General features: G+C 52.4%; 4 protein-coding genes across 4 annotated transcripts in view; 3 read left to right on the forward strand and 1 right to left on the reverse strand.

Annotated features, from left to right (window-relative positions):
• The first annotated feature begins 11,056 nt into the window (after positions 1–11,056).
• On the forward strand, positions 11,057–25,909 carry mdu (mitotic spindle positioning protein meduse). Its single transcript, XM_018640919.1, has 10 exons — positions 11,057–11,162; positions 18,867–19,045; positions 21,591–21,689; positions 21,864–22,071; positions 23,193–23,359; positions 23,585–23,767; positions 23,964–24,246; positions 24,345–25,086; positions 25,239–25,431; positions 25,574–25,909. Exons 1-10 carry the CDS (start codon positions 11,057–11,059, stop codon positions 25,664–25,666), a joined length of 2,253 nt encoding a protein of 750 aa, XP_018496435.1. The 3' UTR covers positions 25,667–25,909.
• Positions 25,910–30,079: 4,170 nt separating this feature from the next.
• Positions 30,080–41,608, forward strand: LOC100908528 (papilin). The gene is made up of 27 exons (XM_029112531.1): positions 30,080–30,502; positions 31,106–31,397; positions 31,592–31,722; positions 31,855–32,059; positions 32,150–32,322; positions 32,421–32,897; positions 33,009–33,255; positions 33,394–33,692; positions 33,845–34,170; positions 34,248–34,500; positions 34,576–34,738; positions 34,819–34,970; positions 35,086–35,385; positions 35,879–36,092; positions 36,231–37,065; positions 37,166–37,454; positions 37,584–37,815; positions 37,942–38,333; positions 38,502–38,706; positions 38,841–39,023; positions 39,128–39,187; positions 39,295–39,446; positions 39,551–39,748; positions 39,892–40,107; positions 40,190–40,460; positions 40,560–40,885; positions 40,993–41,608. Exons 1-27 carry the CDS (start codon positions 30,080–30,082, stop codon positions 41,017–41,019), a joined length of 7,041 nt encoding a protein of 2,346 aa, XP_028968364.1. The 3' UTR covers positions 41,020–41,608.
• Positions 41,609–50,594: 8,986 nt separating this feature from the next.
• LOC108864736 (uncharacterized) lies at positions 50,595–53,155 on the forward strand. The gene is made up of 5 exons (XM_029112518.1): positions 50,595–50,706; positions 50,773–50,817; positions 50,964–51,117; positions 51,249–51,482; positions 52,954–53,155. Exons 1-5 carry the CDS (start codon positions 50,595–50,597, stop codon positions 53,153–53,155), a joined length of 747 nt encoding a protein of 248 aa, XP_028968351.1.
• A 2,087-nt stretch (positions 53,156–55,242) lies between these two features.
• bt (projectin protein bent) overlaps positions 55,243–69,187 on the reverse strand; it is a 40,710-nt gene continuing 26,765 nt past the window's right edge. The window contains exons 27-43 of the mRNA XM_029112514.1: positions 68,694–69,187; positions 68,288–68,587; positions 67,942–68,162; positions 67,469–67,820; positions 67,066–67,365; positions 66,645–66,920; positions 65,924–66,526; positions 65,428–65,812; positions 63,930–65,338; positions 62,453–63,765; positions 61,928–62,310; positions 57,242–61,761; positions 56,718–56,934; positions 56,448–56,596; positions 56,064–56,357; positions 55,576–55,985; positions 55,243–55,464 (exon numbers count right to left, since the gene is read on the reverse strand). The exon at positions 68,694–69,187 is cut by the window's right edge and continues 94 nt beyond it. Coding sequence (XP_028968347.1) covers positions 55,243–55,464; positions 55,576–55,985; positions 56,064–56,357; positions 56,448–56,596; positions 56,718–56,934; positions 57,242–61,761; positions 61,928–62,310; positions 62,453–63,765; positions 63,930–65,338; positions 65,428–65,812; positions 65,924–66,526; positions 66,645–66,920; positions 67,066–67,365; positions 67,469–67,820; positions 67,942–68,162; positions 68,288–68,587; positions 68,694–69,187 — 11,848 coding nt within the window. The remainder of the gene's footprint in view (positions 55,465–55,575; positions 55,986–56,063; positions 56,358–56,447; positions 56,597–56,717; positions 56,935–57,241; positions 61,762–61,927; positions 62,311–62,452; positions 63,766–63,929; positions 65,339–65,427; positions 65,813–65,923; positions 66,527–66,644; positions 66,921–67,065; positions 67,366–67,468; positions 67,821–67,941; positions 68,163–68,287; positions 68,588–68,693) is intronic.

The raw sequence follows: 69,187 nt of genomic DNA on the forward strand, positions 1-69,187 counted from the left end.
GAGGGAGAAAGGGCTACGGGAATCGAATTCGATCCGAAGCAAACAGCATCCCATCGTTCGTTAAGTAACAAACTTCTGTGTTTCTCGCTCTGCCCGGCGGTTCGTGTGTGTTTTAGTGACCCAGTCGGCCAATGACCTGAAGCATGGCTAAGTCGCGTAGTTGCAGATATGGTTACCGATGGATGGCCGCTCGGCCAACGCTGCGAGGGAGGGAGGAACTACGACAGAATTTCAATGAGTTGAGAGAAACGAATTCAACGTACGACTTGAACGAACAGCCACCGGTGCTGTAGTCACCGCAAGACAAGGGACACACGGCGAATCTGAAACTCTCCTCAAGCTCATTTGATGTTTATCTTCGGCAGTATTCTAATCAGCTGCTGGATTCCAGCCTTGTGACGATTGAAGTTTGAGGCGTGATTCAATGGGAGCGAGCCTCGCGATCGTTGCCGTCGTGAGTCGTGATGAACGAATCCGACGCAGAGACTTGAGTCTTCTTAGAAAAGGACGCTCGCGCGGAAGGGAGAAATCTGAGAGGAAGCAAGTCGGAAGAAGAGAGACTAATGATGTCGGGTTTGACAATTGTGTCGCGGTTTCGGAACTTCTGACGGCTTCTTCTCCTTTTTTTCTGATAGTTCAATCTTCTCGTCGACGAAAATCGGTCGCCGCTCTTTCTGGACTCTGCATCCCTGTTCTTCGCTGGAGAAGAAGAGCCAACTCGTATTTTTCCCCTTCGCATCCCGCGCTCTTTATCCCACCTCGGAACCGAGAATACTCTTTCGAAGTGTAGAACTTCTCTCTTCCACTCATAGAAACAAGCGAGATACGCTCACAACTCACAATGCTCTTTCATTTTCCAGGTAAGCGAAGACATTCTTCTATGACGAAGCTAATCCGTCGATGCCGAAAACGACGACTCTTCTTGTCGTCAACTCCCTCTGCAGCGCGTGCCGAGAACGAGGATTGTTTTTTTTCTGACAAACCCAGCTCGGTAGACGACGAAAATCCGAGGCTATGCCCAACAGCTGACGATTGATCTTCTATCTCAAAACAAAAGCGGGCTTCGGAACACTGTGTGTCGATTTCGATGCCCGTCGCGTTGGCTCCCTGACATCAGTGTGCGAAAAGTGTCTTTTCTTCCTCTTCGGAAAATCCAGATCTAAAGGTGGGTATCAACGAACCGGAAGGCATTTTGTATCTCCGGAATGATCTCGCCCAACAATAGCGATAATCAGTTCACGTCAGATCCACAATGGGTTCAAAGGCTGTCGCTTCGACATCGCCAGCGAAACTGTAGGCGGGCGGGCAGACGAAGCAGCGGACGGGCGGGCGGGCAAGCAGACGGGCGACCCGTAAACTTAGTCGCGTTGGGTGTTTAGTTTCGAAGACGATATAATAATTGTAACAAAAGCATCGGGGCCATATCGCACATTTCGGTACGCCTACTTTGCGAATTCCCGACTCTCGAGGAATGCCGTTTTCGTTGACTTCCTTGTGGGGTGAAATTTGCATTTCCTGCATGAGGACCACCACGTAGTCGTCGACGACGACACCAACGACGACGGCGTCTGCAACTCCCGCCATCGATGGGAACCGCGACGACGGGGTCAGGGAGTCGTTGAGTGTGGAAACGCCGCCGACGGCCATACCATGAGAAACCCCTCCCTGCGGAGCAGCTGCTCATAGATGAGAGCCTGGGATGAGATTCCAACCGAATCAGAAGAAGTGCTGCGGGATGCCCGCGAATAACGCTCATTCACGCTACCGTAACGAGCAATGCCCTCTTCTCGACTTACTCTCCCCCATCACGTGGTCGAGCGTGGTCGATTCCTGCTTTGCGGTCAGCTCTTCGAACTAGCACAGAATGGAGCCACGGGTTGTCCAGAGGTCAGAGGACAGTCTCACGGTCCGAGAGTCGGAGAGGTATCGACAACGATTCGGGCGGGAAAGGCTCTAAATCGAAATCGAATCGAAGTCCCCGCCCTCGTTCGAGCTGTTTCCCACATGAGCTCGGGCAGGAATAAATCGGGAATTCAACAGAATCGATCATGAATATTCATTGAGTTCGTGAATATTCCGAGAATCGTGCGGACGAATTATAAAAACCAACCGGCGCTCAAAGAATCCGAATAGAGCGAGAGCGGATTAAATGCCGTGCAAACACTTGTTTCCCGCCGTGACTGCGTGTTCTGATTGTTGAATACCGCCGACTCTGCGGCCAGATGCCGCTGTTGTTTTCAGCAGCCTTCAGAAACAAGATTGAAACAAAGACCGGCGTCCTTGATTTAGACTTATTATTAAGCCTCCGTCGGAGTGAGTCTCTCCTATTGATTCTTCAAGCGCCTTTCACGACCGGCTCTGAGTCGTTCGCTTCGACGAGCTGCGCGCCTCCTCAAACAGCGCGACCTGGTCTGGAATTTCGGAATTTTTTAAACTCGCTCGCTCCGGGAATAGTGCATCCCTGACTTTAATTGCCTCAACTAGCTCGACAAGTTGAACCTTTCCCGTCAATGGACTCTCATGCTCCCGATACCCACTTCTTTTCAAAAATGTCGAACGCGCAAAATTATCAGGGGACTTTTTAAAAACTTCGGGGTCTCACTTGAGCAGGGACAGCGCGCCGAGAAGACAGACCCGGTTTCTCTCATTCCCATGCTTCGCGGGGGAGGTCACACTCTTCTCGCTGGAGACGGCGACGAAAGCGACTAGTTCTCTATAGTTTTCCGAGATGAACTTGCTTTCGGCCAGCGGCTAAATCACTTAGTGGTAGGTCGACCGAAACCAAACATTGTGAGACTTTTTAGTCCGCGCTTTTGGAGCATAAAGATCCTACTCGGCTGGCTCGCTAGATCGGAAAGAAAGACTCGGTCGGCGAGCCGGCCGCAGTCCACGCGGCAGGAGCAGCAGCGAAATAGCTGCGCGAAAACGGAATTGCGCTACATGGCACCCTGGATCGTCGGCTTGACAACGACTGGTCATTCCAAGTGATCAGAACACTCGTGCGACGAATACAGAACAGCAATCTTCGCTCCGGTAGGTGGTGACGGCGCCGCTGAATCGAGCTCTTTCCTTTCGTTCGGATACGATAGCTCTAATAATCGTACGATTGAGACTTCTTATCCCCGCCGTCGGGGGCCGTCCAGCACTATATCATCGGTACGCGAAAGTGAAATTACGCAAGTTCAATCCCAAATCAGGCACGATCGTCCTTCGGATCTTTAGATAATGGATCCCAAGGAGACCTATCGGTATCTAACTCGAGGCTCAAATTTCTCCGCCTGCCGTTTCCTTCCTCGGGGAATCTTGCTCGGGACCGGATCCCCCGTCCTCTCCGGCTCTTCGGCAAAAAACCAAGAGCTGCCGATCGGGTCTCGCGCAAGAAAATATTCGCGGAACGAGAGCTGGGCGTATCATGCTTGTGAGAATCATCGCCGTGTTTCAAATGTGATGGAAGCGCTGACCGTCCATTTGATTCAGCCCTGTTTCGCCGGGGAAGAGCGCCACGAAGAGAATGGAAAATATAAAATGGTTTCCGGCTAATTGTGGAAGCCTCGCCTGAAAGCCGGCAGAGGGCGGCTCGGGAAAACACCTCGGCTTTGGAATTTATGGCGGACAGGACGCCCCGTTCGACTATGACGTCATCGGAGCCTCGCGGAGCAGATGACGAGAACGGAATGGCACTCCGTTACACTTTCATCAGCGCAATAGGCGAGAGAATCATCTGGACACCCCTCCGCTCACCAAGGGTCTTAGCTCCAGTTAGGATCATCGAATTCTCCGACATATACGAGTGCGTAATTACGTCTCTGAAGTCATAGCCAGAGATCAGGGAGAACTAACTTGAGACTGTCGTGCGATACTCCAAGCATAATCGAGGAAGTTACAATTTGCGGCAATCGGAGAAAACAGCGGTTTTGCGCGCGTGACACTGTTGGAGAGGTTCTCGGAATAGCTGTTGTTTGTGGCGTGCTAACAAAGATTACGCTGCCGCGAAGCCGCAGCGTAATCTTTCGATGCAACACTTAAATAAATCATAACAGACGATCCGCTCTATGGATTCGACCGAAAGATTGTGGAAAGGGAATTTCCTCTCTACAGCTGACTGTAGCTTGTCTCATCGGTGTACCCAGGCTCTGCATCACGAATCGGGTCTCGGAGCACGTGAGCTCCTTCGAGAGTATCATGAGCTGTGTTTCGCGGTTCCAGAGCTTGGACGCCACCGGATACGCAACAGAAATATTGAAATTTATTTTCAAAAGACATCGACCGAGCGCTTTCTCTACGGAGCATCAATTGTCAAATATAGATTTCACACAAGCTGAACCGCCAGCGGCATGGAACACTTCATTGTGGAGTGGATCGTTGAGCAGACAGCGAGGAATTCGCTTTTTGATTTCCGTTCCCACCAAATCGCCGAAATTTCGCAATGCGACTGCTTTGGTCACGGTCGTCCACTTTCGAACTCGAGAGCTCTGGTTCGGACTTAGGAGCGCCAGAGAAAACATGTCTGCTATCGGTGGAGCTTCCGCTTCCGAGTCATGGAAGGGGTCCACAGACTCGGAGGAATGAGCGATAAGTGGTTGCGGAGTTTCGTGCGATGCTGAAATTGACGTTGAGCGCGAAGCGGAATCAATTTCCTCGAGCTCGACTTCTCGCATGATTGAGGGCTATCGTTTCATGCTTATGACGACCCTATTGTGAATATTTCGGCGAGTCATTCGGATCGTGACGGCTTGTGATAGCTCCACGGCACTTCGGTTCCGATAGCTCTGCATAACGTCTCATGCATGACGTCCTGAACGGCAGGACCTGTTCTATGCGTCTTCGCCACACTTTTTTCCTCTAGCGACCACGTGAGCTGAGGAAGCGATTGACACTGCCCCCTTGAGAATCGGGACCTCTCGATTGATGGAATTCCGTGAGCGGCGACCGATGGCTTCTGAGCGAGCGTCGATCATATCTTTCAGCGAACAAAATTCATAAATCGAGGAAACGATGACATTTGTGAATGAATACCTCTCGATACCCATGAGTGGTGGTCGTCACCGTCGTCGTCGAAGTTGACTCGTCCGACTGATCGTCCTTACCTTCTCCATTCGGATCTCAACAGTAGCACTCTTCCGCCGCTCGAAGTCGACGGCGTCGACTGAAGTTGTCCAATATTTGATTCCACTTCTCTCATGCCCTTTGACGCAATGACGGTGCTCCTGCGGAAGTTTTTCAAGGAAGCTCTCCCCACCATCAGCGTTGTCGTTGGCGTGCGCAGCTGTTTTCCCCTCGTCTGTGATTTTCGTCCTTCCGTCCGCTAAGCGAATGATGCGCTCGTATTGAAGTCATGCGAGAGGAGCTCCAGTTTCAGACAGATCGGGCAAATGTCAGAGTGACTTTCGTTTTCGTTCCGCTCCTAAACCAGTCCGGTCCGAACGCCCCATTCCGATTACTATCAATGAAACAACTTTTCCGAGGAGCGGTGCTTCTGAAAGACTCCGCGAGAAACGCGACGTCGTGTGCGACACGGAGTTTCGAATGTGCGGTCGACGACCATGACGATTTATTAATAACCTTTGCGATGATCACATGATCATCCGACATCGGGGAATTCTCTCGGTCAGTGTCGTCCGCGCGACCCGAATTCGGGAATTTTCCACCCGTCTCGAGCGGAAAGCGTCAGCAGTCCCGAACCCACTCCCGACGAGGAACTTCGAATCACGTTTTTTTAAGTTACGGTTGAAATCCAGACGAGTTTCTGGCTGCCTGGATGGCATGATTTCGAATGTGCTGTCGCTGCTTCTGCTGCTGGCGCTGTTGTTGCCATCGTTGTCCGGACAAGCAAGCCAAGCGTGGCAATGTCGTCCGTTCCGTAGTCTCCGCTGCTGGTCACAATGGGACGGGGGCCCTATAGTCGTCTTCGACGGCTGTGTAGCTGGCGCGCCGCATCCACTCGTGAAAACGACGCTCGAGGGGCAAAACTACAATATAAACTCACACAAGAACGGCATTTGGGATACACAGATGATGCAGAGATTCCAGAGCAGGCACGAATTGTTAATCGAGTCCACGGTCCGAGTGGAGAGGGGAGATCTTGATAGACAGGCCATAAAATGGGTACTTTCTTGATCGTCCTCATTAAGCATTCGCTTCGACGAATTGACACCGCTCCGCCGCCGCCGCCGGTGAACAAGCGAACGAGCTAGCGAGCAAGCGGAAAACCATCAAGTCCCGTTCACAATGTGATCTTCTGTGGAACTGCATCGGATAGGCTCCCGCCGAAACGTCCGGAATGCCTTCGACCGGCTTCTCAGCGATCGGGCAGAAGACGGTCGACAAGTAAAAGTTATGGATCGATGAATAGATGGATGTTAGAATGAATGCCCGAACGTCTCGCAATTATTTGATCGTCCGAACAATACTCCGGCGGGAGTCCGTCCGCTCACGACTTGAACCTTCCTGCATTCGATGTCCAATGGAAATCGAGTGGCCCGAATGTCCGCGCTCCGATCTTCGATGCACCGAAATTAGTTGCGATCTATCAAGCAACACGATATTAGTGATAATGATAATGTCGATCCGAGATTGCCGGTCTATCGATGGCGACTCCCGCGGACAATGGTTGGTCTGGGATTTTTTTCGATCATGTTTGTCATTTGGCAATCTGCTACGGATTCGCTTGTCCCGTCGCTTGCTCAAAACCACTAATCCGAACGACGAGTGCAGAGATCCGCCCCTGTCGGACTCGCTCGTTTCCAGCGACCGAGTGACCGACCAGACTGATCATGCTCCCCTAATCGCTTCCAGAAGCCGTGCAGTATTCACATATAATGGAATCCAGATCGTTCATCAAGCTGGAAGTATGTTCTCGTCGGCTCTATGAGCCAATTCATCGGTATTCTTAGGTATTCGATCAAGCCCGGAGCCTCCCGGCGCATCCCGCTCAGGAGTAAATCTTGCCGGGACGGCCGTTCGAAAACGCGGCCGCTGACATAGAAACTCTGAGAGTCACATGAGACATCTGGCTGCCGCAGGTCATTCCAGACAGCTCGAAATCGTCAAATTCGACGTGAGAAGGTGCGGATCTGTCGACTTAGTCTCGAATTTTCGCCCGCGGTTTCGAGGGAAAGGCAGCTGGAAAGCTTCGTTTTGCCAGTCTCTTTCCAAAACGATGCTCGCCGCACCGCGCTCCAGCCAACTTTACCGGCGGGAGCTGAGGGACACAAAAGGGTATTGAATTTTTTCCTGATGACTGAGTGAGAGTAAAATCGGGCTCGGTCCTTCGTGAGCGCAAACGCCAGGGGGTAGAACAACCGAAGTCTATACAGGTGTGTCGCAGACCCTCGGGGCTAAGTCCGACTATTAGGAGGCAATAAATCGGCGCGAGGAACAAAAGAAAATTGTGGACTTCCAAATGGTCCGGGGCAGAATACTCGGCTTTCAGAAATATCCGACGGCTTCCCACTCGGCGAGACGGAGCTGCTCGCTTCTGCGATGGTCTTTCCCGAACGCCATCTCTGCCCATGCTCACCTCTGGTCGTTTCCGCACTCCGCCGTCTGGTGTTGTCTCTTTTGTTTTTGAGCACCGTGACTGCAAACCGAACTGAGGGGACTGATTACGGAATCATCAGCAGCGGTAGATTGACTATTCATCTCAAGCCCGATGAGATTTTGGGCTGTACGGAGATACCGGCCGGCATTTACGGCTGAGGGCAAGCTCTTAATCAACGATGAGATGTTTGTCTTGCGTCACGGGCGTTCAGTTTTGTTTTAGGAGCCAGCGTAATTATTGAATGAGTGGATCGACCAAAAGACGGAACCGCGCCGTGGACTGATGATAGACAAGCCCGGGATAGGATGAATGAAGAAAAGAAGGAAGGAACGCGTTGCAGCCGCCACTTGTAGCTCCTCAGGTTAACGTTTTCGAACAAACTCGAGCTGTAGTGTTTGCACTTTAGCAAACATCGCCAAAGCATGCGCGATAGTATGACGTGGCAACAACGGCCGTTCTTGTACCGTTCGACGGATCGCCAAAGCGACCGGTAGCTGCAACGGGTTCAACGTGTCCGTTGTTCCGTCGATCACCCTGCCGACCGGGCGGCTGGCCAGCCTGCCCGCCTGCCTGCCGGACTCGCCGTCACAGACGTCGTTCTCGTCGTCATCATCGACAACAACATTGATGTTTACGTCGTTTCCGATGGGTAAGCGTCTATCTCTGGGTTTATTTGGCTTTCATCGATGCTACAAGCGTCCTGCACCGGTTCGAAGCGTCGATCGGAAGAGCGATCCTCAGTGCTTCCACTGTGTAAGCGACGAGCGTTGGATGGACAGGCTAGCAGGCAGGCGTCCGTTCGTCTCTTCAGCGACGTTCGATGGATTTTTTCTTTCGTCCAGCCGCCCGTCGTTCGGGAAACGAGAACACTTTCTCTTCTGGTCATCATATGAAGAATTACTTTTGCACCACCGCACAGCGGCAGCTCTAGCCGTCAGCTGACCGGCCGACCAGTTCGCCATTCATCAATTTACCAACCGATAGATGGAGGGATGAATAGATGGTTGGACAGAAGCACGAACGGACGAAAGGGTTAAGGCTTGATGGAACGGACCGTCGACAAATGAACGGATCACCATAGGCGGCAGGTGGTCGTTCAGAATGTCCAGGAAGGTGTGTACAGAAAGGCCCGGTGTATTCGGCGTCGAGCCTCCAGATCGCCCTATTCTGCGATGTATCCGCTCCCCAGCCATACTCGGACTGTATAATATTACTGGTCGTGGATTCCGATTGGGGTGTCGTTGGACAATATCGCTCACGACTCGAGAACATCAAATCGGTAGCGTCGCTTTGGGAATCTGCTGCCGGAGAACAGGGCGTTCCGACGAACGTCCAGCCGGCCCGAGGCGTGGAAACACTGTTAAATATATTCTAGCTCCGTTCACACGTTGCGATGATGTTCGAATTGTTCCAGAATACGGAAGAAGATGAGTGAACATCTTGGAAGGCGGTCGAGCGACTCTATGCGTTGCATGTCAAATGAGCATGAGCTGGAGAAAGTTGAACGGGGACGGGATAACTGGGAGCGTGTCTCGTCAAATGCCCGATCGTGATTTCGGAGAAGTTCCTGGTTTGGAAGTGACTTTCAGCGTTCTCTCTCACTCGTGGCAGAAAACTCCAACTTGATCTCTCTCTCTTCATTGGAAGAAGGACGACGGCAATTGGGCTTCCTGCGCCGGTTTTGGCGCAGGCCTCATATTCTAGAAAGAAATCAAAGCTTCATAGGAAACGATTTTTCGCTCAAAGATGACCAGCATAATCATCAAACGGGAAGGAACACGAGACAACGGAGTTTATCAGTTGCTTATTGGGCTGTTAGCCACAAACAAACTTTATTCAGATCAGGAGTTAGAGATAAGCTATTTATGATTGATGGTGATGCGGTGGTGGAAGTCCAACCCGAATTACTGCCTGATATTCTAGTTCATTCTCAACCATCTACATTTATCTCACTGGCTCGCCAATTCACAAGATAGAGGGGAGGAACGCGCAAGAGTTTCACTCCTTTCTCGTGCATGTGTTTATTCATCGCATTGGTCTTCTATTTTGATCGAAGCGATCAAGTTCAAAGGATGCGTGTTCCGAGAATGGCCAGAAATGACTTCGGAAGTCCGATTCCGGTCTGAAGACATGAATGGAGAACCCCGCGATCATGAGGAAGCGGACAGAATTCCGCATTTTGCAAGCGTCCCATCGGGTATTAGTATAACAAAGATAATATGATTCTCGCACTCCTCTTGCATCCCCCATGAACGCCTATAGATCGTTTCCATTTCCGAATGACGACTCCTTGTTCGTCGATGGACCAATAAAACGAGCGTTGGGTAACAATGATAAGTACGTTCACTGATACACTTATGTCCACTTACGTCAGAACAATGAGACGATCCCCGAGACTTCGCAATCGTCGACCAGCCCATCCCAAAAGAGCGATCAAAAATAATTGAAGTAGTATTCATTTTTACTCGCAGCTCCGACTCAAAAGCCTGAGTCCGGCCTTCTAACGCCTGATGAGGAACGAGTAGCACTGACAAGGGGACGTACTGCCCGTTCTTGATTAGAATCGTGTGAAGCATCGCTTCTAATCGAAATTTCGATTGACTCGATCAAAAAATAGCCGTCCTGATAACGATTGTTTCAATCCGAATAACAAGATCGCCCTCATTCAACGTTCCACCGATCTTGAATCGGAAGTTCACCGACTTGGCGCGCGTTTGGGATTCATGTATGAAGTTATTTTTGCGTTGTGAGGAATGTTTTGTCTTATCTCCGACTCCGGTCCCGAACGTCCACCTGATGATTTTAACCAGAGCTGGCCTCTTCTGATGCTAATTAGCGGTGGAAAAAACGCAATAATTATGAGCACTATAAAAATCTTCAACGTCAGCGTCCCTTCCTCGACCGTCCGACCGGCAGGCAGGCAGAGTGAACGGTTGCAAGTACCGCTGAGTCGCCGGACGCACGGTTGCTTGGTCGGCTAGCCGTTGGCGGAGTGGACACCGACGCACGGATAGGAACAGAGCCGGGGCTTGATGGGGAAGCCCCCTCTCTAGTTGGCGCGCGCGAGGAGGTTCAATACCTCCACAAGAATAGCGAGAAGGAAGAAGCCGATAGACGCTACACCTGAAGATGGTAAAACGCTAAGAAAAAAAACAACCGAATCAAAGCCGTTCGTCTTCAGTTTACTCCCGCAATAGTTCGCTCCTGTGGCCCAGGCGCTGTGCTATGGTCGTCCGGCCGATGTTAGCCACTCAGAACAAGTTCCCCAACTGGAGATCGGTGTCTTCAATATCTCCGATGTAGTGTTGTTACTTGCGACGTGTTCTCGGAGATCTGGAGCGCCTCGAGGTGAAGAAAGTGTTTTCCCTTCGCGGCTCGGGTGGAGTGACTGGCAGATCCAGTTGACCGTGGATAGGTTCCTGGACTCGGAGCCGTGGAAGTTTTAACCGTGATACTTCGTTCGATAGAGCGACCAGCTCGTTCCCCGACGTATAGTCGCATGGAATGGGACGCATAATGGAGACCGCAGTACAAGGGATCTACCAGCAGATCATCTCGATTTTCCATCCTTCACAAACGGTTTCCTCAATCACGCCACAATCGAGCAGGATCACGAAACATGGTATGCTAATCTACAGGATCTGCGATCACTGTATCCCCTGGTGTAGAGTTCCGATCGGTGTGAAGAATCCGAGTTTCCAATGGACGACCTGAGACTCTTCCGGGACTGTGAGCGTTCGAGCATCCGAATTTCGCCGGGGGGACACGGATAGGCACTCCCCTTGAGCTAAGTCGGTGGACCGAATGTGATCGTGTCGATGGTCCATGAATCACGAGGCAAAAACGAGACAGAAGAAGAGGTTTCGGCCACGGCTGTCATGGCAGCAAGTGAGAGCGATTCATGCGTGAACCTTCCACCAGGTCGAGCTTTTACAATCGTTACCTACATGGCTGGCGTTTCCTGTTCTAATGAGAGAAGATGTGAATAGCTGTCCCGAACGTAGCTCAACGATCTATGCAGGCAGCGATCTATGCAGACGAGTATCTAGGCGGCCACCACTTGACTGACTAGTGGATGTGAATAGCGCTGATCGACGGTCCGTGACGACCCAGGGCTAGTTGTAGTGGTGGTAGTTGTGCTGGCGGAGGGGCCCCGGGTGTTCGACGCCGGCCGTTCCAGCCAAACTCCACTCTGCAAGGCTGAAGGAAAACATGGAAACATCACAAATCAATAGACCAGGCCAAAGCGGACTAGATGACGTCCCACTTCCCGAAAGAATGTACTCGAATGCTTACTCACCGCAGGAATGCGGCTCGCTACGCGCTGCAATTCCCACCGAAGATGCTGCCCCTCAAGGCTGATGACGAGGGGAGCCGAACAGCAAATGATTACGAACACGGATGCAGGCCGTCCGTGTCTGATAATCTCTGAGACTGTCACGAGAACGATTCATGGCAAACACTTGTCAATGTCGTCGCCGCAGCGCTTGCCGAGTTCGTGATTGTTTTTTTATTCTTGTTTCGCTGCCGCAATGTCCCATTTCGCTGTCCGTTAATCCTGGACGCGTGGTCAAACCAGCACGGCGACCCGCTAACTAGCTGGTTTCGACGTCGCTTAACTGAAGACCCCGCACGCATAATTCTGGAAGTCCAAAAAATTCACGGAATCGGTCCTAGGTCCGATGCGCCACTGGAATCTCCCGTATGGGTCTTATTCGATTCGTCTGGCCCATTCATGCCCAGCTCGGCAGAGACTTGTGGGGGACAATCGGCCGCTGAATTTCGATACGGGAGGCAGATAGGATGAGACACTCTGTTTGCGGACCCCGAAGCTCCACTTTTCCGATTCGGTACCATGCGTTCTTTACGCGGAGACTCGCTCGGAGAACAAGGGGGCTCGAGTTCTGGGACATCGCCGATGCGCCGTCGTATCTACAGGGAGTCTAGATTTCAAACAAGAGAACCAGGTTCCAGCTCGCATTCCAGCGAGTCATCTGACGGCGGAAGTCGCCACTCCACCAGCTTCAGTCAGCTTCTCCACCTCGCACGCTGGTCACCGATCCCCCGTTCCGCACGTCAGTATCTCGAGCGCTCTTCGTGCTCATATAAGCTACGACGCGACGGCAAGATTCGCGGACAACGAACTTGGAAACGGAATGGAAGGATGGAGGAAGTTCGCAGCGAGCAGCGAAGTTCCTCGGGCTTCGGCTCGCTGCGGCTCCGAAGCGCTTGCCGCTGACTGAGTGGGTATCGCGTTTTCTCGGACAAGTTGACTCAACTTTTCTCTCCGAAAAAGGAACCGCCCATAGTCTATGGATTCCGCTGATGGTTGCCGTTCCTCCACCCTTCCATTTTCCGAGACCTGATTCGGATCATTTTCGTAATAAGAAGTCAAGGTTCGGATAGATTCTCCGCGCAGCTCGATCGGATGACCGAATGCTCCGACTCTTCGATTGGTCGAGAGCCACACGAGTTGAGGCCGTCGAGGGCTTCGGTCTCGAGGCAAACCACGTGTACGGACGCAAATCACGTCTCCGAGCTGTCTCGCCGTCGATCGCGAGGATAGGCTCGGCCATGCATTGTCAACTTCGCCTTCCCCCGAAACTATTAGCCTCGCTTATCTTGACGGATTAGTCGCGGATTACGATCCGTGGCCACGCACCCGCAGACCGCGCGGCCTAAAGCTCTTCGAAGAGCTGAAATGCACTTTCACCACGGACAGAGCATGTCGGGTCGTGTGAATTTGCCATTTATTCCCCTTTGTATGAGAAGCGGGGACGAGTTTGGCGACCTGATTCAATCACGAGGCGTGAGAGATTCTCTGACTAAGTCTGGCACTCGAACTTGGTATTCAGTTCTGTACTGTCGAAAACTTCCGAATGTGAGCTGGCGTTCGACGGCTCAGCGGGCCACTTGTCGAACACGCGAGTTTGTCGGTGTAAGTTTGCCGGACGCAAAAACTTTTCCACCGGTAGCTCTCACAAGTCTTTGAGATTCTCTTCCGACACTTGCTGGTGCCACGGATAGTGGCCGTTGGCTAAAATTCGACTGGATCTTCTGCTCAGCCGTGTGAATTTACTTCCACAATGAAATCCTATTTTTATGCCTCGACGCACGAACATCGACATTTTGATTGGAAGCATCAAGACAGTGAACGGAAAGTTTAGCCACCGACCGAAGATGACGGATGAGAACGTCTCGGAGAAGTTTTCTCGAATTCCTGAATATTTGATCACCGCTCATCAACGGTTCCCGGCTTCCATTAGTTCCTCAAGCTTATCCTACCCTGAGAAAAATATTTTACCCCAGCGAAAGAGCTGATGCGAAGGCTGATGAAATTACTTAGATTTCCGAGTCGCCGCCGAGAACGGCACTTACGCAAAGGCCACAGATTTCCTCCTACATTATCCGAGTATGCATGATGCCCATCGTTGCTCTACCGAGCGGAATTATTCTACGCCGATGGCGAAACATTCAAACCCAAACTATTCAAGTTCAAGCATATTTTGATGGAGACGCTGGAAAACCATGGAAACCCAGTGGTGTGGGCGTTGATTGGAGACAACGCCAACTCCGAAGTCCCTCAGTCACCACTTCACGGGCATTGTTAGATAACTAGATGTGATGGCAGTTGTGAATTGCCTCCAGCTGTATGAGGCTTTCGAATAATAGACATCATGCAAAACCGAAATAATCTCCGTCAGAAGATAAGCGCACCTCATAATGTGATCTTTGTCGTCCTACGATGCTGAAGCACCCCTCCGTCCGTTGATACGAACAGGAAAACAACAGAAGAAATCAGTGGCTTGGCAGTTTTCGACCCGCTATTGTCGCGAGGATTCGCTCTCTCGGCTTCTCAATCACAAGCCGGCAAGAGTACGAATGTTCAAATCACTGGCGATTGGACTTTGCGGGGTTCAGCGGAAGCCTCAGATTGAGATTATTGGAGAAGGTGGGTTCGCACGATTGGTGCTTCAAAAATAAGCCGGAACAAGATAGTGAGAGTTTGGCGCCAAGGCGTCAAATCGAGCCGCCGACAAAGCGCCATAGAAGGATGAGCCGCCATTCATTCTGCAGTTGGTAAAACTACTGACTGGGACCTAGACTTTCCGAACGACCTTGTCGGAGGGGAACCACAGTTTCTTGGGGCTCACGAGCTGCAGAATGGGAAGCCGCGATGCTTCTTCGTGGTTCCCGGAAATGTTTTTTCGCTGCAATTTCCTTCTTGAATTCAATCCATAGTCAGTTTACGGTTTTCTAACGCGTCCCACGAGTGACCGCCGAACACGACAGAATCTTCGCGTGAATCCAAACACTGTCGGAATACTATGAAGCGACCAGCGATGACGACCAGAAAGTCACGATGCCCGAACTTGACGTTTTTATTTCCCTCAATCCGAACTGCCGCCTTTGCTCATGCCCACAAAAAACTGACACGATAGTCAGGATGAATCAGCAATCGAGAGAAGGGGAACTCGTTCTCAGGACGTATAGGAGATAATGGAAGAAGAGGCTTGCGGCAGAAAGAATTCGATGACATCTACATCGAACGCTTCGATTGTTGCGGGTTCAATCAAAACTTCTCCCTGCTATGAGCCCAGTCCGTTACTTTCCGTGGGCTCGCTGCCGGACCTCTTCATCATCCATTCTTCGTTGGGTTCTCGAGAAAAGGAAATCGTGCTTTGCAAATCTTCAATTTGGGATTCAATCTGGAAAAGGAGGGGGCAAAGCGGTGACGTGCGTCGCCGGCCTGGTTCCGTCATTTTCAATATCGCCCATTCTTATCACTTTCGAGAGCCTGTCCCGCTGTCCACATTGACGACGAAAGTCGGCGCTCCGTGCCTCGGTTTCGCATTGTTTCGCGGTCGGGCGCCTGCTGCTGCTGCAACGTGTTGACCGGAGCTCTTTCCTCCGGCAGCTCCCCACATGGCTCACTGACTTTTATATATGTGGATGTTATATGGATCTCGCTAACAATCGTCTCCTCCGTGATGATTTATTGTCACCGAGCCTAGTATTTTCGACCTGAATTACGAGAAGAATTCGACAGATGAATAAGGGCCGTCTGGAAGCAAGCGGACTATTTGATCTGAGAACTCAATCGGAGCGGCTTTCTCTTCGGGGTCGAAGAAAATATATGGGTCTCGAATCAGTACCCGGGGTGAGAGAAACGAGTCGAGAAATGGTACCCGGAGTCGACAGACTCGATCGGATTCGAGTAATCCGGATCATGGATCACCCATCCGTCGATCGATCAAATTCTGCAAAGCAAATAATTCATGGAACGGAGAAGATCCAGTCAGGAACGAGATCGGGATAAGGTCCAAGCTTGCCGCACCACCATCAAGCATACATTCATTGTCCCGGCTTTGAAAACTTCCAGAAGAGCTCTAATCAGAGGCCTACTCTTTGTCGTTCGCCGGAGAGGACCAGAATTAAGGGCGTGTTTCAAAGTTTTGCTTCAAAGTGTCAAATGTTCAGCGCGACGTCCTTCCAACACGTTACCTTGCCGTGGCTCGGCAGCCTTTAGTTGAAGAACTTCATTCATTCACCCGCTCAGTGCCAGTCCAGCCGGTTTGCTCGTTCCCTCCTTCACTCGCTCGTTCCCTCCCTCACTCTTCGACTGATTCATTCATTCACCCGAGCATCTGAGTGAAGCCTCTCATTCCTAACACAAAGGGAACCTTATCTGACAGAACTTCCGGAACATCATCATTTCACTCGGCTGTTGGAAACAGAGTTGAACCCTTGTCCGTTTAGCCAAAGTGTGGTGGATGCCGCGGCGACTTGCTCGCGGACTTCTCCGCAGCCTCTGCCTGAAGTTCGTAATCGGCGATTGTCACCGATGAAGGAAGCTCTCAAAGTCCGGCCCGCTTCTTTGCCCACAAGCAACGCGAACTGCTCCGACAAGTACCATGCTCTGTGCTGGACCTGTTTTCTAGAGCAACGCGTGAAGAAGTCAGCCAGCTGGCGTCCTTCGGAATGCTAGATTTGCTTGGGATCTGGCTTTCATGTTCGATGACGACGAACGAAGTGACGACTACCAGGGTGACGTCGCGTCGTCGTCGGCGGAGGCGGCGGCGTCGAACACGACAGCGAGTCCCGCGATAATTGTTTTTATTTTCGCCAAATTGACGTTCGAACCTTTTGACATTCCGTTCGAAAGATTTCCTCCTCACCTCCAGGCAGTCAGTCTTTCATCTCCTGCCACTGAGCGCCAAATGATCCTCTTCGTCGTCGTCGCTGACGAAGGAATCTGCTCGATCGCTTGATCCTTTTGAAAGGTGACGAAAACTTGTGCGGGCAAATCGGACCGCTTTGCTCCTCACTCGGAGCGTCGTGTCATGCCGCTCGATCATTTGTTGACCCAGTCGCGAGCGATCCAGCCAGATACCCTTGACCACTCCGGCTGGCTGGCCGGCCGACTGACTGACTGACTGAGCCTCTAGCACCGAACAACCGGGTACTGTCGATGGCACCCAAGAGGCTCTCCTGTCAGACATCTGGTCGCTGCCAGACCCCGGTGTAGATTCTGATGCTTCATAACGTAACCAAATAGCTCCGGTTATCTTCGGATAGGCGCAGTTGTCATAAATAAACTGTCATCGACGGGAGCGACTGACTCCAAAAAAATCGGAAGGGACATTTCTTTGTCGACGGACAGGTTCTGTCAGCTGTGCGCTGCCATCGTTGACGCGGCTCATCACAGTTTGACTGAGTTTTCCGTCGACTGGGCTTCCCTCTCGGCCTCTGCCATTTGATATGGATGAATGGATGGATTTCAGAGGAAAATCGGAGAAATCGAGACGCGAAAATTCTGGGTTTTAGAGAATCCAACATCAGGTATGTTTGCGTGATTTGTCGCTCTGTTGACTGAGAGACTCGCCGACGGGTTTAATCCGGCGCACGTCCAAAGTCATCCAGATATTCGCATCACTCCGTCACGCAGTGCCGGAGCCTCGCCCCTGTGGCGATTCGAATTGTGTTTCAGTTCATGAAGTTCACCTACATTCCAACTGCCGGGCGTCTGCCGTCTGATTCACTGATCGATTGCTTGTTGGATCGAACGATCCGTCGATCGATCGATTCGAAGATCGGGCTCAGGATCCTGCGTGATCTTCTCGGCACGCTGTCTTTGGCCACTCACGCGTCACTGGCAGCGGAGCGGGCTATCGGCAACCTATTTTTTTCTCGTGTAGAACAAGAGGGAAAAACGTGGAGACAGTCCGCAGCTCCTCTTTGTAGTATGTGGTCTAATCCATTGTTTCACACCAAGCTCCATACTGTGACAAAGAGTAGAAGATGAGGGTACGGCAACTGTGATACCGGGGTCGGAACGTTTTTGCAGATTGTGGGCGATGCTGTCGTTAACCGAAGAATCGCTGACAAAATATTCTGGTCACTGAGAACCATAACCAATGGGAGAGAATGCCCGCTCGTTCGCTTCAGACCATTGCGATGACGGCACAGTTTTTTTGTTTTCAACCCCCTGTTCAAAGGTGTTGCTCAAGGAAGAATTTCACCACGTCTTCCACTGTAGACCTCAAGAGGCGAGGAGATAGAGAAATCTTCGGCTGAGGTTTTCAACTCATTTGGAACAATACGTTGCTTTTGCGGCAGCCGCTCTCTGGACGCGGTTTCATTTTCGCCTTGGAATTGACAATAGGTCTGTGTTCTGTTTCGAAGCTCACTCACTCGCTCATTCATTCAGCGGTCTGTCTGTTTAGCTACTGCTTGTCCAAGACTCGGAGTGCTACCGAAGAGCGATCAGGCCATTTGTCCGTCCGCTGATGATCTCGGGGCATTGCTACAGTTTGCATCAGCTGCTCCAGACTCGCGTGGGGACAGACTGCCTCAAAGGTCCCCGCCGCCGCGAAGGGGGAAAAGGGAGTCTTCGCTGAATCGGAAGGGTGATGAATGAAGCGAGTCATCGACGTAAATGGCGGATGGAACTGTAATTGGTGGGTCAGTCACAGCTATTTCGGGTGCGGCGTTCACACAGAACTGCGTGATTGATGAACAGCATTCGACAAAAATACGACACATGGCATAGGGGATTCCGATTACCGTCGAGATATAATCTGGACTACGACGCTGGGTTGCATGGAATTCGCATCCCGGTTCCTTGATGTATTTATCTGCGAATGCCGGCAGAAGTCTTGGAACACTAAATGGGTTTCGATCTTCATCGTTCAATTGATTGCGCGTATACAGAGGGCGGCAAGCATCCATCTAGTCAGATGGTCGATCTATAGGGAACTTCTGGAAAATATCGACTCGGAGAAACGGAAGAAATATGAATTAATGTGTACCTCCTTTATTTCAGAGCCTCAGGCATCGGACCTGGTGGACTCGAACGGAGAAAAAATCGAAATGGAAACCCTCCACGGAGAAGCCGGCGAAGAATTGAATCACAGCGTGAAAATCACGAATTCGACGGCCAACATTTCTCGCCAGATCAACATCAGCAAAGTCAACGCTGTCAACGCTGGCATCGGGGTCCAGGTAAGCGTTTTCTCCGCCCTTCGCCAAAGGCATTCCGCGAGCATCCTCGGACGACCTGCCGATTCCTGCGCGTTTCCCAATTCTCGGAGAAAATCTCCGGGCAGTCCGAGTCTCTGCTTTCACATAAAATTACTTATGCATCTTGTGCCGAAGCCGGGTGCAGGCAAACAGCATGGCATACACACGGTCGGAACGAACCGAAAAGAGCTGTCTGATTACGAAAGTCGGACTCCCTGATTACAAAAGCGTCGGCCACCGTCTCTATCGGACCTGAATGGGAATTTGAACTCTGCGCCGATAAGATTGCGACGATTTCACGGTCGCCTGACGAATCTTCTCCGTCGTCGGCTCGTCAGTCCTCATGATTTTATGACGAGCAGTGCCAAGTGGATGCCGGAAAAAATCGACGGAATGCTAGCGACGACAATAATGTACTATTTTTGTCTGTATGTACAATATATTGATTCGAAGCGGAATGTGCCGCAAAAAATCACGCGACAGCGTCATCGCCAAGAGGCGGCGATCCAGAGCGCGGATTGCGTTTGGCGCAATTATTGATCTGTACGGACCGAGTCCTCGTGTGCTATGTAGCTCGTCGTCCGCGTCAGTTTGCAGCGGGTCGGAAGAGTAGTCACGCTCATCGAATTGGTGGGCAAAGAATCGAGCGAAGAAAAAACATCGGCGTTTCACTTCGTCAGTGAGCGCGATCCATCGCAAATCTGCCTTATCCTCCTCAAGAAGAGCCGTCGCTTTCTCACGTATAAAGCTTCTTCACAGCGGGTACCACGTATACGCCGTGGCCGCCACCTTCGTCGTCAATGCTGCTGGGACGTCGAGATTATACTTGATATACATTTTCATCGTATACATAAGAAGATGTAGCCATCACGCTTTCTTATTCCATCACAAAGCACGTCCGTTCCCCCGGGAGAGGAAAAAGGAAGTTTCCTCGCGAAGCTTGAACCGTTACCCGTCTAACGGCGATGGCCACGGAGCAGTGGCTGCTCAAACTGTTGGGTACGACGACTGTTTCAGAAATCAGCCGTCGAAGAGCTCGGGACGAAAAGGAAAAGCGGCCTGCCAAATGAAATTCAGCTCGAGAGCCAGATCGGAATTATAAGGTTGACGGACAACAATTTCGCTCGATGCCAAAGTTCACCAAACGGAACTACGTTTTGTGTCTGCATCGGAGGGACCCCTTGATTTATTGAAGAGAAAGCGGGACTATATCGAAACCAGTGATTGTCGACGTTGCCTCGTCATCCGCAAGAGTCGAGAACGGAAGACATCTTAGCGCCATAATCTGGATTGGGGCGGTTCACGCGAGCGGAAGAGGTCCGAATCTTCACTCGAGGAAGTTCTGTCGGCAGAGCTCCGGTTGACATCGGGTGCGGCGATTGTCCGCTTAGTTCAACACCGGAGCCGGCGAGGCATGGGATGATGAAGATTACCCCAGAAGTCGCTAGAATCCATCCAAGCAACACCCAATGCTGATGCGGTGGCTTTGATGAAGGTCTTTGAAAAAAATATATTTTAAGATTTACCGACGTCACTGAGGACGTCACGGTCGTTCCTTGAAGTGGCGGGCGTGTGAAAATTTTGTTCGAGCCTCGAGGAGCTACAACTGTCTCGTCCTTCCGCTCGCTATTTCCCTCCATGTCCGATCCCGAATTACACAGAATTCATGCTTTGGACGACCCGATAAGCGAGCCTCGCGGAGTGTTTTCACCGGAGGGTCATACCACCGATCCATGGGGCTCGGAGGCTTCTGCGCATCTTCGTGCGTGATTCCTGTTTTGCCTCTCGACGCGCAGGTCACTAGGCTTCAACTAGGATCCTTGCTTGCATAATCTGATTCAGCCTGACGGATGCCCGGAATCCGGATATGGAGGCTGTCGGGATCTTGTCGACACTTAAAGTGTTCCGGATTTTCTGAAAGCAATATCTTGTGCAGGATCATGACCCTTCTTCAGGCAATTCCTCGCTTATCAATTTCGCCGTCACCCTCAATCATCCAACCGCACTTCATTCTCGGGGGTCCTGGCATGGATGATGATCGTGGTCGGGGAGTGGCTGCAGAATAGCAGCTTTCTGCTTCCGTTCGAACGCTGCGCCGGCAGCAACGCGAAAATTGCGTGCGGCGCTCTCGCAAGATGCTGACTGCTTGCGCAGAGGTTGGGGCTCTTGACCATCGACAACTGTGGTTCGAAGGATTGACGGGCTCAGATGTGACTGTCGGAAATATTTTCCTGTCTTGATTCACGCCGCCTATGATACTGCAGGGACCCGTGATAGCGGCTCCCGCTAAGATGGATCTCTTGCTTGTCGCCTGATATGATTAGAAGATAGTTCGATCTAACTCCCGATCATACCTCTGCATTACGAACAGATCGTTCTATATCAATCGCCAGCTCCTCCGAGTCTGTTTCTTGCGAGAGCCCATCCGACCGAGTAGATATGACCGCGCCATTCCACGGAGCTCTCGTTTTGTCTATGACACCCGACAAGTTGAACAAGAATGAACGAATCTGCCATCGATTTTCAGGAGGTCACCGAAGAATTAATCTTCGAATCGATCGAAAATGCTTCTGGCAATGGATCAGACTACGGGAGTTGTGAGGAGAAGGATCCTGTCTACGAGGAGGTGAGTCCCCGAACGATACATATACGTACATGTGCCCGATACGTATATGTACACATGTCCGATATACATATGTACATATGTCAGACTCAAAACTCATCGGAAGTAGCCCTGGTCCTCGAGAACAATTTGCTTCCCCTCTAATACTTATTTATTTCTTCATTTCCTTCCCTACAGGTCGAAACCGAAGAGGAGATCTACGCAGACTGTTCCATAAAAAATCATCCGCTCGAGCAGCCTCTCAGAGAAGTTTTGGACACGTCCGGAGGCCTGACACCCCAAACGAGGTCGCCAGTTGACTGCTCCATAACTTCAGATCTGTCGAGGGACATGCTGACTTCCCCGAACAGCTCTCAGCACTCAAACTACGCCCACTCCAACTCAGGTATTAAGCCGGACCGACTGCGAGCCAACAACCCAGCTATTCATCCAACCAAACTCCGTCGAAGATTTGTTCGATCGACGAATACGAAAGTAGTGTTCCGAGAAAGAAAAACCATCCCGCAGCAGAAGGGTCGTCGTGATTCGTGCTCTCCTCCGTTGAGTTCTTCTTCACCACTGTGCTTTGTCAAGCCGAACCCTGAAATCAGAAAGCAGAACCCTTTGCGTTTGTCTCACCAGTCCGCTCGTTGCAAACACTGGACGTATAGCAACAGAAAACTACTTGTAAAATCAGAGCGCGTGTCGCGGTCAGCTGGAATGCCAGCGAGCTTCGCAGCCGAATTTCTTTCCATTTCTTTCCGGAATCCCCAGGACTGCCATCCTTAGTGTTTAAATTTCCCTCTGGCTTCGCTGCCTATATCCGAAAATTCGGCCGTCTTCATGACTCTGGGGACGAACAAATATTTTTGAATAATTTCGGAGATCGGAGTCGGGGCCGATGGGTTGTAGCAATGCCCAGCGAATCGAGAACTTTCTGTAGAGAAAGTGCTCGACGCCAGGGTTTCCTTTTCTTTCCCTTAAGCGTTCTCACTATCACTTCAGGAAGTGAAGCATCGGAGTCGTTCGGAACAAGCTAAGATCGCAGGTTGATCGTCTGGCTGATAAAGAGAAATTGTCTTAAAAACTGAAGCGACGTCGGCGGCCACATCGTTAATTGTTGCAGTTTTGAACATCGTGGGGTTGGTCGCCGACATCCACTCCGCTAAGTAAAAAGATAATCGAAAAAGACCGCTCTGAATTGACTGACCCCGATAACGGCGACGCGAATTATGGCGACGCCGAATCGTTAGCAGCTCGCGTTAGCGAAAGCACTGAAGAACGCCGGGGAAGCAGGAAAGCCTGAAAGCATAATTATTCATCCTCTTGCCCACAACATCGAAGGCCGCGGAGAATCGTTCCATCAAATTCAACTAATCGGATCTCGATGCGGGAATCTCCAGCTCATGGTCGTGCCCCGGTGGCCCCGAGTCTCTAGGCGAAGAGCAGGTTCTCCGGGACCGGCTTGGATAATGAATATTCAGGATATTCAAGGTCTACCTCTAAAACCGAAGCCTCGATTTCCAGCTTTGTCGGATCCGGAATGCGACAGCGATCTGTTGCTAAAATGCTCCTCGCCGGAAGAAGAAGATGATCTTCTCTGCGAGATGCAGTCGAAGCAAGACATTCAGGATATCAACGAGATAAATGAAGCCGCTCGGGACAATGCTCTGATTTCGATTGAGACTCCCAAAGTGAGCGCCACGGCGCCCATCGAGGCACCCAAAGTCCTCCGTCCTCCATTGATTGTAAGATGCGTCCTGCAGAAAATATTCCGAAATTACTTCACAATGAAATTCTTAGAAATTACGGAACCACAGAGAGGAATCGAACATCCTGATTTGATGCTCGCTCCCGGGAGATCCTAACCGTGGCTCGCTTCTTTATTGGAGAAATTCAGAAAAATTCACTTCCTCCAGGTGGATCACAAGAAACTTATGCCGCAGGCTCTGAAGCCTGTTCCGGTGGAAGAGACGATTATCGCCCGAGAAATCCGACTTCAACGCGAACGCGAAGATGAAATACAGAAGGAGCGCGAAGAAGCCAGACGAAGAGCTGCGGAGAAGATGGGCAGTCTTTCCGGCAGCACTGGGAGCCTCCTTGTAAGTCGAAATTTTCTCATCGTTCCATCACTCCCATATCGACTAGACCTTTCACTCCTGCCCGAGCTGTCAATCAATTACGGATTCCCACTACGCGGATGGATCACGCCGCGTGCATTCGATTTTGTTCTCGAAGCATTGCTGTCGACCGACCGCGGCTTGAACTCTGATACCCGTTTTCTGTACTCATTTGCAGGACGAGAGGCCAGCTTCCAAATCTACTCCCTTCACCAGACCCTTGGCCACTTCTACCCCGAAAGGAGCTCGCGACGTTGGTGCTCTGAAAATTGAGGATGAAATCCGTCAGCTGAAGGAACGTGAAGATGAGCTCCGCAGAGTCCGCGAAAGCCTCCAGCAGAAAGTTCAACAGCAAGAGATTCTCGACTTCAAAATCGAGCCACAGCAAAGCGACCCCAAGCAAGACACCAAGACCGACACAGTGGTTCGGCCCTCGCCGATTTCGAGCGCGTCCCCCATACGTGAGTCGATGAACTGCGGAAAGCCGCCCTCGAATCATCCAGAAGATCGCCGATCCGAATTCGGCGTCGATTCAAACTTCCGTCCGTTTCTCTTCCAGCCAAGCAGACTACGCGCCGTGCGGTGAAAGTTCGCCCGTTGGACGATGGAGACGAAATTCCTGAAACGACTGTTTATCAGCACGAGACTCCGATAGAACGCGAGATCAGACTCGCCAGAGAGCGCGACGAGGCGCTTCGTCGCGAGAAAGGTCTTCTCACGGGTCGGAGGGATTCCGTGGATTCTTCGTCGATCCTCTCCGAGAGATCGACGACGTCTTCCACGTCATCGTCGTGCACCGACCTACGATCTCCTCGCACTCCGGTTCACAACATGGTGACGTCGAAAATTCAGAAAGAAATCGAGGAGCAGAACCGCAAGGAGTTGGAACTCAAGAAGGAAGGCGTCATCCGCACCATATCCGTCGAGCGGAGCGACTCGAAAGTAGCCAAGATCGGAGCCGAAGTCGAAGCCCCACGGCCGCGAACATTTTCCTCGAGTTCTTCGGGGTCCTGCAGCACACAAACGGCTGCAGCTCCTTTCCGAAGGCCCGCATTCGGGACCGTGGCTCGCGGGATCAGCATGCAGAAATTTATCGCAAGCCAAGGTAAAAAGATCGTTCCTACCAGACCCATCGAGCCTCGGTGGGTCGAGGCTCCGAGCAGCAGACAGCCCCGATTCGAACTGGGAACGGTGAATCTCGAGAATAAGTGCGATGCGAAACCCAGACGACACCTGGTGACCGCTCAGAGCAAAATCCAGCAGGAGCTGAAGCTGTTCAAAGAGCGCGAGACCGAGCTCAGGTGTGTATGGTCTACTGTCTCGATGCTTACCCTTTGCAACGATACGGCTTAACGAAGCAATCCAAGTCAGCGGTCACTCATACCGAGGGACGTCGCCTATGCCATCGGAAAAATAGTCACTAGATACACTTACCATGGATAATTACTTACAGGCGGATGAGAAAACTTGGAGGATCTCATCCGAATTTGAGCACTTTGGTCGTAGCGACAGACATTCCGGTATCGGACGAAGACGACGACGACGACTTCGTCAAGGACGATACTTCGCCAAAGGGACTCTATCCTTCATTGCGCCAACGCGTTTTGAGTAACCCCAATCTGCTGGACTGCGATGAGCCTGCAAAGGTGAGAAGCTTTTCTATCACAACGTCAAGCCCTCTCTCCCTCTCTCCGAGAGTACTGCCCCGCGCTGATTGAGATCCCGATCGCCGACTGAGGTCTCGCAAATACTTAGCTGTTCTCTGATTGTAAGGATTCGATGTTCCAGGTCCCGGAACCTCTGGCTCCAATCGTCCGGAAGAAGAGCGCCATGGTTGCAGAGTGGGAAAACCGGATTCGCCAAATTCAAGAGTCGAAATGAGAGCGTCACTTGAGTATAAATAGCGAGACGATCATTACATCTCCAGCGCAAGATGTGAAAAGCCAAACTTGTGATGTGTCCAAGCCCCATGCGTGGCTGTGACATCATGACGTCTTCCTGTTGTTAGCGTACTTTTCCGTCGTCGTCGTCGTTGTCGTCTCCATTGACCTTTCCCTCTCCTGGATGATCGATGTGAGAGCACCGAAAACCGTTAGCATGCGTGTCCGGCAAAAAAAAATCCCTACCTGCTTCATAGGATACGGAGAAACCGTGCAAGTCCACGGCTTCGTTTGGGCGAAGCCGCCGGTGACAAGCGTATATTATCCCAATGCAACTGCCCGCCTTCCCACACCGATAAAGCATCCAAAAGCCCCTCACCGTGTTCGTGGCTCTCATCGAGAAAGTTTCGAGTTTCGAATACTAACGATGTTCTTCAAGCGATTTTCGGAATGAGAGTTATCTCACGATTTAGAGAGAATAAGATAAAACAATAAAACCATTGTGCCTTAATGACAGAGAATGTCATTTGACGCGCGCCAACCTCGAACTCGCGCGTGAATCCCTCTCTCCTGCAATACCGTTTATAAAAATAAACTACTATGAGAGAGATTTTATAATAAAGCATACGAATATATTTTATTTGTTTCATAATTATCGCGTCTTCAATACAGTGGTACCGATTCAGATACCCCGATCAGGGTCCATCTGATCTTATTGATGTGGGCGTCACTACGAACCCAGTATCAAGCATTCACATTACTATTATTTCATAAAAAATTTGATTGGCCTCTTCCTTCCAAAACTAAAGTGTCAAACTGCGGCCCAAGGGGCATTCCCACATTGGTGTCTATCGATGGCCCGGCTACCTGAGCGCCCCCAGTCTGAAAAGATACAAGATTATATTTTCGTCCTGGCTTCTTCGCTCGATTCCACTCGCTGGCTATTCCGAGCGGTCGATTCAGCTCGGCCAGACTGGCTGGAATCAGTGAGCTGCCGCAATATGTCAGCGAGAGTCGCTGGGAAGAGGCATTCGTTAGGTTCCTAGACGGGCACAGCTATCAACGCGGCTGTTCGCGTTCGGAACATGATAAACCAATGAATTCCTGAGGCGACTAAGCAATGTTTCGGACGTCTACAGTCGAGATCTTCCAATCGGATCGCGATATCTACCCGATACCCACCCGCCTGAAAAAAACAGACCGTCCACGTCTCCGAGACTCTGTGGAAATTTGCTCGTTCGCTGCCGACATGCTCTCAGACGCTTTGAAGGGTTTTCACGAAATCATTTGAGCTATCCCGAGCAGGCTGGACCGCATGTGTCAACACGCGCATCGAATGAGCGCACGTGGGATAATGACACACCCCATTGAGATGTTCGCGAGGTATTCGGTCCTCCCCTTCCTTCGATACAGATGGAATTCGTCGAGATAGAATTTCCGAATTTATCCCTCGGAGGTTTCGCGTCGTACATTGCTACAGAATATCGATGTTTCGGAGGCCAGGCTCCAAAGAATGATAAATGACGGTATAATCGGCTACACGAAAGCCGATGCGATGCGGTTTCAGAGCCAACCCCCGACCGTTCTCTCCAACCTCCCAACTTCCTGTGATTCATGCTTCGGTGTCTACTACGGCCATTCCTTTGATCTCTTCGCGCTCGGTCCCATTCAGATTAAGATAACTGTTGCTCGTGGCGGAGCGAATAATCACCGCCGAACACTCTGCGTAGCTCGCTCACTCCCTCTGGGGGGAGGCGACTCATGTAAAGGATGTCACCATATGGCACTGAAACTCAAGCTCGTGGAGGATGCAGCGATCGGCGTATCGCGCGTGACATTCGACAACGGGTTGGGGAATTTCCTCGTAACTTCCACCGAAAAAGTATTTTCTGGCCTCATTCCATTGAACCCCAGCGAGTGAAGATCGAGGTTCACCAATAGACACGAACCCAATTCAGTCATTGCATTTTTCAATCGTCATTTCCTCTCTCGGGTGGAGCTGCTGCGAAAAGTTCGAAGTTCATAGAGTCCGGGAGAAATCCGACATTGCACGTTTCGAATAATGCCTGACGTGCTCGGAATGAGTCGCTGCGCCAGCTTCCAAACTTTCTCGTGCTGTCTGGGAGGAGGTCCGTTATTTACTTAGAGTGTGCACCCGAGTCGCGACTCTAGATCGTAGTTGATCCACAGACTAGTAGAGAAACTTTTGTGACATGAACTATTGACTCGTTCATTGTGTGGAAGACCTACCGGCTCGCTATGAGGTGAGTGGAACGGCGATCCGTTTTTTCGGAGGACGGTGCATCGATTCGTTTCGAAGTCTTCGCTCCGTTTTTCCGGAATTACAGTTAGAGACGGAATCCGAATCGATAAATTCCAATCAGTGGTAGGCGTTCTGTGTCGAGTTCATCGGAGCGAAATCATTGGACCGACGGAATAATTCTCCATCGAGGGAGTGAATATTTCGGAGTTTAGTGTTCTTCTGAGAGGATTCCATGGCAGCTAGGATCAGACGCCTGACGGTGGAAGGGTTGATGCGACCCTGAATTTCTCTAGCCGACATGTGTTCACCTGTTTGTCGCTCAATCCAGAACGGTCCTTTGATTAGGCCGTTTTCCCGAGCCTATTTCTATCAGCACAATGAACAATGTTACCCTTGTGTTAAAATCCATACCGGCTGTTATGTTAGAAAAAGCAAAGCAAGCTCCCCTTCTCTTCCACCGAGCCTGAGATAGACTGCGTGCTCCCGCATGGGGCCTTAGATCATTCCCAGGCGTTGGAAGTATCTCAGAAGACAAGAGAGCGTTGTCAGAACCCCTTCCAACGGAAACTTTCGGCTCATGCCTGATACCTTCAGTTATTATGTCTCCGAGCTTTCGCATCGGTGCTCAGCTGACTCGAGTTAGGCCGCCGTACTCGGGCTATTCGCGGTCCCGATCGATGAGACTTCCCGGGAACGGAAGAGCGATCGAGACCTGTATTTATACCGCCAGGTTCGAAATCAGTGACCGATAACCCCGACGAGAGTTGGCCAGAAGAGCGGAGATTACCGACTTCTCCATGCCAATGCAAGAAACTCGATGCGAGGAGCGCCGCCAAGGTTAAAGCCTGGCACGGCGGTAGCCAATCATTAGCGAGAGGCCTTGTACATAAATGTTTATGGAACAGTTGTTTTTTCTAGAGGAGTTTCCTCAAAGCCGACGGCTGTCGATATCGAGCCCTGGTGTGAACAAGTTGCTTTTGTTTAGGCCGTTACAGGGTTCGCGGAGGAACACTAAACGGATCGAATATTCTAGACGATTTGTTTTCTATCGCCGTCTTCACCGACCCACCCCTAGCCCCGACCCTTGTTCTCGTGGTCCATCTGCGGATGAGTACGCGTGGACGACCGCTTGTTATATCCTAACTCACAGCTGTCAATGACTGTTTGAACATTCCTTGTGGGCTTCCCCGAAGCCTTCTCATACAGCGAATCCCTCCGATGTTCTTGATGATTATTGTTCAGATGTAAACTGGTCCGGACTTCCTTGGGAGCTAGCGATGGCTGCGGTAGAAAGGTCGGGTCGGCAGAGTTTTTCGCACCGTCGTCGATCGTTCTCAACCGACTCGCACCTTTTTGCGAGCACTCACTCATGAGTTACACAATCTCAATGCTCTGCGGTGAGCTAGCTCGTTCGGTACCGATCCGGTCTGAGTCAGAACACTCATCGAGGCCACAGGAAGAAAGACGTTATCAACGTGAGACTTCCGCTTTGAAAATACGCTCTATAGATGGATTGGGTTCAGGACCGGTGCGAACGCTATCGGTTGTCGAGCTCGAGAAATTCCAAGAATCGGGGAGGATACGGCACCCATCAGGAGCAATCAATCGAAGTTGCTGTGATCTGACTCAAGCTGATCACCCATGCGTTCTGACTTTGGCTCAATCTTAGTTTGCCCTCTTGCTCTGCCAGTGTCCTCCCGCCACGAGATCGGACAAACTTCGAATCCCTCCCGGATTCCCGCTCTGCTTCACGGCGTAGGCTAATGAGGAAAGTCTGAGCGAACCCAGGACCTTCCAGTGCGATGTTAGCCCGATAGGGGCCGGAATATCCTATCCGTTGTCCTTTCCACGAACGCAGGCCCGTTCGTCGTTCCCGTCGTAGATTATTTCATTCATCAATTTCTCGTTCCGAACAACCTCGCAGAGGCTGGACCTAGCCGGTCAACTCAGTTGTCGGAATCGCTCCGGTTCCGAGCGTCAAATGCTTTCCCTTGTTGAACGACCTTTCCACAAGGAGCTCCCTCTCCGGAACCGTTCTTGCCTGAAAATTGTGGCTTTTATGAGCCTCCAACAGAGTTCGGCGGTACGGCTAACCGTGAGCACGAGCTAATCGGTGAACATCCGGTGGATTATGCTTGCCTGAGTCGAACCATGCTTTGCAGAGCGTTGGGACGGTGGACACCGTTGCTACTACTGTTGTTCGGTGCGGTTTTTCAAGACTCTCTCGGTGCTGCTAGTGAAGTCAAAGCCGACCGGCGGAAGAGACAGGCGAGACCTTTCGATGATGAAGTACAGGAACCCAGAGAAGTGAGACCCACGATCGTTAGGGCGCCCGACCCGAGATATCGCTACGACCCGCATCGACAGCAGAGGCCTCACGACCCTCGTCAGGACCCCCGTCACGACCCTCGTCAGGACCCCCGCCACGACCCTCGTCATGACCCCCGCCACGACCCTCGTCAGGACCCCCGTCACGACCCTCGTCAAGACCCTCGTTATGCGGTCCATCAACAGGAACGAGCCCCTCCGCCGAGGCGTCCTGAGACCCCCCGTTACGACCCTCGCTTGGAAGCCGTAAGTACGAGTTGCTGAAGTTGAATTCAATTTCTCTCCCCGGGCCGTCGGGAGATTTTCACCGCTTTTCGAGTAGTGAACGGGGTTGACGTGAGGAGTATGGGAACATATGTCTCAACTGGCCTGCGCGGAGGAGCCGAAGTTCACCTGAATTAAAGCAATGACCGCTTTCTAGTATTTGGCCGAGCTGCCCCAGGACGAGCGAGAGCTCGATGTTTCAGAGAGTAGGCAGTTTTACCAGGAATACACATCACAGGTTAGCTTAGATTTAGCGGGAGAGGGACACAGTCTTCCGATACGATGCACGATGCGCTCGGCATGGAATACAAGATTCGGACGCACGTGACGGTGGGCCCATGAGAATACTTTGCTTGCGGACTATGACAGTCGGTCCGGTGGGAGTCGGCTGCGCATGGAAATTTATCATTGGCAGAATGGACAAAGGAGCTTAGCCGTGAGAGAATGAGGGGGGATGTAGGCGTTCGCACAGCGACCAGAGACCGCGGAGGAAGCACAGAAAACCGTGGCGCACCTCGGGCTTGGGTCGTCTGCCGGTTTCTGATCTTCTGCCCTGCGCCCTCTGATTCAGTGTCCACTTTCCAGAGACGCCGGATTTTCACGGAGTTTGACGAATTAGGCGAGGAGAAGGGAAATTGGACTGAATGGGACACCAGCGCTCCTTGCTCGCGGTCCTGTGGCGGAGGCGTCACGTTCAAGACGAGGACCTGCTTGGATGAACCTTGCGATGGACCTACGAGAATATACTCGACTTGCAACAAACACGACTGCCCGAAAAACGAGACTCAAGAAGATTTCTTGCTTCGACAATGTCAGCGAATGAATAGCGTGCCTCACGAAGGTCGCTACTATAGCTGGGTCGTCCGACGGAGACACGGTGAGCGTATACACACGTTATATTCAATTAATTATAGATATATTCAAATTATCGATTTATGCTGGATTTCAAAGATTCCTATGGTTTGGGGATTTAGGATTTGGTGAATCTTAACCTTGAGCGCGGACGGGAACCAGAACTGGCTAGTGTTTTCTTCCAACCGATTCGTTAATAAAAACGAGCATCTTTTGTAGATCGCAATCCGTGTGAGTTAAACTGTTCGCCAAGAGATCGTGACCTCGACCTGAGGGCCCGGCACAATGTGATCGACGGGACCCGTTGCTACCACGCCGGTTTCGACCAGTGTGTCGATGGACAGTGCGTTGTGAGTATTACGCTGAATCATACATCTCCCCTAAACCACTGATGGGTTCGAAGAAAAACTAATCAGCTCGATTGAGGATTTCTCTCCTCCACGATCATCTGAGGGATACACTCAAGTTCTCGATGATTCCAGGCTACTGGTTGCGATGGACTGTTGGGCTCGAGGAAACGGATCGACAAATGCTTGGTATGCGGCGGAGAGAACAAGAATTGTAATACCACCACGCACAATGAGAACCGGGTCCAGCTGCCCATGGGATACGTTCCGATTCTCGTGATACCCAAAGGGGCCACTTCCATCATGGTTCGCGAGTCTCACGTGACAAAGAACTATATCTGTGAGTATTTCGTCTTCTTTCCCGAAAAATTGAGTTCTCGCAGATTGAGTCCAACACCGCATCATCCTCACCGGACCTGCTCTTCCCCAGCCCTGAGAGATCTGAACGGGACATCGTATCTCAACAAAGTCTACGAGATCGACTCCAGCAAGGCCTTCATGGCCGGAGGCGTCCGCTTCCACTACACTAGAAACCCACAGTACATGAACGGGCGGGAATTCCTGCGCGCCGAGGGCCCGACGAATGAAACTCTGGTCGTTGTGGTAGGTCTCAGATAGTCTCCGTCTCGATATGTTCGTGGAATCGGCGATGAATTCCGAGTCATGCGAAATATTCTGATTGATCTGCCTGATGTTCGTAGCTCCTGCTTCAAGAGATGAACCGCGGATTCGAAGTGGAATTTTCGCTGAAAGAAATCCCCGGACAACCCAGACCTCGTTCTGGAGAATTCCAATGGCAAAAAGGAGAATGGGAACCTTGCACCGATCCCTGCGGGGAACGCAACACAACTCGGGTGGTTCGATGCGCCAGCATCATCACAGATCTCGAGGCTCAAGACGTCAACGAATGCGAAGCGTCCGAGGAGCCCCCGAGCATGAAATCTTGCCCTGTGGACAACTGCCAGTCTGAATGGTTCACCGGTCCCTGGGAACGGTGCAGCGATACTTGCGGAAACGGAACCCAGACCCGAGCCGTTTTCTGTTCGACGGCCGCTGGCGAAGGTGTGAGAGTCCTGCCCGACCGATTGTGTAGAGAAAAGGGAGAACGCCCACCGAGCGAGCAAGAATGCTCATCGAACGAGTCCTGCGACAAATGGGAAGCTGGAGAATGGGGCGAGGTGAGTGTTCTTCTCCGATAAGGGAGCTGATCGATAGAAAACGTCCTCGATCGCCTTATCGTCATCGGATTGCGAGCTCTAAATCTTTATTCGATTATTCGAACTTTCCAGAGCGAGAAAAAATGCGGCGTCACTAAGGTGACTCGTGAAGTCACTTGTATACGCCAGATGGAGAACTCGACCGATGGCGTCGAGCTCGACGCGCCGGACTGCCTTGTTGACCTGAAGCCGGCCGCAGAGAAGGAACTCCTCCTCGAGCCGTGCACCGGCGTGGAGTGGGCGGTCAGCGAATGGTCCCCCTGCACCGAATGTGGCTCCACGGTTCAAACCAGACGAGTCGAATGCGTCAACGAAGAAGGTCGGCGGCGATTTGTTCGGTTTCGGCAATTTCTACGACTTTGCTGTATTAGATGTCCTCCGAGCCTCATACCGAGGAACGGAGCGACGTGCTCGGAGGAGAGCTGAATGTAAAACTAATAGTTTTCCCGATCTGTAGGACACGTGTACGGAGATTCGTACTGCTCGGGAAGACCGAAACCCGAGTCGGAACAAGCTTGCGCAGATGCCCCGATTTGTGAGCATCGTTGGTTCACCTCGGAATGGAGTGCGTGCTCGGTCTCCTGCGGATCCGGGATCCAAAGCCGATTAGTCTTCTGTGCGAGTTTCGACCAGAACGGCACAGCTGCGACCATTGCGGACGCGACCAACTGTGGAGGAGAAGCGCCTGGAGAGAAACAGGCTTGCCACAACGACCCTTGCGAACACGTCTGGCTCTCGTCACCGTGGAACAAACAGGTTAGGTTCCAGACGATCGACAGTGATTCATTTATTTGTTCGAAATCGATTCATTGCTCTTACAAAGGACCACGACCGAAGTTCGAGCTCTGCGGCAGCTGTTCATTCGGACCTAGAATCTATCTGTACCAACAACAATAATTCGTCACCAGTGTCCCGAGAATGCTTGCGGAGGAATTCCTCGCAAGCGGTCGACTTTCTGCTACAAGGACAATACTGTCACTCAAGACTGTCCTGAAGACCAAAAACCAGCTGAGGTCGACGACTGCAGCCCCCAGGCCTGTCCCGCGGACCAGATCAGCGTTCTCGGTGAATGCGTTAGTACCGAACACGGTTGCTGTCCCGACGGTGTCACCATCGCCGGACCCGACTTCACCGGATGTCCTGCGTTCGACAGAGAAAACTTCACCACCCCGTGCGCAGAAACCGAATGGGGATGCTGCCGAGACCTTGTGACACCTGCGTTCGGACCCTTCGAGTGAGTCACGGAAATCTGCCTTTAGAACATTATGACCAGGAGGAGGGAAAGAAATAACGTCGATGACCGCCTCATAGCGCTGGATGTTCTCTCTTCGCTTTGTGCAACGGAACCATCTTCGGATGCTGTCAAGACGAGGAAACTCCAGCCGAGGGACCGAATTTCGCCGGATGCGTTGTGCCTTGCGACAAGACTCTCTTCGGCTGCTGCCCTGACGGAGTGACTGCGGCCACCGAGGAGGACCAGCTGACCGGCTGCCCCGCGAACACAACAGAGGTTCCGGACGAAGAAGACGTCACAACACTCGGCGCAGGTGATTTTTCTGAAGGAGCTCTGGAAATTCGTTCTCGATGACTAGCGATGAGGCTCAAGCTAATTCCCGACAATCTGATAGTGATCGTCGAGACTGAAGACATGGGATCTGGAGGATCAGGAGACGGCGAGATCGAAGGTTCCGGAGAGGAAATACCTGAGTCGGACTGCGCGGAGAGCGAGCACGGATGTTGTCCGGACAACGTACTTCCCGCAAAAGATGCTGAAAAACGGCGAGGATGTGTTCATTGTCGTGGTAAGCCTCGGGACAACAAGAGTCATTCCTGGAGCGGATACCGCCTCTATGAAGAACTCCATTTTTTCCTTCTGCTGCAGCGCATAAATACGGATGCTGTCCGGATGGGGTCACGGCCGCGCTCGGCAAGAAGTTCAAAGGCTGCGAAGAGGTTTGCAGAAACTCCACTTACGGCTGCTGTGCCGACGGCTTCTTCCCGGCGAGAGGTCCTGCTCACCAGGGATGTCAACCGGTAAGCTCTCCCTCTAGACCCTACCTGTGTGTCGTCTCAACCGAAGCTCTGAATTGATCACCATTTTTCCGGAAGATACTCTCTCAGACCATCGAATTATTCAATCTCGTTCCAGGTCGATTGTAAGGACAGTAAATATGGTTGTTGTGGTGGGAAACTCAAGATCCCTGCCGCTGGCCCGCTGAAACAAGGGTGCGATAATTGCACAGAATCAGTTTACGGTTGCTGCTCGAACAACGAAGACTTCGCTCTCGGACCGAACAGCGAAGGCTGCTGTGCAGACTCTCCCCATGGATGCTGTCCGGACAACAAGACTCTAGCTCAGGGCCCAGATCTCGCGGGATGCCCCTGTGCCACTCTGGAGTTCGGTTGTTGTCCCGACAAAGTCACGCCAGCACTCGGACCAAAACTATACGTAAGTAGAATCACCGGGAACGTGATGTTCGCTTCAACCCCGTCGATTATCCTTCCATGGAGATGCCCTTTTTAGCGACGAAGTCGAAATTCGCAAAAACCCGAAACTCCTACGAAATTGCGAAAAATCGCAAGAATTTGCTTGGGAGCACGGCGAGGACGGCTCCTGAAAACGAATGAGCTCTGCAAGCTCGACCCTCGCGGCGAGTCCTGATCCGGCCGTGTCTCCGATCTCCGAACTCGTGGCCAAGCTCAAGCAATGCCTGGGTCTCACCGAGCCCAGTTGAGGTCCGCGACACCCTCGATTCTCAGAGCCTAGTTCCACGATCTTGGAAAAGATCTTTCTGGATTTTTCTAAGAGAGTACGATCCTGGACCGAATGAAAATTATGAGCTTCGCGGGAATCGCTCGTGGTTCCGAGGAATTTCGCGGCCGCAACGAAAACCTAGATTCCTAGTTATCCTTCGAATCTCTAAATCGGACGCCGATTTCAGGGCTGCTCGTGCGAAAACAGCGAGTTCGGATGCTGCCCCGATTTAATCACTCCCGCCCTAGGACCCGCACAGGCAAACTGCACCTGCGACCGGACGGCGTTCGGTTGCTGCCCCGATGGTGTCACAGCGGCGCTCGGTCCAGACGTTCGGAGGAGCTGCGACTGCCGACTGTCTCAGTTCGGTTGTTGTCCTGACGGGAAAACTGCCGCTACAGGTATGATATTTTGAATTCCTCCTCGTCCCAGCAGCCGGGTGAGGGGAGCCCGTGATTTCTTGACCAATCTCGGAATATTTTGGGCGAGAAGAGCTGAGACCATGACGCGAGAAATGACGCTTCTCCATCGGGTGACAGGTCAGTCGCATCGAGGGTGCTACTGCCACTCAATGAAGTATGGATGTTGTCCCGACAATCACACTCCGGCAGCTGGACCCAACTATCTGGGCTGCCCGTGCCAGAGCACCCATTACGGATGCTGCGCAGATGGTGTCACCAAGAAACTCGGCCCCCGCAACGAGGGTTGTGAGGACTGCACGAAACTCAAGTTCGGCTGTTGCGCCGACGGAGATCACGCCGCCCGAGGACCCGATCACCAAGGCTGCCCATGCGACACGACGGAATTCGGCTGTTGTCCCGACCGAGTCACTCCCTCCAAGGGCAAGGACAACGAAGGCTGTCCTGAAGTGCCTTGTCACCAAACCCAGTTCGGTTGTTGTCCGGATCGCGTTTCCGCTGCCAAAGGCCCCAGTCTGGAGGGTTGCGTCATGACGGAAGAAGAACGGCGGAGGTACGAGGAACACCGACGAGGTATGGATACACGACGAAGACCACCGGGAGACTACGCGCCGCCCACGAGACCGCCGTACTACGAGCCGAAGAGAATGCGCGAGGCCTGCTTCCAACCAGACGACCGCGGTCCGTGTGGTAACTGGACCCTCGTATACTATTACAACTCCCAGAACGCCACATGCCAGATGTTCTACTATGGTGGCTGCGGCGGAAACGACAATCGATTCCCAGACAAGGAAACTTGCGAGGGCTTCTGCTTGACCGATGGCTTCTCCGTTCCGAAAAACGTCCCATCCATCGACACGAACGAGATCATTCCGACGGCGAGACGCACCGAACGCCATCCTTGCGATCTTCCCAAAGAGGCGGGACCTTGCAGAGGAACATCCGAGCGATTCTGGTAGGTTGCGTGCAAAAGGAACTCGTCCGAGGTCCGAACCGGGGGGACCCTGCGCTCGAAAAAGTTTTTTTTCTTCCCTCCCACTCTCCATTCTTTCTAGGTACAACCAGATCACCAATCAGTGCGAACGGTTCACCTACGGATGTCAGGGCAACGAGAACAATTTCATCACGCACAAGGCTTGCACCGAGAGATGCAAGATCCTATCCAGCACCGAGAAGTGTTCCCTGCCGAAGGTCAGCTCGAGGACCTGTAACGATCCCCAGACTTTGTTCCGCTACAACTACAAGACCCACACGTGCGAGTCGTACAAAGGTTGCACCGAGGACACGAACGTCTTCCGTGACTATAACCTGTGCGTCTCCACGTGCCGCGACATGGACAGATACGTGAGTGGCTCGTTCTGCTCAAATCTACGTAACTTACCGGCTCCCTTGGCTCCGGGATAACGTACCCAGAGCACTTAGTTTACGGCCTATCAGCTGACGCTTCATCATTCTTTCCCTCGACGAGTACAGGATATGAGCTCGACAGTCTGCGCCCTGCCCAAGGATTCAGGACCTTGCTTAGACTATACGGCCGCGTGGGCTTTCGAGAACGGAACTTGCCGACCGTTCCACTATGGGGGCTGCGAGGGTAACGCCAATCGATTCTCAACCCAACAAGAATGCCAATCTACGTGTCATCCCGAGGGAACACACATCGGCCGAGACGATGCTGGTGGATCGATTTCGTCGAGGATCGCCACCTGTGAGTTCCTTGAGGCGTCGAATCAGCCCGATTGAAGGCACGCCATCATTTTCACATGGATCCTCACCCGAAGTCTACTCTCATTCACTCCTCGGTATTGAGTCCGTCTGATCTATTCTCCCACAGCCGTTCACATGTGTGAACAACCTCGTGAGGTCGGGCCCTGCCAGAACTTCGAGGCTCGCTACTACTACGACGCGGCTGCGAGGACTTGCTACACCTTCAATTACGGAGGCTGCAGAGGGAACATGAACAACTTCATGACTTTGGACGATTGTCAGAGACACTGTGCCTTCCGGCACGGGAGCCTCGTCCCGCAACAACCGCGTTCCTCTACGTTCAATGTTAGGGATTGCCAGATGCCAAAAGATCGAGGAACTTGCTCCGGCAGCTCGGGAATGTTCTACTACAATCCCAACGACGGAGTCTGCCGCGAGTTCACCTACAGCGGTTGCGGAGGAAACAACAATCGATTCCAGACGAGACACGAGTGCGAGAGGAGCTGCAAGAACGCTCAGGTTTGTGGCATTTCGCGCTTGAGGAATTTATGCGAAAATATATTGTTCACCGCACTCAAATGCGGCACTAAAAGCGATCCGGAGGGGTAACCCCCAACCATGTGCTCCAAACACTTCTGGTGATTGATCGATCGATTAATTAACTGATTGCTCCTATTCGGTCTCCAGAACCGGTGCCATCTACCAACGATCAAGGGACGCTGCGGAGGAAACTACAAAGTGTGGACCTACGACGCTCAGAAAGATATCTGCAAACAATTCGATTTCAGCGGCTGTCAAGGCAACGCAAATCGTTTTGATTCTAAAGCGGAGTGCGAGAAGAGCTGCGTCCGCAACACGCTCGAAGTCACGGGAATATCCATCGACTTCCCAGGTGAGTCGATCATGCCGATGATCAGAGGCTAGGAGGCTTGATCCTCAGGGCGCTCACAATTTCGGTCTGAGACACGAGTCACACCCCACACCACGGGATCTGGGTCTAGTTAAGAGTTCCGAATCGTTCCACAGACAAGTGCACCTTGAAAGCTGATTCCGGAGGCTGCGCACACAATCTGCAGAAATACTACTTCGATCTCCGGAGCGGAAAATGCCTCCCATTCCTGTGGGGAGGCTGCGAAGGCAACGACAACCGTTTCGAGACTTTCAACGACTGTCAGAAGGCTTGCTACATCCCAGCGATCAGAGCAAACTGTGAGTTTGGGAATGTGGGGACGCGAGGCGGAAATCCCAGTCGGAATCCTTCGCCGGACTTTGAGGTTTCAGCATGAAAGTAATGAGGCAAGAAATTCTTCCAGTGATCAGACCGAATCACCAGAGCTCGATTAATGATTATGAGGTTCCTCTGAACAAGAACGGTACGTGAAAAGTCGAGATCATCGCCGGCATTGTGTATTCCATTCGATTCGACGAAAAAATTCGAAAATTCAATCGATTCATAACTCCGCTGTGCACGATTTTTCAGAGGTCTGCACGCAGCCGGTAAAATACGGCAGCGGGAACTGTTCAGACGCTCAAGAAGTAGTCCGGTTCTATTACGATGCTCAATCGGAACGGTGTCTCTCTTTCCCGTATCGTGGATGCGAAGGAAACCAGAACAACTTCGTCTCTTCGGAGGTAAGTATCGCCGGCCCACCGTCTTCGACAGTCTCTATGTCCCGGAAATTTGAGGTTTTTCGGGAGAAATCAATTATTATCGATAATTTATTCGACCCCGACAGAAATGCTTCTCGTTCTGCAACGGAGTCCGGATCCAACGACCTGACGAACCCCTCTTGATCGATCCTCGAAGACCGACTTCGGTACCGGAGCGATGTCCAACGGATAACTGCGGCGTCCAGGACTGCCGCGGAATGGGAGAGAGGCGAGAGGTTCTTCCGAACGGTTGCGCCCGCTGTGTCTGCAAACACCCTTGCGATGTAGGTCCCACTCTTTTCAAGGAAGCATTTTCGATGAATCGTTCGAGCTGACTGTGAGCCGAGCTCCGATTTTCACGATCAGGGACTGATTATCCCCGACGAATAATCAGTAATCAAATATTATTCCTCATCGATTCGCCCAGGGAGTCCGCTGTGGAGAGGGAGACCGGTGCGCCGTGCAGTACTCACAGAACTCCTACATAGGTTTCTGTAGACCGATTAATAAACCAGGGGAGTGCCCGAAACTCACCTGCGACGAAAGAGATCGCGGGAAGAACTACTGCAGCGACGACTCGGCATGCGACGGTCTCAAGAAATGTTGTAACACAGGCTGCAACAACGTCTGCTCGCCTCCAGAGGTAAGAGAGTCCCATTGATTATCACGATTATTCAGCACAGCCCTCGCGGCTCTCTTGGAAGCTCGCCGCTCCTCCCCCTGAGTCTCGGTCGATCCTTTTCCAGTCCGAAGATACAGACATGAAGGAGGTCGTTGTTATCGAAGGCGAGACCGCCACTCTCGAGTGCCCGCTCCCGAGCACGGAGATGTCCCAGCAATGGACGAAGAACGGAGAGGACGTCGAAGGCGATCGTTTCGACCAGGACGGTAGAGTTCTCCGCATCTCCGGCGTGACCAAGAAGGACGCAGGAGTCTACGACTGCGCCGAAGGAGACAATCCGAGCAACAAGATGAGGGTCGCGCTCCGCATCGCAGGTAGCGTTCGGTTCGATTTCGGGAGCAGACGCTCCCCGCCTATTTCGATCGCGACATGATCCGTGCGACTCGTTCCGAAATCGACGTTTCTCTCCGTAGCACCTCCGAAAATCATCAAGGAGAATCCAGTGGTCGAGACACAGGTCGCCGCCACGGCGAACTTGTCTTGCACCGTCGTTGGAGGCTTCCCTCGGCCATCGATAGTCTGGTCCAAGAACGACACCCGTCTGCCATCGAGGAGCAGCAAGTACAGACAGTTGCCCGAGAACACCCTACAGATTCTCGACGTTGATCAGAGGGACCAGGATCTCTACTTGTGTCAGGCGAACAACGATCAGGGCAGAGCGCAATTCATGGTTGCGCTCATCATCCCCGTTCAGAGTAACGACGAGCACCAGAGCAAGGGTCAGGAACTTGCTCAAAAGGTATGTGATCGGGTTCACGGGGTTCGGATTTCGATGAACATTGCCTCCACGAGCCTCCTTGAGTTCTTCACATAAAGCATGCTCCAACTCGTACTTCGTATCCTCAGGCCCGTGATGACGCTAAAAATCCGTGATAGCCCGATGAGATCTGGGAGAAGGATCCGATTGCTCGGAGCGTCACGATCCAAACGTCAAGAGACAACTCCGGAGGGATCCGAGCGCGAGCTCGATCACTACGAATGATGATTTTACGAAAAATGATTCTTAAACGAAACCGAACGATTCCAACGAAATTTCACGCTGCCACGAGAACTTGTAGTTCGGCCGTAGTGCGCCATCTTTGTGGTAGACCTGCCCGATACTCTACCCGCTCGAAGCAGCGATTTCCTTGAGGACCGGTACTATAAAAACAAGGAAAAAATTGTGCCTGAGGATACAGAGCTCTCATTGGAGGAAGTTCTACATCGCGCGACGCATTCGGCTAATGATGCACTGAGCTCTTTTCGAGGTTCAGGAGCATTTTGAGAAATCAACTTTTCACGATAACTAACGTACATACTCATTTATGCCAATGGTACTAACGATTCAACTTACGATAACGATAACTTTGTAAAACCTGCTAGATCGGAGACATATTATATATACTTTATAGCTTTCTATTCGAATGTATATAACAAGATTCTTATTGTCAAATAAAACTCAGCCTCGAGCTTGAATGAGATCGTTCTCACTGCTCGCCGATTCAAACGATTTTTCGACAGCGAGGGCCCTTGCCCGGTTCATCATACGAATTATCTGCGACACTCGATTACTTATGTAATGCGCTGGACGTAGAGACGTATGACACATTCATGATGATTTTCGCGGAAATTCGCGGCCTCCATTGAAACTCTATGGGGAGTAGCCGGAAATTCCCGCGAATATTCGCGGAAAAATGGTGGTCCGCGAAAAATTTAAATCCCTAATGATGAATGATGATAGTACCGAGAATACCTGAGAATCAAAATTGGTGTCGGAAAATCGAATATTGGGGCCACAAGAACACCGCGTCCATTCAAAACTTTCTCTAAACGTTCTTCAAACACTAACGTACATAGCAGATTCCGACAGTGGTCACGAGCGTGCTTGTCATTGCTGAAGCAAGAGAAAAGTCTGGTCCCCTTCTGTTCCCGACAGCCCTCTCCCCAACTTCGCGCATCGACGGCTACCGCAAATGTTTCTTTCAGACCGAGCAGTGCAGAAGGAGAACGTCTCAGCGTTTGTCCGGCAGCGATTCCGATGCAAGAAACGTGCTAAGCACTTTTGTTTTCGGTGCTCTCCGCTGGGTTATCCAAGGAGCATTTTTGCAAGTTCCTCCATATTCGAAGTTCGACCTCAAGAGCTCGGGATAAGACTTGCTTCGAGCAGTCAGAAGTGTCGGTCGTATTAGGATTTCGCCGGACGAGCGCTCTCTAGAGCGGATACCTGATTTCCTCCGAGACGTAGTGATGTTGTGATACAGCCCTGTATTCAAAAGTGAGTATGATTTTCTTTCGGGCGAGGGATCGGGAGTCAGGCTGTATCGCTCTCCGCCTCATCGGTCGGGGGTCCTCCGACGAGCCATCCGGGAATCTCACATTCCCGTCAGAATTGACTTCGATCTCCGTATACGGTGCCCCTGCTCCCGAACTACTTCTCGAGGCAGTTCCGTCAGCCGGACGATTTATAATAGGAGTGCTGTTTTTGGACCCAGTTTGAACCCATCAAACGAACTGGGACCGTGCCGTCTATTCATGCTAACGGTAGTATTGTTCACGAAGGACGACGTGAGCGTCGAAAAGGGATGGCTACCAGGCAAGCTTGGCAATATCGTTGAGGAAGCCCGAGGATAGGGCCTTGGCCGGGGCCCATCCAGGTGACGAATCGTGTCAGCAGAAGGCAAAGATGCGTGAAGTTAAGTCTGTGCCGCCAGTGCCCTGTGTAATACCTCTTGCTTGGCGAGCCGGAGCTGTGTAACGAGTGTTTCTGTGAGAGCCGTCTTCGATTCCATCCTCCCTAACGGTTGTTTCTCCGGTGCAATCCCGGTTGAGATCAACTGGGTCCCTCATTGAAAAATCGTGGATTCCACAGAGCTTCGACGAGTTCATCAACCGTCGCAACGAGATGCAAAAGCAGAGTCACATATCTGATCAACGAATGCGAATTCCGCGAAAGATCGCATGATCACGGTATCCGTTTAAGCAAAATGTTCTGACTGGAGCTGAGGGAGAAATGGAGAAGAAAAGAGAAATGCTCTATTGTCTTTGGCGCGAGTGGGTGCAGAACGGCAGCAGGAGTCTGAAGTCGCTGAACTTGAGACACCGTTTCACATGAGCCCCGAGCCTTCAGTAATGTATGGATCGCTGATCTTGTTCGCTGCATTACGTTGCGTCGCTTCTACTAATACCGAAGCAGGACCGCTTTCAGCACGGCGGGACTATTCGTTTTCTGGTGATTCCCTTCATGTTTCCGGCAGCGATCTCCAACCGGAAGATTTCGCTGCGGTGTCCCCTATCGGTTGCGGTGGGATCTCGATCGTCGCGATGAGAGATTCCCAGATGTCCCAGGGCTGTGTATTCTGGACGAGTTCGACCCATTTAGGGGAATCAGCGCGTGGCTCTTGAATGTGATCAAGAATGCGGCCGGCAGGAATAGTAGGAATTGATAAAAGTTGAGCCATTCAGTAGACTTTTAGTCGGTCTCTCATTGTTCCACACGCGTTGTTTTTAAAGGCGACGGCTCGCCAGAAGATGTGGCTCATCTCCTTCATTTTCGCTCGCTCGCGTTGTGATAGGGGAGAAGTTTTCAAAAGTGGAGCACTCTTCGATTCAATCTCGACTTTGTTGACCATAGCGTCTCGCATTGTCTGAAGTTGTTGCCCGGAATAGGCGGCTTTGATTCATTCCTCCGAAGTGGGCGTGTGACTTTCTCTCGTCTCCGGCGATGAGAGCCGAACTCGTTCGATCATGGTAGGAGGAAAAATTCCAGAGAAGACCGTTTGGGGTATGGTTGATGGATTCCAGTTCGGCGAACTCACCGCTGACTTTCCCGGGCGGATCTTTTCCGAAGTGTCCCGTGGGCTCTACTGCACTTCTGCAAGTAGAAATGAAACGTGGAAGGAAGAGGCGAACGAAAAATGGTCGAATGAACGATCCAGAGAGCAGTGTTGGCCGGAACGATTGGCAAAGTGAATGATCCTTTTGTGAATCGGTTTCTGGGTTGATTCGAGATGTTCTCGCGACAGGTGACATCGCAGCATGAAAGAGCTTAATTGGAAGCAGAAGACCTCACGCAGGAAAATGGGATATTCGCACTTTTATACGATTCCCCGAGGCTGTGTCATACGTGACGGCGACTACGACGACGACGACTTCTGACAAAGAAACACCAGATGACGAGGTCACGGGTCACTTGAAGATAGAAGAGAATATTTATACCGGCTTACACTGTCCGACGAACATCGGGTACTTGGGGAGATTCGTTTGCATCTCTTTCACTCGAGCAGAAAGAGCACGCGAAAAAAGAAAAACAGATATGAAATCACAAGAAGATTTCCGCGTTCTGCTAAAAGCGCTGGTGTTTCATCGGTCCTCGCTCAAGAGCGACTTACTAAATGGAAGCAGTGTTTTGCTGAGGCCAACAAATAGCGCACTGGAGCTCCAGATTCCCCGGGAGCTACTTTTTTCCCCTAAGGTACCTGGCGGGAAAAACGTGCTTGTCGAAGATGAGGCTCGTTCCTGGCTGTCGGAGTGTTATAGCCGGTCGGTGACAGGCACTGTCGCCCCGAGACAAAACAACCCTGTCGATGGCTGGGAGCGAAAGATGAAATTCTGAAACTTTCACGCGAGACACGCGAGGAGACGCGGAGCATGCCGTCAGACAGCACCGGCTGATAGGTGCCCCGAAGCCATCACATGGACAATTCCGTTACATGAACAATTGCCGGAAGAAGACAGCCTCCTCTGCAATAGACAACTAGTGTAGACAGGAAAAAAAAGACAGTAGCGAACAGGGTTGCGTAGAAGATTTTCCGTTCGGCGCGGCATCCGGATCACACAGTGGAAGCGTAATCACACATAGTCCAAACCAAGAAGCCGCATCAGACTACGACAAAGAGCAAATTGCTACAAGGAGTGGCTAATAGCCGAAAAACCGACAGACCAGAAGTCGCAATCCGGGTCCATCGGCCGTGCAAGCCGAAATCGATCTTCAGAATCAGCAGCGGTCGCATGAAGATCCGAACACAATCGAAGACTGTCATTTGCGAGAATTTCAAGAAGTCTCCTCCTTCTCTTTCTGCTAGACTGGCAGAGTCTTCTTCCCTGACGATGCATTTACGAGACACAGCTACCGAATTCTTCGTGGACACGAGTACAGGACGAGTGTACAGAGCCACTGATTGACTGAAGCAACAGCGACCTTGAAAAGACCTGACGACCCCTGTGAGGAACGAACGGCGCTCCCCAGTGGGCTCCGAGCTCGGCAGGCCCTCTGATGACCCAATGGGTTAACAATTCCGTGGCCGGCCCGGTCGGAGAAGTTCACCAGGCCGAGACGGCAAGCTGCGGACGATAGAAGCTCGAACGCCAGCTCAATTGTGAGCGAGGTGCTGCGGCGAATTAGAATCGCCTCCCCCGGGGATTTTCCAGAATATCGTGCCCAGCAATTATGACGCGATTCTCATAAATTGTACTGAACGCTCCGCCGTCAATTTGGCATACTATCGTTAAGCGCATGCAACGGTGGCGTTCGGTAAACAATGCCGAGGGACTGCGGTCAACTGAGCGAGACCTCGGTTTTTAGGTATGTTGAATTCTTCTGCGTCTCTCGACCGCAGAAATCAGCGCTTATCAGCGCGCTAGATTCATTTGGTCGTGTCCCTTCAATAACGGGTTTCGAATTTCGTCGCTGGAACGAGCTCTTTCTGCAAAAAAAAAAACTAATTTCTCGCATCACATATCACCTGGATCACTTCCTGAACGAGCGAACTGTGACAGCGACTCCGAAAACTTTCGCCAGGGGATTCCGAATCCTCGAAGGAAAGACTGCGGGCACATTTCGCTCATTGCCCTCCTTCAACCGTATTGCGAAGTTCACTGTGTTCCTGGAGGTCGGTGATCCTTTGTTCATAGAGCTTTGTTCTTCACCGGGAATCATAGTTCTCTGCACCGTCCATACCGCCCATCCTTGAGGAGCATTCCGAAAACGCGTCAGAAAGCCCCCCGCTGCTCAAGAAAACCAAATTCGCAATCGATGATCGTCACGGATATCGGTTTCTCCGTTTTCTGGTGGCTACCGTCGGAGCGTCATCCGAGGGCCGCCGCAGGAAGCCATTCAGAGTCAGAGTGAAAGAAGAACGCTACCAGGGCATTTATAAAAAGAGGGAGCAGCACCTCGAACTGTCAGCTGGTCCAGCCATGTGTCTGCCCACCGGTCCGTCTGCGCGCCTTCCTCATAAAAACCATAACGAAACGTTCTCTTACTACAATACAGAGGGTCCGGCCTTTGACGGCTGAACGGCCGGCTGGTTGACTCACAGACGGGCAGGCACGCGGGCGGGCTGGAAAACGAGACGGCACGCAGTCTGATCTTTGTCTGTGGAGGGGTCAAGGCAAGCGTTCCATGATGAGCTGGTGGAGTCTCAAGATTTAAAATTTGGATCATCATGTTCCATCCCATCGTTGCCACTGTTAACAAACAGCACACTGACCGACTGAAACAGAAGACGAAGGGAGCCGCGGTCCATTCTGTCGGTCCGGTGTTGTAGGAGATCTTCTTGAAGCTACAAGCGCCCTTTTGCTGCAGCAGCTCCGAGATAATGCCAGCGCAAGGACCCCCTGCTCCAAGCGCTGCTTGGACGGTCGCGTTTGATATTACAGTCCGCACGTGCTCTTTTTGTTCGCTTCGACTACCAAACGACAGCATTGACGACGACTACGTTTTAAATAAACGTCGGATGTCAGCCGACGTTATCTCGATCCTTCTCCTACGGCAGAAATCGATCCTGAGCGTCCCAGGGATCCCGGTACTATCGAGTTCGATTATAGGGGAAACGCGTGAAAATTCAGGAAGGGGTTTCCAGCGTTGATCTTCGAGCGGTAATTCGCCTCCGGATAGCTCAGCCGGCTGCTCGTCGTGAATGCGTTTCTCGCGGGGCCATCGTGAGCCAATTTCCTAAGTTGATAAGCGCATAGTCCGAAATGCGGGGCGCAACAAGAGAAGTTGATTTTCCAAAGATCGTCCACGCAGCGGCGGTAGGTTCGGACTTGAGGAAGACGGGAATTCTCGTCGAGAACTGGGCCACTTTTGAGGCGTTTCACGACTGAACGCTCGCGCTCGCTCCGTCCGTCCAGTGGCACTGCAGAAGCTCTCGTTGATGTCGCCGGCGACGTCGGTGCCGCCGAGGCGGCTGCTTATCCGTGCTGCTGTGAATTGTCGTTCTTCATTGAAGAATGGCCTAACTCATTCGGCTAAACTCACTGGGTCGAGGATAAGAGTTTTCCGGGGCTAGCTCGGGTCGCTTGCGACGATGCTCGATGAAGGTCAAGGATTGGTCACGCCGAAGTGCACGGGAATCGTGCCGCTCAGCCGGGACATCGCATTCACACATTCGCACCCAGGATGTGAGACCCCGGTTGGCATACCACCGATCTGGTCGAGAATTCCGGAAAAGATGTTTTGTTTCGCACATCTATATTCATTCATCCATTTCGCCTCGTTCGCGGTTTTCGCGGGTAATTTACGCGCGTCTCAACCCGATCTCTGATCGACCGAACACCGATCAGGAAACGCGGGGTGTTCGACTGATCGCTCACTTCGTCTTGGCTCGTCGATCCCATCATTGGAGTTTCACGCTGACCGCTAGTTTCGCACTAGATTCCGAAGCCCACGGAAATCGGTGCGAACTCGGACGGAGCTCAGAGAAGTGTTCGACCAGACAACGGTAATAAACAGTTAGGCGATGACAGCGACTGGCCGCTGTCCGGCTGGCATGACAGCACGAGAGCTATTCGGTTTTTCTTCTGCGCCGATCTTCACGAAAAAAAAATCGCCAGAGAAAAAAGAAGCTCAGAAAACGTGAACTATCGGCGATTGAGTCTCAGCCGCTACGGTCAAGTGCTTCGAAGCCACACGCAAAGCGTTCGACTGAACAAACGTCTCCTATATAGAAATCGCACGACCCAATTTTTAACTAAATAATGCTGCTCGGTTCGTTCTGCCTCGCGCCGGAGAACCGTGCCGGACACCGAAGGAACGTAGTGTTTAGAATTTATGTCGGCGCCGACGTTTGATGAAGCGCGGGTCATCAGAGCGATGCGTTGACAGACTCCATTTACATCGGGTTGGTGATCGGGATTCTTTTCCAACGGAACTTATTAGGCGTACATGTCGGCGCACGCTCGCGCGCGCACAAAGCGAAGGCAGACGGAGTGCTTGTTTCTTGCGCTTTCGGAGCATCACCCGAATGCTCAGCGAGCCATGACACTTCTTCTAACAAAGTTAACCCACTTTGTAGGATACTGTTCTGTTTTGATATCCGTCGGATTGCGCGTGATCTGGCCATTCTTAAATTTCTTCTGCCACTTCGTCAACACGACTCGATATTCACTCACGAATCTGCCCGGTCGAGACACTCGGATCCGGAGGAGCGAATTCAAGTTAAGCTTCAGACAAAAACAGAAAAAATGAGCAAATTGGGGTGGAACGAAGCTCGAGCGAAAACTGCCGCGGAAAAGCACAAAGACTTTGTAGACTGGAAGCATCCGTGAGTTAGGATCTCGGCGAAAGCCTCCCACACAATGATGAGCTCGCTTGATGCGATTTCTGTCTTGGGGTGATAGATCTGGACCAAGTGGAATTATTTTCCACTGCCCACGCAGCAATTACCTGATCAGCTAAGTGATCGGGTGCACGCGATCTGCTCAGATCTGCTGCTCGACGGCGATTACTGTGGCCGAAGCCTGAGCTTTATGTAGTCGAGCTCTCGAGTGAAAGCGAAACAGAGAAAAAATCGCGTGACCCGACGTTGACGACACGTCACCTCGCTCACTGAATATTGCACTTCCATATTGCAAATACCGAGTCCCGTTCATAGCATGCAGAAGTGAGCGCGCACAAAGAGAGAATGCCAAAAACATCTCTGACCGACCATAAATTGCGGCGCGGCTTTGAGAACGGTGAAACTCATCAGCGAGTGTCTCCTAATTCTCCAGCTGCTGGTTCTTCTTCTCCGTCCAGAAGATTTCCAGCCGGGTTCTCACAAGGGTTCATTCCCAGCACTAAGACGACCCCGCTTCCGAACTCCCTTCCTGCGAAATCATTAACAGTCCGGTGGTGTCTCCGTCCACTATTCCGACTCTACACAACCACCTAGAACCGTCGCTCAAGACCACCGACCGACGGGCCGAGCGGCTGACCGTCAAAGAGACGGGCGGCCAGACAGCGGTCCGACATTTGATCCACTAGCATTGGACGGAACTTTAAGCCCTGATATCATCTTCGTTCTCGGGGTTCGTCGAGAGACTCGATTTTTCCTATCAGCGAGCGAGAGGGTTTTGGCCAGCCCAGGGCCTACTGTTGGGGATGTGGTATACGAACACGACTCACTATTACTCCTTCATTTTTCATGAAGTTCTCATATCTTGAACCATATGGCCTCCCCGATCAGTCAACACCTACGACTACGATGGCTTCAACTCGAGTCGAAGAGCCGGAACAGATCCTCGAATTTTCGTGTCTCTCAGCGATCCTCGTGGCCTATGTCGGCACAACCGATCGTCAGCGGAAACTCTAGGCAGGCTCGGAATCCTGGCTCACAAATCCGGTTTTCGCACGCTCTCGCGGTTTATTTTCTCTGGATGTGCGAAGTAAATTCTGCCACGAGCATTGTTCGCCGATGGTGCGAAAAATGTTTCCTCATCTTCTTTTTGTTCCCGTGTCGTACCCTCCGGTAGTACCGCGCATTGTGTCAAAATCCCCGGTCCAACGGGACGCCCTCGACCACAACTCGCTCATGGAACCTTACATGCGGTGATGCTTTTTGAATCTGTGTGCGGAAGGGATCAGACGTCAGCCACGATGTCGACCGTAGACCGAGTCTTCGGGCAATGGCGGGACGAAGACAACGAGCGTCGCTCTGGACTAACACAATGCCCTATATAGTATGTGACGCAGTGTCAACCAAAATCGTATAATTGGTCCGGAACTAAAATATAAGAACTACTAGTTGCCTGCGACGGATGGATGCCCGCGTGAGCGAGAGTCTGCTCGCTGTAAAAACAAAGAAAAAAGGATTTCCACCTGACACAAGACAGAGTCGGATCGCTGGAAAAAATACAAGACCGCTACTTCATCTGGTTGGTTCCGCTCCAAGGAACCGTAATTCGTAACGGTTGTAAAAAGGATCGGTTTCCATTCATTTCCTGGAGTTTCACGGGTAATCAGCGAAAGAGAGGAACTTTTTATCTTATCCGTTGTCGAGCTTCGATTCGATTCAATTGGATATTTTTCTCTGATGGGGCTCATCTTCACCATTCGTTCAGGCTTTTTTTCCTCTCGAGCACTCGGTCGTATTGCTTCCGATTTGCTAGCTTCTAGATCCGTCTCGATTTTTTACCACAATCAGGCATCTGATCCCCTTTGGTTTTCGCATTCCGACTCTAACGACAATGTCGATTTCCAGCGCAACGTAATGCACTCGCGGAGTGCAACCACCCGGCAACGGGTTCCGCCCATAGATTACGATTGTCCACCTGCACCTCATGCTTCGCATCACAGTTATCATCCGCACCCCCAAGTTTCGAGTTCACATCACCATCACCAGCAGCAACAACAACAACAACAGCAGCAGCAGCAGCAACAACAGATAGCGAGGCAGCGGATGTACGACCAGCATCACAGTCGAAGACCATCAAGTTAGTGAAGGAGCTCTGCTCTTGGCAGGAAACTCGATTCTCCGTATAATTAACTCCGCTGGATAATTTCTTAATGGTAACTCGTGGCTCGAAAATGAGAAATTTAATATTTTATGGAAAAATTGAGCATTTCCCGCTTCCGCCAGCATCCTCAGTGCACTATCGAGGCTATCCGCCGGCGCCGGTGCATCGACCACCGTCCCCACCTACTTCGGAAACTACAGAATCTTCTTGTGACAAAGAACGACAGCCAATCTTCCGAAGCAGAAGCCGCTATGCTCCACATCACGGGACCCTGAGGTCGGTCGGCCGGCTGGCTCTGGTGATGCGAAACGGAATAATCTCTACTTTTCAAATCGTTTGACAAGTTATTTGGGCTTGCAACACTGCGTTCTGTCCATGATTCCCAACTGACAGAGTGAAACCCACAGATCGTCGAGGTCCGTACCGTCGTTAGCGGTGGCGACATGGGACGGCGAACCGTGTCCGCTCCACGGGGAATGGATCCGAGCCGGGGGCATGACGCCGGTCCCGTTGAGTCGCTTCGCTTCGACGATGAACCTCCGACCTCCCACGCGAGCGCTCATGGTTCCTCAGACGCCATATCCGATGCCTTTCTTCTCGCAAGCTCCGCAACACCCTTCCTTCGTGCCCATGAGAATGAGGTCAGTATATGAAAACGATTGCGCATATTGTTGGGAGCGGATTCTCCGGAATTTCACTTTCCCATGAATAATAGGTAGCATGAAATGGTGCCCCTAGAGAAACTGGTCACAGAAAAAGTCATCTGCCGAGGCAGTTTTCCGTAGCGCTCCGTCTTCCCTCTGACGGGAGATCCGTCTGAATGTCGGACCGTGGCGTCCCCGGCTCGTCAGACGAGGATTCGGCGATGATCATCCAGCCGAGTACAGCAGCTGGTGCTCAATCGCTTTGTCGTCGCACCGCAGGATGCTGCGAAACTGCTTTCCATCGCTGGGAACCACCTCCGGCATTGTGGCCTGATATCGCGGCTCGATTGTCAATCTGATAATCTTACGGTCACTCTAAGGCTGAGCTCCCGAAATTCCATGGTGGAGGTATGGGGGTTTGGGAGACCGCGGCAGCCTCTCGTTCGGTTGACTCGCAGAGTCCAAGCTCCAGCATGGGAAGGTTTTCAAAGGGGGGAAGTTCTCCGGACCATGGGCTCTTCGGGTTACGCCTTAAGTCGGCGAGCGAGACCGATCTTCCATTGCAATCAGTCGGCTTGTAAGAAGAGCAGCGATATTTCACCGAGGCATCCTTCTGTTTTCGCCCGCCCGAAGTGGCTCGCTTCCCACTGGGTCATCCCAATTGAAAGTTCTCGTTCTGCGTTGTTTCCAAGAAATTCGGAGAATCCGTAGCTCTTCCATGCTCAGTATGGGAACGGCTCTTCTGGTCAGTCGCGTGTTTACGCTGCTGCACTTCGCCGGCTCCCGGCTCCGAGCGAGCAGGCAAATGGATAAGACGCAAGAAAGCGGGCGGTCGGTCAGTCACTGCTTGCTCTGCGTTAACAAGGCACAAGAGCTGCGGTTGTTTCGGCAAAGTGTCTCTTCCGTTCATTGAGGAGAAAGCGCTGCTCTGTCGGAGCAGCCGTATTCTGAAGATGACCTACGACGTTTTTCTGTCTGTTGTTCTGTTCTACCTCGGTCTCGCACTTCAGAACATTGTCTGGTCACAAGATTTTCCTAAGAAAGCCGCTTTGCGGTGGCGAGAGAGCCGCAAGGAGACGAACCCAAGTACGCTGAAACATTCCATGGTCCAGCTTTGTGGTTTGCTTCAATGAACTCCGTTGTCCACGCGTTGCCTGGTGTCAGCGTCTAAGCACGTTGTGCGCTACCACGAGTAGGAATCAGACGGATCAAGAATGAACGCTGCCAAGGTTCGATGTTCCGTTCAATCTTCTCTCAGCAACCCTCAATCTAACTCCCGAGATGTTTTTCGCCGTCGTGATAGGTCGATGATGATTTTCCATTGCGGAATTCTACGTCGAACTCATGATTCAAAAAATTATGAGAAATTCGCCATGGCAATGCCGGCCAGCGAGTTTCGCATGGAATCGCTCGTCTCGGGTGTCAGACGCATTTTTCCAACACCATTGATTTTCTGTGCCGCTTTCAGGTATAACTTGGGAGATTTCCACCGAGGCCCTCCGTTCTTCCCGATGACCAGGGGCCCAATGCCCTTCGAGTACAAGGGTCAACTGTTCGATGACGAACCCGAGCCCGTTTGCCGAGGACAGCTCATAGTTGTTTGGCTCATAGTGATCGTCATCACGACCGGAATCATTCTCGGAATAGTTCTTAGCCTGACCATAGCTTGAATTGCCAAACGACGGAGTAGAGAGACGATGGAAATAGGACGATCATGAAGCGTGAATCGAGTCAGCCAGACTAATGGGCAGACCTACCGCGACGTTCGAAGGAAGGTAAAACGTGCTCCTTCCCGTCGAGTCATTACACGGTGCACGAAATACTGTCGGGACTAGTTGATCGCGTTCAGTGTCATGAACAAGCTCAACAAGTTTAAGAACAATGGAACGAACGACTGCTTCCAAATTGACGTCTTCTGTTGTGCGTCCTCGCAAGCTTGGAATCATTCACAAACGATTCAGGCCGCACGAGCGACTCCAGTCTGCCAAAGTGCGTTCCCAGAGCGACTTCCAGAAGCCGACGATGCTCCTGGATCGATAATAATTAGCGTCTTCCTTGTATTTATTCGATTCCATCCACCTGTAACAATGTTAAATAATAGCGTCACGTAGTATTGCCGTTCGAGCGGAATCTTGATTGCTTCCATGATGAGTCTCGAAAAAATAAACTCAAACCCGATAGGAGTGTTCAATGATGGTCTTTTATTTCAAAGCGGGTTTGTCCGGTGTATCACGGGGTAGCGTCCGATGTATTTCGTTATCCGAGCTCAAAAGTTTTCAACGGATCGATGGAACTCTTGCGTTGCAGGGTTGAACGCAGAATACGAATTCTTGGAGCTCCGGCACCGTTTGGAAGAGTTTCAATGTCGTTGACTCGATTCTTCCCCTTGAAGTCTTCTCTGACGGGTATTGTGCATTTTTTCGTGACGGCGCTTCTCCTTTTCGTCCCGAGTCCGCGGAGTTGTGAGCACCGATGAATCAATCAAGTCAAGTAAGTATCTGTCGATCAATCAAGCAATTGTTGGAACAAAAAAGTGTCGACGGAACACCGATCGTGAGCGTGGCGCGACTCGTCCCACATACACGCCGTGTGGTTTCGGCTATTGTCTGATTATCGTGTTTAAACTATGGGTATCATCTCAGCTCGTACGCTTCGATTTTTGATATTGCGCTGCTCGGACAGGGTTCTCTCTGCGGGTCGGGTCGCCCGCCACGATCAGCGGCATTGTGAGTCGTATGGCGTCGGCGGCCGGAGCAACGACGACGCACGTCAAATCATGTCTAATCGAGATTTTTTTCGGAGCGGCGATATTCATCTTTCCCGCCACTGGAACGAAACGTCGGCGTCGTGCAGTAGCGAATGCGACTTCTAAATGGAGATGTAAGATGGATCAGCTCCGGCATTATTCTTCGGAAGATCGTGAGCGGAATCTCGTCTCGCCGGTCATCCTCGGTACTGTCTGCGGAGAAAAAGACCTGCTTCTCTCGCAGTCAGCCGGAGCGTCGAGAATCGGCTGTAGTGTCTCGGAAAAACTTGAAAGATGCAGGACGACAGACCGACATTCCTCCTGAAGAGGATATAACTCGTTCGGAGTGGGGAATTTAGTCTCTCCGATTCAGCTATCCATTTTTATTCATCCGAAAGAGGGCACGAGTTTGGTTTAATAGCAAAACTTTATTCACAGTTGTGGTTAGCGCACCGTTTCTGTGTTGTAGGAGTTCTCCCGTCACCGCAACCGTAACTGCCCCTTACAATCGTGGGAAGGGGAGAACTCTGCACACGGCCGTTTTCGCTCACATACCGCAGTTGAAGCAAGTGCTTGATGTCGATTTAGTTTTCAGGTTTCGTTGTCGTTTCAGATCGCTCTCAAACCACGTCTCGCGAATTATGTCCTGTACGGCTCAGGCCGTCTCGTCGTCGAGAAAAAAGTTCGAAAATCGTAAATTATTCAGAAATTAGCTGAGGTATGAATGATTGTCGTGTAAGAAGATGAGCTCATGATTCTCTCTTCTCTCAGTCAGTCGCTGATTCGGAGTCGATAGGATAAATAAGTTGGCTTGATTACTTTCGCATTCTAGCATGGAGATCCGCATCATGAATGGAGGTCGATATGAAGTAGATTCGTTTTCGTTCCTGCACAGGCTTCTCCGCCAGCACATAATAATTGTGTCTTCGACAGTTTGATTCCGTACTGAGCCTCTCGACCTCTCCGCGGATCGTTCCCCACCATTTATTCGACGATACCCACGTATTCTATTCAAGCTCGGTCGGCCGTGACTACGTTAATAGAGAATGACGACTGACTTTCGCCGGATTTGTCTACTGCGACCGCCGAGTATTGACCGACGTCGGACGCGTTACATTTTTCGATTTTGAGCTCGTAGCTGCGTCCGTCTTTGGTGACTTTCCTGCGCTCATCGGGCTTGAATTCCTTCCCGTCCTTCGTCCACTTTAGTGCTGTGGGATCCTTCTCCGTCGTCTGCAACAGCGTGTGTCACGTTAGCGAGAACCCCGCACAGGAACTGCGTTGCGGAACATCCTCAGACAAAGAATAATAATCGATCACCGCTCGAAGCTGAAGTTTACTCACGAATCGAATGCTGGCTTCTTGGCCCTCGGCGAAAGTCGCAGATCTGGGATAAATGGAGAAGCGAGGACCCTTGAGGGTCTCTCCGGGAACTAGAACCGTCAATGTGCAGGTCGAGAAGCATTCGCCGGCATCGTTGAAAGCTTCGCAGGTGTACATTCCACTGTCCTCGGGATAGATCTCAGCGATCTCTAATTTGTGGAGGTCTCCATCACTCGATGCCTTGAAGTCCTTGTTCTGCTTCAGCTCCTTCCCGTTCTGTAACCAAACCACTTCGAATTTGGACGATCCGCGAATGGTAGCTTCGAGTGTGACCTTATCGCCGTCCTTCACCACGGCGCTCTTCAGGTGTTTCACGAATCGGGGGGCTTTGGATGCGTCAGCTTTGGCTTCGGACTCGTCCTTGTCCATTGCTGGAAACAGAGAGACAATTTTAAACTATATATATAAGCGAAAAATCCTCTGCCTCTCAGAGCGAGGCCTATACGCACCACTGATGGTGAGTTTGCATTTTGTTTCAGCGGTCCCTTCAGCGTTCGAGGCCTTGCAGATATAGATTCCTTCATCTTCTGGATAGACTTCATCTATGTGGAGGGTGGCTTCGCGGTTCTTGTACTTTAGACTGATGATGTCGGAGGAGTTGATCGGCTCAGAGCCTTTGAACCAACTGACTTTCGGTTCAGGTTCGCCAGAAACAACGCAAGTCAGCGTGAGAGATTCGCCATCTTTGATGGTCAGGTCCCTCAACGGCGTAGTGAACTTTGGTTTCGCAGCTTCCTCCGGGACTGGAAATCGCGATATGTCAGAAAAAATCGTTGACGAATCCATGGTTTTGTCCCAGTGCACGGGAAATAAGTTTGGAAAGAGCTACTCACGCTCGAGTTCTTTGGTCTGATTTCGCGTCCTAGACGGACTCGTCGAATCCGCCGAGCCTGAAGTCGATCCGTAGGGTTTTTGTACTCTGGTCGTCGCGGCATCGCTCGACAGCTTGCTAACCGCGGAGGATAAGGTGCTGTCCGTTGATCTGCGGAGGCATTCTCCCGTTAATCTCGATGGAATTTAAGGATCATGTATCCACCTTTTGCTGCCGGGTCGAGCCTCATGGGAGGTTTGGACCCCTCAACCGTAACCGGTCGCGACCTCACCTGTAGTTCGAACTGCTCCTGTAGTCTGAGCTGCTTCTATAGTCAGAACTACTGCGATAGTTGCTGCTCGACGAATACGAAGATGTGGATTTGTAGTCGCTCCGGTAACGTGAGTCACTGCTCGTTGAGTAGCCCGTATAGTGATCGGTGCTAGCGCTGTACGCTGATTTGAGGCTTCGTTTATCTGTTGAAGACGGCACCCCGTATCGCTTGCGATCTAAGAGGGAATATTGGCGAGGAGCCGGAGTTAGCATCGCGATTATTATACGGCCAATGAGTCATCGGTGTATAATAAGAAGTAATCAGAAGACGAAAATTCCCGAGAGGACTTGTTTTTCAACTGCCTTCTCGAAAACTTTGCCGTGACTAAATTTCATGCGTCGACGTCCTTCAAATTACGGGAGAAGTAATTAATTTCAGAAAAAATCTCGCGTCCGAAGCATCCGGGAGTGGGAGCAATTTTTTTCCATGCGTCCTTGGTTAGCACTTCGGACCCCTATCCCATCGAGAAGCTTGATGCTCACCTTCGATGTGGAGGTGACAGCTCGTTTCAGCGGTTCCGAGAGCGTTGGTGGCTTTGCATGTGTACTTTCCGGCGTCCTCCAGCGAACAAGATGCGATCTCACAGGTCACCACCCCGTCCGAATGGCTCATCTTCACGTCGTACTTCGACAGTTCACGGCCGTCCTTGAACCACTTCACGTCGCACAGGGGCTTCTCGTCGAGACAGGCCAACAGCTTGACGCCGAGATGCAACTGTATGACACGGTTCCGGAGATGGAAAGTGAAATTCGGTGCACAGTCTTTCTTTCCGTCATAGGGATCGTAGCGCAGAGGTTCCCTTCGCTTCCTGATCGGTTCCTCGATTTTGAATTGCGGCAGCTGTTGGGGCATGGGGTGCACGTTGAGGAACACCGGTTCCTCTCGGTAGCCGTAGTGGTTTTCGGCCCTGATTATGTACTCGCCCCGGTCGTCCAGACGACACCGGTTGATGATGAACGTGTAATCCTCTCCCATGTAGCGCTTCATGTACTTGACGCTCTGTCTCAGCTCTCCCGAGTCGCGATACCACGTGAGCGTCGCCGGGGACGGAGCGATTACCCGGCAGTGGAACTTCGCGGCTTGGCCTTCGTACGCCATCGTAGAATGCGGTTTGATGATGAAGCGGGGTGCGAGCTCCCGCTTATCGATGATGAAGTCCTCCATCCGGTAGGCCTTGTCCTGCAGCTTTCGGAGCGAGCTGTAGTTGGCAGCGTGACCGAACGGCAGAATGGCGCTGTCCCAGTATTTCCTGTAGCGGTCACGCATTCTGTCGCGGAAAGGCACGAATTTATTACTGCTGATGGTTTTGTCCGAAGTTTTAGCCTGTCCCTTGAGCCACGCGTGCTCCAGACACTCGTGAGCGGTCATCCGCTTGTCCTTGTCCCTGACGAGCAAGCGTTTGATGAAGTCCTTGCCCTCGTCCGAGATGGCCGAGAACGCGTCCTGATCGAACTGCCAATCGCAGTTCTTCACGTTACGGAGCGTTTCCACGTCGTTGTTCCCGGCGAACGGAGACAGGCCCGATAGCAGAACGTAGGACAGAACACCACAAGCCCACATGTCGGTGTAGAATCCTACGGGTTCCCTATCGACGATTTCGGGCGCGGCGAACTCGGCGGTACCCGTGGATATCTTAACGATCTCGTCGGGGTTTACCCGAGTCGCTAGGCCGAAGTCGATGATCTTGATCTCGTTGCCGGTCTTCTTTGTGCACATGATGTTCTCGGGTTTGAGATCGAGGTGGAGAATGTTCCGCTCGTGCATGTGTTTCACGCCCTCGCAGATCTGCCGCATGTAGTTGATGACCTCGGGCTCGGTCATGCGATGGTCGTCGCATGCGATCCGTTCGAAAAGCTCCCCGCCGGCCATGAACTCGTAAATGAGCACCATTTCGTCGTCGTCCTCGAAAGCGTCGTGCAACCGGATGAGTTTGTTGTGGTGAAGCAGTTGGTTCATGATGTCGATCTCCTTCTTGATGACCGCCTTCTCGTACTGGTTCGCGACCGGTATGAACTTGGCCGCGTAGATGTTACCAGTCTTGCGTTCGCGACATCTGTGGACGACTCCGAAGGCGCCGGTGCCCAGCTCCTCGAGGATGTCGTAGAAGTCGTACACACTAGAAGTCTTGATATCTACTGGCTCGGGAATGCTTGTCATATTTTGTACAAATTTATCATAATCGCTGACTGGTCCCTCGGATTGGCCACGCTTCTTCTTTCCGCTCTCGTCGACCTCGACCTGCTTCTTGGGGCGCTTCTGCTTCGTGGCGCGCGTCGTGATGGGCGAGCTCGTGTCCGACGGCTCGCTCCTGCCGTAGATGTTCTCGGCGCACACTCGGAACTGATACTGCGTGCCGGGGTTGAGACCGGTGATCTTATGCGTGAGGAAACGCGTGTTGGCCACACGCACCCAGTGCGACATTCCGGCCTCACATTTCTCGATGACGTAGTTCGTTATGTGGCTTCCACCGTCCCACAGGGGCGGCAGCCAGCTCAGGATGCAGGAAGTCTCGTCGAACGACTCGACCCCGGGATGGCGGGGCGGATCGGGGCGATCGGATATCTGGACGATGATGACCGCCGAATCGACGCCGAGCTCGTTCTCGGCCACAATTCGGTAGGGTCCGTTGTCCAGCTGAGACGCGTCCTTGATGGTGAGGATCGCGTGACGTTCCTGAACCTGGAGCTCGAAGTGAGCTCCCTTCTCGATTTCGACGTCGTCCTTCGACCACGTGATCTTCGGCCGTGGGAAACCGGTGAAGGGAATCTTGATCTGAACGTTCTCACCCTTGTCGAAGCACGCGAGGTCGCGGAAGCGCGGAGGTACATTTAGGTGCGGAGGGGATTTGATGAGCAACTCCGCGCGGCTCGTTCGAGCTCCGGCGACGTTGACGGCGCGACAGCAGTACTCGTCGGCGTCTTCGCCGAAAATGTCGTTGATGGCGAGCATGTACATGTCCCCGTCTCTGAGCATGCTGTACTTGGCGCCCTGATGGAGTTCCCGGGTACCCTTGTACCATTGGATCTCCGGCACCGGGTGACCGCTCACCTTGCACATGAACTGAACGTTTTTACGCTCGACGCCCATGACCTGTTTGAGTGGAATGATGAACTCCGGCGGCGTCGGTTGGTTAGGATCCTTGATCTTGACCTGTTGCGAGTTCTGCGAGGGCGGCGAGATTCCGGCCTCGTTGACGGCGAATACGCGGAACTCGTACTGACGGTCTTCGACCAGACTGCCGATGTTGAACTGCGTCGGCAGGCAGAGGTAGTTCTGGTTGATGCGTTGCCACAGGTTCGAGCCGACCTCGCGTTTCTCGACGTAGTAACCGAGGATTCTAGCTCCTCCGTCGTTCTCGGGCTTGGTCCATGAGAGATTGACGAAGTCTCCGCCGACCTCGGTGATGACAGGAATTCCCGGAGGACCCGGCGGGTCGAACGGCAGCTTCGCTATGATCGGGTTCGCACCCTCGAGAGGAATCGACATTCCGTTCTCGTTGACCGCCATTACGCGGAAACTGTACTCGCCGTTCTCCTGCAGTCCCTGGCAAGTGAACTGGGTGTCTTTGCAGCAGCTCGTCGCTACGACCCATTGATCGTGGGAGGTTTCCTTGCGCTCGACGACGTAATGGGTGACCCTGCATCCGCCGTCGAATTTGGGCGGATGCCAGGACAGATGACACGTGTGTTGCGTGATCTCCGACGGCTCCAAGGGACCGATCGGCGGCCCGGGCAGTCCGGTGACCCATACGTTGAACGAGCCGGTGTCCATTCCGGAGTCGTTACGCACCTGGATCTGGTACTTGCCCTCCTTGTCTTTCTTGATATCCTTCAGGAACACGATCGCGTAGTCATCGAACACGGTGACCTTGAAGTCGCTGGTGTCCTTGACTTCGAGACCGTCCTTGAAGAGCGTGACCTCGAACGGCGACGTGCCCGAGAAGTAGATCTTGATCTTGCCGTTGTCGTGCTCCGGGAAGAACACGTCGTTCGGACATCTCTCGATCCTCGGAGGCGCGGCGATCCTCACCGTGCACCGCGTGCGTGTGCTTCCCATGGCGTTGCTCGCCTCGCAACAGTACTCGCCTTCGTCGCCATCCTCGACCTCTTCGAACACGAGCTGGAATACGCCTTGACCTTTATCGACGCATTTGATGCGAGCCGAGGAGGTGACGTCTCGACCGTTCTTCAGCCAGCGCGCCTTCGGCAGAGGTTTTCCGATGGCCTCGCATTCGAGCACGGCTCCTTTCCGGATGGTGACGTTTTTGTCGTAGAGTTTACGCACGAACTCCGGCAGGGTTCCGTCTTCGACGTCTGTCGCTTTGACGGGACTGGTGCACGCGCTTGGGTCCGAGCGGCCGGCTGCGTTGACGGCGATGATTCGGTATTCGTATTCGATGCCCTCCTTGACGCGGGAGTCACAGAACGTGAGGTCCGTCGCCGGGTACTCGGTGACCGTGTACCAGAACGACGAGGTGACGTCTTTGCGTTCGATAATGTATCCGGTGATGCGTGACCCGCCGTCCGAACGAGGCTTCTCCCAGGCGAGGTCGATGTAGGCCCGACCCACCTTCGTGACCTGCGGGTTCTGAGGAGGCGAGGGAACGGTGAACTTGGGGCAGAGCTTGAAAGATTCGGTCGGTGGCGATGGCAGCGAGAAACCGGCCGCGTTCTTGGCCTTGACGCGGAACTCGTAAGTTCGACCTTCGATGAGACCGTGTACGGTGAGACGGCAGTCCTTAACCAGAGCCTCGTTGGCGATTCTCCATCTGCCCTCGGTGGGCTCTTTGTACTCGACCTGGTAGCCCTGGATCTTCGAGCCACCGTCCGACGTCGGCTTCGACCAGCTGAGCTGGACGCTGCTGCTGTCGTGGTCGACAATGTCCGGCTTTCCGGGCGGCGACGGAGGGTCGAAGGGGAACTTGGCAGTGATCGGGTTGGCGGTCTGGATGTACGGACCTACACCGTATTGATTTTCGGCCATCGCGCGGAAGTGGTATTGACTGCGGACGAGGGAAAAAATTAATTATGAGGAGCGTCGCCACAATAGACCATCGCTACGGGAATAGTTGAGTTTAGGGGAGAGGGGGGCAAGGGGGAATTTTCCCCTTTAACCGCTGGAATAGTGCAAAATTCCAGTCGAAATTCTTCGCCTTGCTAGAAACTCACTGGTTGGGTTCCAATCCCATGACGTCGTAATGGCAACCGCGGATGAACGCATTGCATTTTATCCAGATCTTCGTGGCGACATCCATCCTCTCGACGATGTAGTTCGTGATCGGAGATCCACCATCGTCGAGGGGCGGTCTCCAGGAAAGTGAGCACGTCTCGGGAGTGATGTCCGAAGGCTCGAAAGGTGCTTGGGGCGGGCCCGGCTTGTCGACGACTAGGACCTTGCACGCCTGGCTGTCTGAGCCCTGATCGTTCTTGAGCGTGAGCCCGTACTTTCCGGAGTCGTCTCGCTTGGCCTTCTTGTTGAGGTATACGACGAAGTTGGCGTTGATTTCGGTGTGGATTCTCTCGTCGTCCTTGGGGAGCTTCACGGTTCCATTCTGTCGGGGAATTCGAAACGGGATGAAAATCACGGAGATAGAGTAGGGGGAGAAATGGGTCCCGGGAGTCCCGAGGGGAAAGGGAAAACTAATAATGGAGGTGAATCTGGGTCAATGAAGGTCATTAAGGAAAGGTACTCACGACGCTCCATTCGGCTTCCGGTATCGGTATGCCGACGTAAGGAACCCTGATCGTGAACGGATCTCCCGCCATGACAACGATATCGCGCATCGAGAAACCAGAATCGATCTTCGGTCTGCACGGAGGCGGTCGGGCGTAAATGGGCTCCGAATTCTCCGAATACGGACCCTGGCCAGCGGCGTTGACAGCCGCGACCCGGAACTCGTATTGCTGATCCTGAACGAGACCGTCAGCGCGGAGAGTGAGTTCGGGATGGGGATAGCTGTTGACTTTGAGCCATTTGCTCTCGCCCTTCTTACGTCTCTCGAGCATGTAACCGATAATCGGGGAACCTCCATCGCTTCGGGGCTTGGTCCAATTGAGGGTGATCGAGTCGTTCGAGGAATCGATACCACGAGGAATTCCAGGAGCTCCGGGAACGTCGAAACCGTACTTCGCCAGAATCGGCTCGTCCAATTCTGTCGGGTCGGACGTTCCGTATTTGTTCTCGGCCATCACCCGGAATTCGTACTTCTTGCCCACGGTCAGACCGCGGACCCGGTAGTTCGTCTCGACAACGTATCCCGCAACGCGAGACCACGACTTGGTTCCGTGCTCCCTCTTTTCCAGGACGTAGTTCGTCACCGGAGAACCTCCGTCCTCCAACGGTGGAGACCAACGCAGCGTGAGCGCATCGCCGTCCACGTCTTCCCCGCGGAATTTCTGCGGCGGTCCGGGCCGATCGAGAACAGTGACTTTGCAGTAGGCGGTGTCGAAGCCGTGTTTGTTCTTGAGCTGCAGTTTGTACTGACCACCGTCCTCGCGTTTAGCGTTGGTGACCGTAAACTCGGCGAACGTGTCTTCGGTCCTAGCCTTGATGCGGATGTCTTTTTCGACGGCGATCTCGTTGTCGTTCCTTGACCACGTGGCTTCCGGTCTCGGGAAGCCGGTGAACTTCGCATTGAGCGTGAAGTTCTGACCGGCCCGGATCGTGACATCCTTGAGGGCTCCGGCCTCGAAACGAGGTTGATCCGGCTGCTCTTCGATGCGGATGATGTCCGTGGGCTGAGAAGGCGGAGAATCTCCGATATCGTTGGTGGCAATGACTCGGAATTCGTACTCGTCGCCCTCGTTGAGGTTCGGCACCGTGTAGGTGAGGTCCGGACACGGGACAGCGTTCGCCCTCGTCCAGTCCTTGTCGCCCTTCTTGCGTTTTTCGATGATGTACCCTTTGATCTTCGAGCCGCCGTCCTCTCGAGGTTTGTTCCACGACAGCTTGCACGAGTCCTTGGTGACTTTGTCGACACGAGGCTTGTCCGGAGCGCTCGGCGGGTCTGCAGAGAAATCGTTATTTATTATTATTATTATCTTCTCGATTATCGTCTCAATAATTTCAAGTTATTCTGATTTTGTCAAATTAAGGCTTGTTATCACTGAACTCGAACAGTGGAGCGAGGCATAGAATCCGCACAGCGGAATCGAAGCAAAAGCAACTCACACTTCGGATCTCTGGCGAGGAACGGCTCGCAAGGCTTGCTCGGTTTTCCCGGTCCTCCTTCGTTGACAGCGATCACCCGGAACTCGTACGTTTTACCCTCGATCAGATTCGGTACGTCGAATTTGGTATCGGGAACAGGAACGAGATTGACCTTCGTCCAGTCCGGGAAGCCTTTCTCCCTCTTCTCGATGATATAGCCTTCGACAGGACGGCCACCGTCGTTGAGGGGCGGTGTCCACTTGAGACCGCAGTGATTTCTTCCAAAATCGGTGATCTGCGGCTGTCCGGGAGCGTCGGGAACATCGAAGGGATTCTTCGCCGTGACCGGTTTGCCTTCGAGAGGCTCGGACACTCCGAAGTTGTTTTCAGCGCGAACGCGGAACTTGTAGTTTTTGCCCTCGGTAAGTCCCTTGACCTTGAACTCGAGTTGATGGCCGGGACAGAAGCCTGGCACAGAGGTCCAGAAGTCGCTGTTGGCGTCGCATTTTTCGATTTTGTACCCGATAATCTCGGAACCTCCATCGTCGAGCGGCTTGCGCCATTTCAAGGTGATCTCGTTGGCGCGTACGTTCGGATACTCCATCGGTCCTTGAGGGGGCCCGGGTTTGTCGTAGACGAGCACGTCGATGACAGCGCTGTCCTCCCCGTGAGCGTTCTTTGCCGTGACCGTGTACTTGTTGGTGTCCGATCTCTTGGTCTCCGGGATATCGAACTTGACGATTTCATCCTTGAACGAATGCACGATACGATTCGTCGGTGCGATATCGGCCCCTCCGCATTGCCAGGAAACGGTGGGCGTCGGCGATCCGGTGAGCGGGAACGAGATCCTCAGCGGCTCTCCAGCCTTGAGACGGATCGTCTTGTCGTAGAGACCGTCCAAGTGGAGCTTGGGCTTCTCTTTGAGCGGTTTGGCAGTGATGGGTTTGCTCGGGAGAGACGGCTCACTGGGTCCTGCGGCATTTCTTGCCACCACGCGGTACTCGTATTGATGACCGTCGATGACGGTGTCGTCGGTGTAATCGAGTCTGCCCACAGGGTCCCGGTTGAGGCGGATCCATCTACCGGCCTTCGTGAGATCTTTGCGTTCGATGTCGTACCCCTTGATCGGGGATCCTCCGTCGCTGGCGGGCGGCGACCACTTGATCTTGATGAAGTCACGATCGGCGTCCACGACTTCGGGTTGCCCGGGACGTCCGGGAACGCCGAACGCCGATTTTGCAATGATGGGCTTATCGGTGGTGAGCGGCTCCGACAGACCCTGTTCGTTTTCGGCACGAACTCGGAACTCGTACTCATGCCCCTCGATGAGCTTGGGTACGATGCACGTCGTGCTATGAGGCGCCACGTACTGAACTGCCGGCATCCATTGGCCACCACCACTCTTGTCGCGTTTCTCCACCACGTACCCACTGAAAACGGTGTTAAAAAGAACGTTTTCAGCTCGGGAACTGAGTTGGAAGTAGAGAACGTCAGAATAATAATTGAAGGCTGTCCTCACGTGATGTCGCTTCCCCCGTTGTCCTTGGGAGGTCTCCACGAAAGCGTGCATCTGTCCTTGCCGATTTCTTCGACTGACAGTGGTCCTTCAGGCGGTCCGGGTGGTGCGAGAACGACGAGTTTGAGAACACCGGAGTCCTCACCGAATTCGTTCTTGAGGTGGAGCTTGTACTCTCCAGCATCGTCACGTTTGACGTCAACGATGTTGACAATCGTATGATCATCGTAATCGGATCTGCTGCCTCGCATATCGGTCGACAGCGGTTTTCCGTTCACAGTCCACGTGATCGAGGGTGTCGGAGCCCCTTCGAACTTGATGTCCAGGTGCAGTTTGTCTCCCTCCTTCAATTTCATCTCCTTCATGGGAGAGAGGATCTTCGGCGGGACTGAAAATCGGAGCGATCAATACGCGACAATTCGGAATCGCAGTGATGATTCGACCAGAACAACACAGGGTACCTGCGGGGTGAGGGGAGCGGGAATTTTCTTGGACTCACGTTTTCTCGGCCTGCATGTGACCATCTGGCTCGGATCGGAGGGTTCGGACTCCCCTCCTTGGTTCACAGCGATGATCCTGAATTCGTAATCCTGACCTTCGCGAAGATCCGGCACCGTGGCTTTTAGGGTGTTGCCTGGAACCTCGGTTCCCTTGCTCCAGAAAGGATTACCGCGTTCCCTCTTCTGAACGATGTATTTCTGAATTGGGCTTCCTCCGTCGTCTTTCGGCGCGGTCCATTCGAGGTCCACGTGATCTTTGTCGTAATCCACGACATCCGGACGGCCGGGTTGGCTGGGAGCTTCGAACTGATCTCTGGCGACGATCGGTCGGGTGGTTTCCAGATACTCGGACTGACCCATTTCATTGACGGCAGCTACACGGAACTGGTAGGATTTCTTGTGAACGAGTTTGGGAACTCTGAAGTTCAAGTTCGGTGTCTGACCAGCTTCAACCCACGTCCCTCTGGTGGTGTCCATTTTCTCCACGACATAGTGGCTGATCGGGCAGCCACCGTCGTCTTTCGGGACTTGCCATGAGATTTCGGCGCTGTCCCTCGTGACGGTTCCGACGTTGAGAGGTCCCTCGGGCGGACCCGGGCGATCTGGAATAGTGTTGCCGAGCTCATGACACGGGACCGCCGGATAAGTTTATTCAGATTACGGAAGTAAGTCTGATCGAGAGGATTGGGATCCTCGATGGCCATGGCGATTTTGTCTTACCCATCACGGTGACCTGGGCAGTTCCGGATGCGGTTCCGTATTCATTCTTCAACTCCAAAGTGTACCTTCCACTGTCATCCCGCACAGACACAGGAATGTCGAGCGTGCAGAGCGTAGAGCTCGTCGCGCAATCGACCCTGGCAGTGACCGGCTGACCATTGATGGTCCACGTCGCTTTCGGAGTGGGTTCACCCTTGATGGGAATCGTGAAATTGATCGGACGACCGGCCTTGATCTTCAAATCCTTCAGGGCAGACATGTCCAGAGACGGAGCAACTGGAAAAATCGCGGTGTAAGCTTAGTATAACGCGAGAGACCGAGACCCGAACAGCTCCCCCGAATTTCGTGGGCGGGAATTAATCCGTCCTGGATTTCCACAGCGGAAATAGTTCCTTCCCGGAATTCTAGCGCTTGAACTCACGGCGTCTAGGCTTGCACATGACCATGTCGGAAGGATCCGACGGTTCTCCAGGTCCGGCCTTGTTGACGGCAATGATCCTGAACTCGTATTCCTGACCCTCTGTGAGCCCCGGGACGGTTCCTTTGAGTTCGGTTCCGGGAACGCGGGCACCTTCCTCCCAAACCAATTGACCCTTGGGCCTCTTCTCGATGATATATTCCTTGATCGGTGCTCCGTTGTCGCGCGGCGCACGCCATTCCAGGTCGACATGATCCTTGTCCCAGTCTTTGACTTCGGGCGGCGCAGGTTTACCGGGAGTGTCTGCGAAAATCATCGAATGGGTGATTTGATCCCGGACATGCACGGACGTGTGAGTGCCCATTCGGCCTCTTGCTCCTCTCGGCATCGTTCGAGCCGGACTCACCGTAGGGATTCTTAGCCAAGACAGGCTCTTTGATTGTGCAATAAGGCGAATCCCCTTCGTGATTGACCGCCTTCACTCGGAAAAGATAGCTGTGACCTTCGAGGAGTCGATCAACCTTGCAGGCGAGTCCCGGAGTTTCGGCGACCATGGTCCAGTTTCCTGAATCGATGTCTTTCTTTTCCACGACGTAGTGTAGGATGTTGCATCCGCCGTCGTCTTTCGGTTTCCTCCAACTGAGCTCGCAGCCATCGCGGGTTACGTTGCTCGCAGCGAGACCCTCCGGAGCCGTGGGAACGTCGACAACCGTGAACTTCACGGTACGTCTATCAGTGCCGTTAACATTGGACGCCACCTGGACAGTTTCGAAGCGGAAAAACGCGGAATTTAGCTCGACCTGACCGTCAGCCCCGAAAAGAGACCTTCACCAGAACAACGCGGTGCGATCTTGTCGTTTCTGAGATTCCTATTCTTACCAATTGTAACTCTCCGCTGTCTTCCCTCTTCGCTCCTTGAAGGGAAATCTTCGCTCTGTGTGGTGAGTGGACGGTGACGAAACGCGGCGAGTCCTCCAGAGAGTTCCCGCCCAAATCGAACTTGGTTGTGGGGACCGGCTCTCCAGCCACGGGAACTTCGAGTTCCCAATTCTTCCCAGCCTTGATCTTGATGTCCGACATCGGGCCGATTTTGGGAGCGACTGTGGAACAAAAAAGTATTCTTGTCAAGGGATGGACAACTCGTTCAATGGAACCCTCCTCAACCTCAATAGGAAGCATGTCCTCAAGGTTCGGATCGCCTGTACCATCATCATGATCGACTCACGGTTCTTCGGTCGAGCAAGATGTTTGCCAGTCGAGTCCGAAGGTTCCCCGCGGCCGCCCTTGTTCACGGGCACAACTCGGAACTCGTACTCCTGACCCTCGATGAGATCCTTCACGGTTCCCTGGCACTCGGGACCCGTTTCTCCACATGGAGTCCAGTCGGGACTGTACTTATCCTTCTTTTCGATGATATAGCCGGTAATGGGTGAGCCACCGTCGCTCTCGGGCGCGGTCCATTTGAGCTGAACGAAATCTTTGTCGAAATCGGCGATCTCGGGAGTTCCAGGCTTCCCGGGAGTGTCTGGTAGGGAACGGGAACGGAATAGTCAGCATGAGAAAAGCTTGAAAAGAAACTCTATCACAATAATAATCGCGCTTTTGGAGCTCGGGAAAGATCGAGCGCGTACCGAATGGATTTTTGGCGAGGATTGGTTTGTCGGCTTCAAGGGGATCGGATTCGCCTTGTCTGTTGACAGCCTTGACGCGGAATTTGTACGAGTGGCCGGGAGTGAGATTGTCCACTCCGAGCTCACACTCGCTGCCTCTCGTGGTGCCTGCGGGAGTCCAGAGACCTGTAGCCATGTCCATCTTTTCAACGACGTAGTGATCGATCGGAACGCCACCATCGTCCGAGGGTGGTTTCCACTTGAGCGAACAGCCCTCGGCGTGTACGTCCTCGATTTTGAGAGGTCCGTTCGGCGGTCCCGGCCGGTCGAGAACGATGACCTCGACCTCGGCCTCGTCTTCGCCCCATGGATTAACGGCTTTGAGCTTGTACATTCCGCTCTCGGCGCGAGTCGCTCCGCGGCAGTTGAGCTTCGTGTTGTAGGGCTCATCTCTGATCTTCGTGCGCTCGGTGTTCGTGACCTTGGCACCCTTGAGTGTCCAGGTGGTCTCTGGA

The sequence above is a fragment of the Galendromus occidentalis genome, unplaced genomic scaffold, assembly GCF_000255335.2.
Source record: "Galendromus occidentalis unplaced genomic scaffold, Mocc_1.1 scf7180000077512, whole genome shotgun sequence".
NCBI lineage: Eukaryota > Metazoa > Arthropoda > Arachnida > Mesostigmata > Phytoseiidae > Galendromus > Galendromus occidentalis.

Bases quoted from the DNA above. Each gene is read 5' to 3' on its own strand.
- mdu (XM_018640919.1), top strand. From the start codon at position 11,057: ATGGAGACCGCAGTACAAGGGATCTACCAGCAGATCATCTCGATTTTC. The intron at 24,247-24,344 runs GTGAGTCGATGA...TTTCTCTTCCAG, and splicing joins TTCGAGCGCGTCCCCCATAC to CCAAGCAGACTACGCGCCGT. The intron at 25,087-25,238 runs GTGTGTATGGTC...AATTACTTACAG, and splicing joins GAGCGCGAGACCGAGCTCAG to GCGGATGAGAAAACTTGGAG.
- LOC100908528 (XM_029112531.1), top strand. From the start codon at position 30,080: ATGCTTTGCAGAGCGTTGGGACGGTGGACACCGTTGCTACTACTGTTG. The intron at 33,693-33,844 runs GTTAGGTTCCAG...ATTCGTCACCAG, and splicing joins CGTCACCGTGGAACAAACAG to TGTCCCGAGAATGCTTGCGG. The intron at 39,749-39,891 runs GTAGGTCCCACT...CGATTCGCCCAG, and splicing joins TCTGCAAACACCCTTGCGAT to GGAGTCCGCTGTGGAGAGGG.
- LOC108864736 (XM_029112518.1), top strand. From the start codon at position 50,595: ATGCACTCGCGGAGTGCAACCACCCGGCAACGGGTTCCGCCCATAGAT. The intron at 50,818-50,963 runs GTTAGTGAAGGA...CGCTTCCGCCAG, and splicing joins TCACAGTCGAAGACCATCAA to CATCCTCAGTGCACTATCGA. The intron at 51,483-52,953 runs GTCAGTATATGA...TGCCGCTTTCAG, and splicing joins TTCGTGCCCATGAGAATGAG to GTATAACTTGGGAGATTTCC.